Below are 72,089 nucleotides of genomic sequence, written 5' to 3' on the forward strand. Positions count from 1 at the left end.
ATTAGTACTGATTAATCACTGATTAGCAAATTAATGCTCTGTTTTGTGTGCAGAAAACAGAGTATGCAGGGAGTCCAGATCTGGTGCCTTAGACTTCAAATGAGCTCAAATGCTTTCAAAGGCATTAATAGCAATGAGTCTAGTAGAGGATTAAGCCAAGAAACACAAGATTTGACCAAATATTGAAAGCTTAATCTCTGTTTTACCAAAGTCACCTGCAGATTTGATGAAGAGCTTGGATCTCACTGCAGACTTGATGAAACTGAATTCTGTCTTCACCAGCTTGTAGAGCATGCTTGAAAAACCCCGAGGCTAAGAAGAATTGAAGCAATTTGACTTGATGAGCACAAGATCTGCAAATCACTCAGAAAAAACAGCGCTGACGAATTTCGCGATTTCTCCTCAACGCTTTCGCGGTTTGCTGCGCCGTTCGGATGGGCTTGTAGCCAAGTGTGTTAGCTACCATATGCTAGAAGCTTTTGCCCTAATTGTGAGTGTGCAAGCTGAATGGAGTCCTCCACTGGCTGGGGGTGAAGTGAAAACTAACTAAAATTTTGATTATTTGCTGCTAATTATCTAATAATCCTAATTAATTAACTAATGGCTCATAAACCTGATGGATTCTAGGCATTACTCTCATACCATGTTGAAATTTAAGCATAATGATGAGCTATGGTGGATCAAACACTAGAATCAATATCATTAACAAAGTGATTAGCAAATGATTAAGATATAATTAGTGGATAATTAGCAAATAGATTAATGTAGACATGGATACTCAAAAACCAACAAATTCTCATTAGGGATATGCCTCAATTTATAGAGTTTACATCAAGCATCAAATCCCATTGATTTCTCCATGATTCACTCCCAGAATATCTCCACCTCTTGCCTGATTCTCTCCACCTCTTCTCTTTTCCCTGAATATCTCCCAGAATAACTCCACACTCCTAAATTATCTCATGCTACCCTTTATTCTCTCCCAGTAGATTCTTCTCACCTTTTCACAGGTTCTTTCACAATTACATCTTCTCTTTTACAGCCTCTAACCAAGAGCTTGTTCCCGCACACACCCTATTCACTTGTATTTTCAACAAATAGGCGCATAGTAGGAAGCTTGATCTACATGACGATCACCAGGCCAGATTTGAGCTATGCTGTTAGGCTGGTTAGTCAGTTTATGCAGGTTCCTTGGAAGCCACATTTGGATGCATTGAGACGCATACTGAGGTATGTGAGGTCTACTTTGCATTGTGGACTATTTTATGAAACTGGGACAGAGATATGTGTACATGGGTACACAAATGCTGATTGGGCTGGTAATATCTCAGATAGAAGATCTACTAGCGGCTTCATGTTTTCTTAGGGGAGTGCTGCTGTGACTTGGAGCAGCAAGAAGCAGCCTACGATTGCTCTATCCAGTACTTACAGAGGCCGAGTACAGAGGTGCTGCTATGGCAGCATGTGAGGTAGCTTGGTTGAGAAAGCTACTTGCAGATTTGGGTCTATCAGTGTGGATAGACAAGTTGTCATTTTCTATGATAACATTAGCAGTATACAGTTGGCCAGGAACCCGATTTTTCATGGTCGCACGAAGCATATAGAGGTCCACTACCATTTTGTTCAGCTACTACTAGTGGCACACTTGCAAGGCAGCTTGGTTAAATATGATGCCTTGATTTACCCCTTAGATTTTTCTCTTAGTTGTAGAGATGAGGATAGACTTGATTCAATGACTAGAATCCTTTTTGAAAGAAACATTGTGTTTTTGAAAGAAGATTATGTTTTGGAATATATCAATTTCATCTCGTGTTTAGTTGTAGTGGTTTTTTAGCATAAGATTTGCAAAGGTGTTTTTGGAGTTTGTCTTGATCTTGATCTTGCCCTTGTGATCACCTAAGCCATGACTAAAGCAAAGCAACATCTTTATGAATAGATATTTCTAGTAGGAAAAGCATACATTCGTACTAATGTATGCCCATATCATCGGATCTAGAGAAGAAACATACATTCTACCAATTAAGAAGGATGTGTATATTTTACCAATTAAAAAAGGATGCATATGTGTAAGAATACACAAGGATCAACACAATACAAAGCATTGAATTGCAGAAAGAAGTGAAGAGTAAACAATATTAATGCTTACAAGCTTTGATTACAAATTGATGTCATCCGCCCACTTGTGTGCTTCAGCTAAGGAGGTTTGATGGTCATCTAGACAAACATGTTACGGATGATTTTTTCTTACAAGAGTGCTTGAACACAATGAGCTCCATGATGAACTAAGGCTGCCAAACTAGTCTGAATATGGTACTCAGGGTCGGCATGGATGTAGATTTGCCACGTTGCCAACCCATAATTTGGTTCCAAAATGACCAACCGACCATATCATCCGACTCGGACTATATTGGACTATAACATAGTTCACTAGGGTCTTCACGTAGCTCCCACAATCATCTGAGACCATTTGACCCTCACACGGGCCCTGCAACCCGAGAACAGCATCCTTGGTTTGCTGTCCACAACACTCACTAATGTAGTCACTTAGATCACACAAGCATGAATCCTACTTCATAGACTGCCAAGTCTACATAAGACATCTCCTAATCATCTTTCCACACTTGGCCCATCATCCACTGTCTAAACTAGGAACCCTCGGCGGGTGCTCACCACAAAACGGCTACCCTTCATAAAGGGAGCCTTACATATAGAGCACATACATCACCCATTGAAATAACATGAGGGTGGAGTATTGAGTAACAAATATCCCCCTCATGAAAAGATAATAGATGCTAGAGAAGACAGACACAAACCCTATTTCCTCTCATTAATCTGCCTCACACAATGTAGAGAAGCTCCATAGCTAGCTTCAATCTCCTTCACCAAAATCAGAACATTCTACAAGTGATAAGCTCACACATAACATAACCTAGTACAACTAATGTCCACACACACTTGGCTAGTTGGGCACAAGTATTATTGTCCACACACCACTATGCTACTATCCACACATCTAATGCTACTATCCACACACACTTGGCTAGTTGGGCACAAGTATTATTGTCCACACACCACTATGCTACTATCGACACATCTAATGCTAGCCACCAAATGTCGATGAGCTTGCATTCTCAACACTCCCCCTCAAGATCACCATGTCCATCTCATGTACTCTAAGTCTATCTTTCAAGTGCTCATACTTCTCTTTACCAAGTGATTTGGTAAATATATCTGCAACCTGTTCTTTTATCTTCATATATGTCAAGCCAACCTATCTATCCAATGCCTTCTCCTTGATAAAATGATAATGGACCTCTATGTGTTTGGTCCTCACATGATAAACTCGATTGCTAGCCAACTAAATATTGCTCATGTTGTCACAATGTATGGTAACTCCTCCATCATGATGCTATCCCAAATCACCAAGTAACTTTTTCAGCTATACCACTACCTTGGGGGGTTCTCTTAAAAATATGTAAGTCTACTACATGGATCATTAGAAGGGGTTTTTTAAACCAAGATTTTGAAAAAAAAAATATAAATCTACTTATATAAGGGGATTTTAAATGGTATTTTGAAAAAATACCTGTAAGTTTATAAAGAAAAAGGGGTCATTTTATTAAGTCAAAATTCAGAGAAAAGGGTATTTTTTAATACCCATTCAATGCACGTTATATGTAGGCCTTCCTAAAATTACACCCCCCGAGACCACTTCACATGCAGCCATAGTGAGTGAGTGATGATGTCCTAATAACCCCTATGCCAAGAATGAATCTCAACTAATCTCCCAAATCTTTCATGTCAAACTGGTTGCTCAATGATGCCTTCACATTGGCAATGTCATTCCCATAATTACCTGTGACTATCAAGTCATCCACAAAAATCACAATCACCACCAAACCATTCTGTCCTCTTCACATATAGTGAAGAATCTAAATTTCCCACATGAAATCCAATGCTAGTAATATACCTACTAATCTTGCCACTCTATGCATGTGGTGCTTACTTCATACTATATAATGCCTTCTTCAATCTTCTACATACATGTGTGGGAAAATCTGGATATACATAACCCTATGGTTGTTCTATAAACACGTCTTCTTGTAACTCTCCATTCACAAAAACATTCTTGACATCCATTTGGTGCAATTCCTAACCTTTAGATACATCCAATGAAGTCACTAATCTTAATGTAGCCATCTTAGCCCACTGGACTAAATGTCTCATCGAGGTCTCATCATAATCTTAGCCCATGGTATATGATATTGATGGTGAAGCTTGTGGACTACATGTTTTGATGAGGCTACTGGGAAGGAAGTTTGGGACAAAGCTATGGATGAAGAGATGAATGCATTGGTACATAATGACACATGGGATTTGGTTGAGTTACCAAATGGCAAGAATGTGATTGGCTATAAATGGGTTTATAGGGTCAAAACTAAGTCGGATGGATTTATCGAAAGATATGAGGCACGGTCACCAAAGGTTATGCACAAACTGTATAATGCATAGCATATCCTCTATATGTTAACATCTACACTAGATATCTCACCCTGTATAACCTCCTCAATGGCTATGGCTCACTATGAACTTCATGATCTCTAGCATGTGGTAGTACATACCTATCACTCTTTACACCTAGAGTCCAAATCACTGGAATTCCCAACTCATCATCAAGAATCTAAAAACTAGATGATTCATAACCTATTTTTCCAATGCCAATGCCTTCAATCTTGTTCTTGCCTTTTTCTAATGCACTACTCTCGGTGCTCATATCATGTCTTAATTTCCCTGACCATGGACTCACATTATCACTACTAGATGTCTCATGTGACCTAGAAATACTAGTAGACTCCTCCAATGGTAAATGTATATTGTCATTGGCATCAATGTCATCAACCATGACACTCTCACTTTCCTTGTACCAAGTAGCCATCTCATCAAGTATCGCATTACGACTAATGAGAGGACATATTTATCACTGGATTGTAACACTTGAATGCTTTCCTATCTTGTGCATACCCAATATATGCACAATTTTCTACCTTCAGATCCAATTTTCCTCTCTTTTCATCAGGCACATGTACATAAGCCACACAAACAAATACTTTTAAGTGCCCAATGTCAAGTCTATAGCCAAAAGTCTATAGCCAATCATCCACATCTCTAGTGTGCTCTCATGAATAGTTATTGTAGGTGTCTTGTTCAACAAGTACACTTCTTTTACACATGCTTCTATCCAATAGTATTTAGCATACTCTTCGCATTAAGCATGGCTCATGCTATCTCACCAATGACTCTATTCTTTCTCTTAAGCAACTCCACTTTGTTGAGGTGTGTACCTGTATGTAAGTTACCTTCGTATCCCATGATCTCTCAAGAAATCATCAAATGCACGTGAGGTGAACTCACCTCCACCATCTAACCTCAAATATTTGATCCACTATATCTACATTGCTTCTCAACATATGCTTTGAACTCTCTGAACTTCGCAAATGCTTCACCTTTTTCCTTCCAGAAGTAGATCCATGTCATTATACTATAGTCATTATGAAGGTGACATAATACCTGTACCATTTATGGATGGGGTTTATGTTGGACCCCAAATATCACTATGAATGATTTCCAAAGGCGTCCTACTCATTTAACCATCCTTTAGAAATGGAAGTCTTCTCTGCTTCCCAACCTGACATGCATCATATAAATTATTGCTTCCATCATACTTGAACCTTGGTAAACCACCAACAATCCCTTTAGTTTGCATAGACTTTAGCTTTTGGATATTCACATGTCCAACCCTCTGATACCATATATCAATGTCTTGCACAATACCATGGCTATGTGAAAACATGGCTGATTTTAACTTTGAAATACCTACATCCAAAGTGAATAGTCTTCCTTCCTTTTGTCCCTTTGCAATGAGGTTACATCCATTCTTGAAATCCTCAACTATTGAACCTTACTTGCAATCCTTGCTCAACCATTTGACCCACAGATGCAAGGTTCTTAGGTGATTGATGGCACATACAATACATCTGACATTGTCTTCACTCTCCCATCATGTATCTTCAATGGCACACTATCAACATGGATAATGCAATGTTGTGTATCATCTCCAATAACCAACTTCCTGTCAAACCATTCACTATGACATGTCATATGATTTGATACACTAGAATCCATGTACCTAGTATCATCTTCTTCACTATGTGAAGTCATAGATCCCATCACATGCTTCATTTCAAACAAATGATCTTCATTCCCATGACCTGCATTGCTATATAGGATGCATGGTTAATATGCTAAATTTGGTCACCTCTCAAATCATTTTGCTTCTTGTAACGTTCCCTGGCCATTTGTCCAATGTTACCACAATAGAGACACTCAATGCCACTTCTATTGAGGTTTCCATCACATGCTTCATTTCAAACAAATGATCTTCATTCCCATGACCTGCATTGCTATATAGGATGCATGGTTAATATGCTAAATTTGGTCACCTCTCAAATCATTTTGCTTCTTGTAAGGTTCCCTGGCCATTTGTCCAATGTTAACACAATAGAGACAATCAATGCCACTTCTATTGAGGTTTCCATGTATCTTCCTCTAGAATTTGATCTCCCCCTTCCTCAGGAGTATAACTCTCTACTCCTTATGTACCGTATGAGGGTTGAAAATTATATTTTGATTGTTTTAGTGATCCATCCTACCAATTACGTCTACCTGTACATCCTCTAAATGAGGATCTCCCCCTACTTCTTGCACCTCTTTGTGTGTAAAATACCTAGTCTGTTGCATTCCCATTGCTACTCGATGATGTATATAATCCAAGATTCAACTCTTCCAAGTAGTGAAATCAACTCTTTAAAATCTAGGGGATCACCACTTCTCACAATGATAGAAGTGTCAAATGATTTGTACTCCTTGTACAACCCTTTCAAAGTAATATCAACCATCATCATCCATTGGTGCATTGATAGATGCCAATGCATCTGTACATGCTTTGATCTCCTGCATATAATCATACACACTCCTATTGTTTCGTGTTTTACTATGTATCTTTTGTTTGAACTGGATCTTCCTTGCGTTTGTGTTCCTGTCGTACATCTTAACCAATGTATTACATGCATCCTTGGGATTATTTACATCCTAGATATGACATGGCATTCCATATGTCACACAAATTGAGAAGTAATGAAACACCTTTAATGCTCTTTTTGACCAATTTCTATGAGTTGTAAGTTGTGCCCAAGTTGCATTAATTGTGGGAACCCTTGGCTCCGTTTCTTCACACTTGTCACCAAATTCCAACGCCCTTTTTCTTTTAAGAAGTTTTTCATGTGGTACTTCCAAATCTACTCTTGCAACAACCCGTAAATCAGCTTGTTAAAAGCTTTTCAATACCATGTAGCAATAGAAAATTCTTGTACCAATCATAATGCATAGATTTTAATTTGTCAAGTTTAGCCTACAACATCAAGCTTCAACCAAACTTGTGGGAAAACTTCACATACATCAACACTTCAACTAAATGTTATAACATGCATCCCAAATCTATACCTTTATCTTGTTCCGTTCATAACTTGAGCTACATAACTCCAAATCCAATGTTTGAGTATTCCAAACACATCTACATAAAGCTAGCTTTTTTCTATCATGGTATAATTGGTTTCTAATTAGTACAACGAATGTTATCACTGTTTAGGCAAACTGTAGTTTTTTTCTCATATGTTTGTAAATTAGCACACTTTATTTGTATACATTTCCACTTTCAAGCTTCAATGGGAAGCTTCAACTTTACTTGCTTTAGCTTCCAAATACCTGTAATCCACAAGGGAAGGGTTTATTTAACTCACCTCTTGGCCAAGATCTATGATTTGCCTCCGATTTGCACTCCAATGGTGCTTTATAGCTTCAATGGTGACTTCATAGCTTTAAACTCCAACCACTTCAAGTTTAGGGTTTTCACTCAATGTGAGAGAAACCTATGTTGTGATACCATGAAATGAGAATAGATGAGACCAAAAGAGACACATGAAAACCCTAATTTCTCTCATTAATCCATCTCACACAATATAGAGAATCTCCATATCTAGCTTCATTCTCCTTCACCAAAATAAACACATTTCACAAGTGATAAGTTCTCACATAACATTATCTAATACTAATGTCTACACACACTTGGCCAATTGGGCATGGCCATTATTGTCCACATATTTCTAGACTATTGTCCACACATCTTATGCTTTCCACTAGCTCTCGATGAGCTTAGTACATTCTCAACACCTCAATGTCCACCTGTAAGTGGCCTTACATAATAGAGCACATATGGCACTTACAGAAATAACATAAGGGTGGAGTATTGATCATATGCTTTTCCAACACCCCCCCTCAATGTCCACCCATAGGTGAACTACCTCTTCGGTCCAACATCAATTCGATGAAGATGGCACTCGAGCAAATCTCTCCCTAGAACCTCCATGAAAATGTCTACATAATTCTCTATTGTAAAGCAATATAAACAAGCTCCACCTCTCCATTTATGATAAGTTCATGCACATAATGATAATGTATCTCAATGTGCTTTGTGCAAGCATGAAATGTCAGGTTAGCAATCACTGTGTGTCACTCCCTAGTACAGAACCTCTGTTAGAGACTTGGTCCAGGTCATAAATTGATCGACGGCAATAGCTGGATGTCTGTTGAATGTTGTTATCTGAGAAGTTTCAAGTTGTGGATAAAGATGATGTAGTGGAGAGCTGTCGTTAAGATCTATCAATGAAGAACCCTGAAGTCTTCTATGTTTTTTGTCTTTTTTCTTAAAGCCCCAAGACTCAGGGCTATTGTGAGACACTGAAATGTTTTGGTCTACCTGAGGAAATCTAAGAGTTTGAGTTGTATCAGTTGAAAATGTTTGTAAAGTCATTTGTCTTGAGGTTTTTTTTGTGATATGTTTGTTGGGTTGATAGAGTTTATGAAGATTGAGTCCTTGTGGTTATCACTCTGGTGATGACAGAGGAATTAATTTTGAGTCAGTTTTGACCCAGTTAGAACCAATTAAGAAAGTACAGAGATGGTTTTACACTAGTTGAGAGTCAATTGAACTTCAGTATCATCAACTGCAGGTATAGAGATCTTGTTCTAGCTTGTCTGAGGTGGGAGAGAAATGATTGTGAGCCAAGTTTGACAGTCTAAGTAGTCTGTTGTCAGCAATCAGCAAATCAAATAGGTACGCAGTCTAAATGATGTTTTTGTGGCACAGCAGCTACAGTTAGATTTAAGTCAGTTGAGTGTCCACAGGGTAGGATTCTTGTCTGGTTTGAGTGTTTGCAGGGTATAGAAGTGCTATAGATGATGTAGAGAGGGGAGGAAGCCTAGGTTAGCTGAGTCAATTTAGCCACCCTTGAGAGGACAGGCATATCAAAAGTAGCTATGGGCCTGAGACTGTCACCAGAGAGTCATCAATGTGATATCTTGATCAGTTTGGTGCATCCTGAGGATTTAGAGTTGTCTCAGTGAACGCAGTGGAGAGAGAATCTGATGCAGAGATTAGTTTACTCTATTTTGGACAGCTGGGTCTATCTCAGATAGAAGAGTATTAACTGTTGTCAGTTGAGGGTCGGCAAGGGTCCAAGGGGATGTGGGTTAGCTGATGATAGAGGACTACAAAGAACCCTAGAGGACAGATTTCTGACTGGGAATAAGAGGAAGTCATTCGGAGGTAGAATCTATGAATTCTCTGTCAGCTAGGAATGAATATGGTCAACTGGGTGTCAGCTAAGGTTAGGAGAGGCTCTGAGGAGTAAAATCAGAGGTGTTGGAGGTGAGTGCTGACCTGAGAGGTCATTTGGAGGAGGTAGATGGATCAGAAAGGGAGGTTGGGAGGGTGTTGAAGTGTCAAAAGGAGTCGGTTGGAGGGCTGAGGACAATTGCAGGTCTGGTTGGTACCCTTGAAGCTGGGATTGCACCATCCCCTAGTTTCGATCCCTTTTCTTTTCTTCCTTGTGTGCCTACTGGTGGTATATAGAGGCCATCACCCAGAGACCACACACCGTGTTAGTGACTCCCTCCATTCGTCACATTGTTATATAGTTTGCAATCCACTTATATGCTTTGTTGTTCTAGGAATCTTACAGTATTGCAATGATTCATGGGATCTTTGATGAGGTGGAGAAGCATGGACACGTTCGATCGCCTTGGAGGCCTGCGCTTAGTGTGGGTTGATTTTCCAACAAATATAGCGTTCTGTAAGGACGAGGTTGTGGTTCCTCGATGGAATGTTTTTAGGGAGGTACTTGTGGAGTCAGTTTTTGTACTTGCTGCAAAGTTCCTACATGCCAATGGCACTATGGTATGCACTCTACGTGTGGAGCACTTGGGGATTGCTATGCAAGAGGCAGGGACTTGGAACTTCACATTGCGAAGGAATTTGTTCTTGCGCTTCCCGCGATACTTGTATGTCATGTCAGAAGATAGGTGAGTTAAGGAATGATTTTTATTAAAGTGAAGCTCAATGGTTTTCCAAGCATACTTACAAGTGTGTGCACGTAGGTCAATGTTTTGGTCATCGCGCCATCTTTATGCACCCCAGTGAGAGTACATCCAGTCATCCAAAGTATGACAAGCACGGGGAGGTGAGGTAGATGCAGATTATCCAAGTTTCAAGGTGGATGAGGATATCTTCCTACAGCCGAAACTACAAGAGGGAACCTCGCCATACCAGTCGGGAATCCCATCCGAGATGTTGAGTGTAGCGAGCCTTTTGCAAGGTAATTAGAGCACTCACTTCATTACAATTCGTTTCGAGTAGTGTAGAGCCTTTTGCAAGGTAATTAGAGCACTCACTTCATTACAATTCGTTTCGAGTAGTGTAATCATTATATAGTCATTGTCTTTTATATTTTCATCCATTTATATATGCCAATTGTGAGCTTTTACTATGGGAGGTGATTACTTGAGATGTTCACTGATCTAGGGGATGTAGTCCTAGATTGCTTTGCCAGTACTCGGACCCTTGCTAGAGCATGTAGGATACTGCATCAACATTGAATCATCGTGGAGAGCGACAAGGTGTGCCTTGGTTTCATGTCTATTACCACTTTTGTACGCTCTCGAAGATTTGGGTCAATAGTTTTTCAAGGGTGACGTCAATGAGTATGCTCGACGGGAGCAACATAGGGACATGGGGGCATTATCTCCACACGTTCCTCACCCATATCCTCCACCCGCCCTAGTACCCATGAACCCAACAAGGTCAAGTGCCTTGTCATGGTCACTTGGTGTTCAAGGGAGCCCCAATATTGACATGTCATGCCACAAATGTCTCCCATGGGTTCTTTTGCAATGCCCTGATTATGGGCACCACGTCGCGAACTTGCGAGGCTCCCACCCGCAGCTTGCACCATTTGGTAGAGCTCCCTACATGCATCCACCTTCCTTCTTCCACCATCACCATGGCATCCTTTCTAATGTATTTCACTCCCTTGTAATGAAAGAAATTGATTTTTTAAAACATTATTGTGATACAGTCTTGTACACTCAAATTATGTGAATGGAATTATTTTTTAGCTTCTACTGTGATTGTATAGGTAATTAAATTGACATTTGAGAGATATGGAGCAAGATGGATAGAGATCTCAAGGAGGCCACGAGAGAGAGTGTGAGTGAAAGAGAGAAAGAAGGTTTGAGTGAAACCTTAAAATAGTTATTTTTATAAATAAAATAGTTATTTTTATAAATAAAATATTTATTTTTATTTCTAAGAACTTATAATACAATAGATATTGCCATGTTCCAATACTCTTCATCTAGGGACACATCCAACCCCACCCTCCCCTTATATCTTCATATTGCAATAGGCTAGGCATAAACTCAATTATCACGGGTTTATCCAGCAATACCTCTAATACTACTATGTTTGCAAGCATCTTAAGTGAAGCTCTTCAATCTTTCATTCACCTCAAAGAAAAGGAACCTAGATCGGATGCCCTTATGGAAGCATGGACAACAACGTCTAAAGTGCAAGAGCTCTACAAAGAAGCTCACAACAGAGAAAGTGGTAGACCTTGTAGACAAGAACATGCTAGAGGTCAAAGTAGCAACATCCATTGGGATATGGAGAGCTTTTGGCATCATGGAAGAGGCAAAAGAGGCTCCTCTCTTTAGGAGAAGTTTCTACCTTCATTGCAAATACGGAGAAGGCCAAGATGATAGTTGAGGTCCAAAATGCTTTCATGTATTGTTGCATGTGTTCAACATCTCGTAGGTGTTTGTCATAATATGCTATAGTATAGCAATTTTTCTTTGAAATATAACGGAAGTTTCATCTCTCTATGGTGTCTTGGTGAAGAAGTAGCGTGTGTTGAACATGTCGTAGGTGTTTGTCGTGTAATGTTGTGGTTTTGTAAATTTGCTTTGGAATATAATGGAAGTTTTAGATCATAATATAGTGTCTTGCATGGTGTCTAGTGCTCTGCTCAACATCTCGTAGGTGTGACAACAGAGAGAGAAAGAGTAGACAAAGACAATAAGAGTAGAGAGAGAAATTGCTCGCTTGAAAAATGCTTGCCATAAAAAACACACCCTCGTTTATGAAATATGTGCCACAATCACTCACTATTTCTTATGGATAACCAAAGCGAGTCAACATTTAGAAGCTATAGGTCCATGGACGATGCCAAAAGTAAGATTGTATATTTGAGATCTGAAGGCCCAAAGCCTAAAATGGACTTACTTTATCAAAACTAACCATAATATGATCATGTTTAGTCCATCTAGCATGTCAAAGTTGCAAAATTTTGCACCTCATTTTTTTCATTATGAGATTGGAAGAAAGTTAGTTTTACAAAAGCTACTTTCAAATGTCCTTTTGTGTGAGTCGTTATTTAATTCTTCATTTGTTTTTTTGGTGAGCTTGACACACTATTACCATGCATATATAATCAATCCAAGCATGAAAAACTTTAAAAAATGGCAAGTTTTCAAAAACCATTCTTGGTATTAGAAAAGTTCACCGTTTTCTCTTGGAAGCTTGCTAGAAAAGCTCCTTAAAAAGCCACTCCCAAACCTTATCTTGGGCGTTAAAACTACCATCCTTCTTAAATTATATTTAATAGTAGAAAGATCTCCTTAATTGAGAAGTTTTAAATTGATCTCCTTAATTGAAATTGATCCATGTAGAAAAATGATATTTGAGAAACCAAAACTTTGTCGAGGTCAGAAAGAAAGATTATTATGAGGATCGGCATCTTTAAGAAAACCCTTTCATTCATTATACCATCACCAAATTTGACTTGCAAAATAAATTAGTCTTAATGCGATTTAGGGGGGCCTACCTCAATTCGTAGAGCCCCTTCTTACATTATAATTTAAATAAAAGCTCATGATTTTTAGATTTGTAAAACTCCATTTTAGAATTAAAAGAAAGCTATAATAGTGACTTCAAAAAATGGAAGGTTCAAATCAGCCATTTACGGCATGAATTTAAATGGTGTTCCTCCTAGGCCAATGTAAAACTCCATTTGCCTATCAAGAGAGGTACAAGGCATGAATTTTAGTACAAAATAAATCAATAATTAATTTAAAAATCAAAGATGTGTGAGCAAAGTCTGATTTTTCTGGGCAAAAGAACAATAGCCATCTCACAATAGCGAGCCATAGGCTTGAAAAGAAATCTCCACTCTCTCCCTTGTGTAAGTGAAGTTGTGCCTATGCTCTCTTTTTTTGGATATGCAAAAAATTCTTAGTCCCATTCCCAGCTCTTTCATGTCAATAACTCTCAAGGACTCCTAGCTTTGATCTTTACCAAGGTTCATTCCAGGTTTTAATGGGTTTGAAGGGCTCCTTTATGCTTTTGGAACCCCTTAACTAAAGATGAAATTAAAACATCATCTACATAAAGAAAAATTGTGACAATAGCATGTTCTAGGGCACCAAATTGCACAATAAAATCAGCTATCTCATCAATATATAGTTCCAGGAGGGTTGGAGAAAGAGGACATCCTTGCATGACGCTAATGGTACTTTAAATCTCCTCTACCATTTGTTGGGGAGGTTGAACACATCAAGCCTGCTTATACAAGGCCAAAACATACCAAAGTAAACCATCCCAAATTACTTTGGGTGAGAAACTAAGATCCTAAATCCCATAAAGAGAGTTTCTTGCATGGCATTGTGTCAAAGGCTTTTTGAAACTCTACAAGCAACATTAAACTTTCTATTGCAATCCAATCAATCTCAAGCTGTATGCATAGGAATAATGGTGCTCTTGAAGGCCAAGAGTTTCCATGATGCCCATGATGTGTCTGCATCACACAATGGTAGAGATGCGACAAATGTGTCCACCATGCTCCCCAACACCATTGGCACCCCTAGAGGACACATCCGCATGGACAGACGAAGGCTTTGGCGTGTTAAGGCATGTCCCTATTCTACTTAGCTTGCTGTCTAATCTTCCACAAAAGACAAGCTTGGGGAGTTAAAGATAGGAGAGGTCCCTTTAGACTACATATACCAATTCATCTTCCACACTATCTTTGCATGTGGGATTTCTTGGCATCCCTTTTCCCATCTTGCAACCCCCACTACCGTGTTAGATTTGCATCTCCAACACCCCCTCCAATTGAGCACGAAGAAAAGTATCCCGAAATCATGAATCACAGCTTTGATATCATCTTAAAAACCAAGGGTTACCATGCCACATGTGACGTGTCCACACCACACCTTGGGAGAGACAATGACTCACCATTAAATGTGCCCAACCTAGAGCTGCTTACCACCCTCAGAGGCACACACATCCACCCAATGGACATACAAAGGCATGCTACATTAGGTCTTCACTCTACCTAACCAACCTCCCACTCTTCCATGGGGAAGTTGAAGATAGGAGTCGTCCCTTTGGACTATATATACTCTTTTTATCGTCCACACTGCCTTTGCGTGTGAGATTACTTGGCATCTCTCTCCTAATCTTACAATCCCTACTCATGCAAGATTTACATCAACAAGTGTTGTAAGTCTAAATTTCGGGAAAGCCTTGCGAAACATCTCATTGAAAAGATTGGCAAGGATGAGTGCCATTATCTTTCATTCAAATGCCAAAAAAAAAAAAAGTATTCATAAACGACACTAATCCATGATCATTCCATTTACAATATCTAGATGGCATCTCTCATTGCCATAACAAATAGATTGGAAGAAGTGGGCTTGAGTATGAGAAGTCAAGTGATAAGAGTGTGTTTGTGTATCGGTATTCATTACTAAAGAAAAAGGCGCTACGTGTATCTTGCTCATAGTCCAATACCCTAAACATGGTGATCGTGGCTGTGAGATCCCCAAGCTAAAATGATTTCTCCTCCTTTTGAGGACTCAACCCTTGACCTCTTTAGCATGTCATTCAATTGGCAACACCTAGCATGCTGCAAAAAAGTTACAAAGAGAGAAGACTCCAAATTTGCAAAAACCCTAAACCTTGAAAACACCAGAAAACCCACAAACTCTAAGGACACGCGCGCACACGCATTTACTGAGTTTGTAAAGGGTCTTTCTTAGGGTATGTGAACATGAATGCAATGTCATTGACAAGCTATGGACTACCTAACTTAACCGATATGTTACTAATGATCATCAAATGACCCACCTAACCGATGTTACTAATACAAGAAAACCTTAAGCTACAAAACAGAGCTTCTCAACATGCACTCATAAGACCCTTCACACCATTGTGCTCCCAAATTGCAGATGATTGAGCTGTGGAAAGGCTTGATTGCCATCCATGTGCAGCCAACTCTTGCCGGTCATTTAATATTTATTTTACTTCCCAGAAATTATTCCTAATTTTTTACACTTGACCATTCAACCTTAGATTTCTACCCATTTAACCTTAGTTCAATTAAAATACGCACTCTTCTCTACTTATAACTTTTGCCAAGGTTAATGCTCAGTTATGAGAATGGTAGGGATATAATTCCAGTCATCAGGACTGTGATACCAGTGCTCCCAAAAACAAAGACATCGGTTCTGCCAAGGAAAGAGGAACCAAAAACGGACAAACGGTCTTCCGAAGAGCTAGAAACTGTACCAATGAGGGACTCAAGTGCAAGTCTTACACCAAGGTCACTTTAAACAATTGAAGTACCTTTAATCCAAAAGCCTTGCTCATTTTACAATTTCCTTTAGTATAGGCCTATTACAAAGTTGGAAACATCTTCAGGATACTTATTCCAATAAATAGAGAAGTCAATGGAATCCAGTGCCACTAAGAGGCACGTCAATACAATAATTGGGATATTTACAACACAAGTAAATCACACAGAAAGAGGGGGAGCTGTGGGTCGCAGTACTTGTTGGAGTAATCTTGCAGCAAGCCTTTGAGTAACTCCACCTAAAACTTGCCCACCAATAGCCTGTGCTTCTGGTTGTTGAAGAACCTGCAAACATCATGCTAAATGTCAACTTTAAATGTCAAGTTCCCCCCTTGAACATCAATCCTAGGAATCCCCTAAGAATCACATTTCCTGTAGATAAAAGTCTTACCATCTAGTGACACAACTCTCCTTTTTTTTTTTTTGTGAGAGTCACCCACCTCGCCAAGTACTAGAAGAACGTAGTCATCCACAAGACAATAAACCATCAACTCCATCATGCATAGTATGGACTAGATACTACGACATCCCCACTAACGTGATTAGTGCCCAATAGTAGGTGTAGAACTTGGTATCAATATATGCTCCCACACACACCCCCCCCCCACGCGCATGCACGCGCACGCATACATAAGAGCATACATTCATACAAAGGTCTGTCTACTAAGTTTCTGTCAAAGCTTCAGAGATACAAGGCACACCCAGCCATAATGAAGCCTAGCACTAGGGATCATAACAAATAGAAAGAATTATTACGACAAAAGGTAGTTGATGGGCATATGCACCGCTAAAGATAGAAAGGAGGTCTGTCTACTAAGTTTCTGTCAAAGCCTCAGAGATACATGGCACACCCAGCCATAATGAAGCCTAGCACTAAGGATCATAACAAATAGAAAGAATTATTACAAAAGGGTAGTTGATGGGCATATGCACCGCTAAAGATAGAAAGAATTTACACAATATCAACTCGCTGCAACTTGGAGGAAAACTGCACAATGTGAAATTTGCATGTCCGCTAATACAGTAATAAGATATATTTAGATGAATCCAAGAACATGCCCAAATTCACCTTATAAGATAAGAAGTGTAATTTATACCCTCATGGTAGTCATCCACAAGACAATAAACCATCAACTCCATCATGCATAGTATGGCCCAGATACTACGACATCCCCACTAACGTCATCAGTCAGCTAATTGGAGTGAAACACCCTGCACAGCTGTTACAGAACCAGACGAGTCTTCACAGAAGCCCAGCCAAGTCAGGATCCAGTGCATCAAAGCTTGAAGAACCAACTCATGCATTGATGCCCGCTGATCGATTTTTCATAGATGAGGTGGGGATGCGCTTGACTAACATCCCCACTAACGTCATCAGTCAGCTAATTGGAGTGAAACACCCTGCACAGCTGTTACAGAACCAGACGAGTCTTCACAGAAGCCCAGCCAAGTCCCAGGATCCAGTGCATCAAAGCTTGAAGAACCAACTCATGCATTGATGCCCGCTGATCGATTTTTCATAGATGAGGTGGGGATGCGCTTGACTAACTGCTGGAAGCTTTGATGTATAGGTGGCAGTAACCACCATGCCCACTTGCATGATACACACAAAGATAATATAAACCCCCTCTTGGGAAGGCTGGGAGGTGTTCTTCTTGCAACACAATTATAACCTCAAAACTGCCTGCAGTTTCCGCAAGGTAATTGGTCTTCACTACATGACAAAGGTCTTATTGTCTCCTTCAGGGATGAAGTAGAATGAAGAAGACCATCTCTCCTGCATCCCAGATGTCCTGAAAAGCACCAGTGATGGAGGACCAAGCAGTCTTTCAGTCTTTCGGTCTAGTAAAAACAGAACAAAGGACCAAATATGGCCATCAAGTAATGCTTTCCTTTTAGTGAACCCTACTAAGCAACTTTGGTACTGACCCCACTTGCATGTGCCCATATTTTTGATAGGTCCACTAGTTCTTGCAACACGATTATAACCTCAAACTGCCTTAAGTTTCTGCAAGGTAATTGGTCTTCACTACATGACAAAGGTCTTATTGTCTCCTTTAGGGATGAAGTAGAATGAAGAAGACAATCTCTCCTGCATCCCAGACGTCCTGAAAAGCACCAGTGATGGAGGACCAAGCAGGGCGGTCAAAACCATTGTCCCTCGAGCACTTGCCATCAGGATTAGCAAAAATAGCTCTCTCAAGCTCTGAACTGTAGGGTGCAGCCAAAGGCCAACTGCATGATGCATCTTTGCAAATACAAGATGAAAGACGTGACTCCATATCCTCTACTCAGCCTGGTCTCTAGCTGCTGAGTGGAATTCCACCATTAAGGTGCAAAAATAAATTGGATGCTTTCTACCACAAAGTGACCCGGTCAGAATGGAAGTACACCACGTGCACCTCAAAGGCATCCGTGACACATCTCACTCCAGGCAGGCAGCCTTTGTTAGGGGTGGACTGCCTGGGACGACCATGTGGGCAGAGGACAGGTCCACACAGGCAGCAGACCATGGTAGACAGGCCAAGCAAATATGGGCAGCATCTGCTGACCAAAAGATAGTCCCCTCCCTCCTCAGGTTCAAGCGGTCACTCCCCACGGAGAATCACAAATGAAAAAGACTCCCTAAGATAAAGGGGTGCAATTGGCGCATGATGGTCCTAGGAAGACTAGGCATTCATCAGAACAATCAAAGGCCTGCCCCAGCCCTGGCACCCCCCAATACTCCATGCATCAAGTCGGAACCATGCTTTCAGAGCACACCCGTCCTCCTTCACATAAAGGACCCCTGGCGGCCAGAGAAACAACAGTGTCCACATTCCAAAGAGCTTGATCCAGGACACGGGGATCAGCACAAAGATTTTGTCAAGGTTTGGGACACTCTCCTCACCTTCTTGACTCCAGGCTTAGAGAGATCAGTTCGCTCTTACAAAGGGCAGCCAAGGATAGACTCATCATGTTCCTTGAGCAGGAATGGAGCCTTTGCAGGAATCTAGCCTCGCCCCAACGACTGCAGGTGTTATGTCCCAAGGCTAATCACAGTTAAGACCTTCAGGTTAGGTTGACCATAGCCTAGGGGGAAGGCATCTCAAGTGTCGGTTAGTAGCTTTTATGAGACATGTGCTATATTTAGTTTATAGGAGGCCTATATAACTGACTTTATGAGTCAATTTTAGGGAGAGCTCCAAAAACTACACTGGCTAGGTGTGAATGTCCTTGGGCACTGTCTCGTGAACAATACGCACGTCACACTTAATATGAGTCAATTTTAGGGAGAGCTCCAGAAACTACACTGGCTAGGTGTGAATGTCCTTGGGCACTGTCTCGTGAACAATACGCACGTCACACTTAATATGTAAAAGCCATATTGCACATAACAATTGAATGATGTTAGCCTTTTGCCTCCTGGAAGTTCAGGAGTGAACAAAGTTGATCACGGGCGCTTTTTACCCTATGCTGGCATGGTTTTTTTCTGTGAGAACACACCCTTAGTGTGTTAGCAGCCACGTCAGCCCTAGTGCTAGCCTCTAGGGCTACTAGAGTTGTACTCCACTCGCTCATAATCCATTGAGTACATTCCAGCTATCATTATCGTCTCTATCGCTCTCTGAGCTCGTGTGCGTGTTTTGTTTGTGATTCTGTGCAGAGCACCCCCTTTCACATCCAACATTGGTATCAAAGCCTTGTTGTCTTGAAGACAGTGCCTAGGGTTTAGAGTTTGGCTTCTCAGCCAATAGCTCTTTGCCGCCAATCACTCTTGCGGCACAAGTTTCAAAGCGAGCGTTTCAGAGCTCTCATTCTATTGCCGCTCTTGCCTACACTCTGTTGGCGCACTCAACTTGACAACTGGCTATTGGCCTTGATGCTATTCATTCGTTGGCGTTGGCTCCTACTGGTCTTCATCTCATTGGCGTCGCCACACGTTCTAGGTAAGATCTTGCTCTGCGCACTTTCACTCATATCTAGGGTTTTGCCTTCTTTTGTACATTGGCGTTATTTTTGTTAATGCGGCCATATATTCCAGGCTCACCCCCGCACTAGCACTTCCCTCAACTTTCATTAGAGTTTTTCAGCTGGTACTACTCTTGCCATTGTTCAGTCATTCAGCTTTCTTTTGACATTGGACTTATGTATCCGTCAGCTTCTCAACATTCCTCTTGAGCATTTGACTTTTGCATCAATTGATTTTTCTTGGTCAGCTCATTTAGCTGCGTCACTCAGTTTTGCCTTGTTTGTAGCTCAGCCCTTCGCTTTCTGCATTCAATGTTTGGCTTTCAGTCTTCAACATTCAGCGCTTTGCTCTCCGCCTTAAGCACATGGCTCTCGGTTTTCAGCATTCAGCACTTTGCTCTACCTTCAGAAGTCAGTTCTTCGGCTTCCTAACTTCAGGCGTCAACGCTTCCCTTTCCGGATTTAGCAATTGGCCAAGTTTATTTCCTTGGTTGGGTTTACTTTTAGCAGTCCCAGATTCCAAACTACCGAATCCGATTTGTTGACCTGCTGATTCTGAGTCAACCCTAGCTTCCGACCTGCTGATTCCAAGTCAGCTTCGGATCTGCTGTCTCCACGTCAACTTCGGATATGCTATCTCCACGTCAGCATCGGACCTGCTGTCTCCATATCATCATCGGACTTGTTGTCTCCACGTCAACATCAGACATGTCAGCTTCCGTCTTGTTGATTCCTCCATCAGCTTCCAATCTGCTATCTCCACGTCATCATCAGACCTGCTGATTCCACGTCAGCTTCCAATCAGCTGATTCCGACTTGCTGCAAGCCCATCCGATTCCGCATCTGCCGATTCCGCTACCTGCTTCTTGGTAAGTTTGTACATCCCTCTACGAACTTTTGAAGTACTTTGACTCCCTTGTAGGTACTCCTTGTGTTAGATACACTTCAGCCTGTATATTCCCTTGTTGTGTAACATGTCCGAAAACACCAATGAGTTGTTTGGCATGCTGTCCGTCGAATGGAACCACTATCCCATGTGGGTATATATGGTGCGTCTGTTAGCAGTCCTCCTGTCTGTATATTTACACCAGGGCCTCTGTTGTGGGTGTGCCCGCCCGGTTTAGGTGTTTTCTTAGTTTTCCCCACTCTCCATAATTTTTTCCCTGTTTTTCCTTTTTTTTACTAGGTGTGGGAGGCTGTCCTGAGGTTTTTGGAGTGATAGTGATCTAGGTGATGGCCGACTGGCTTGATGCACCTTGCTGCTGGCCGACTTCACACATGTGAGGGCCGACTCATAGAAGCTGGCCGATTGAGTTCAGTAGGTCGGGTGTTGCATTTATTGTTGTCGGCTGTCCCTACTGCTCGCCAACTGGAGCTGGTGCTGGTCGTGGGCCTTCAGCATGCTGTCGGCTGTCTTTTGAGCAGGCCGACTAGCTGATGGGGCTGTATAAAATGGCCCCATGGCCCCCCCACACTTTGTATCATATTTTCGGAATTTTCTTGTGTATATAGAGCAGAGTTACACGCCTCTCTCTCTCTCCTTCTCCATTGCTGTATTTTTTCTGTAGTGCACTTGCTCTTGTGTTCTCAGATTTTGTCATCATCTCTGCTGCATATTCTGACATGGTATCAAAGCTCTAGGCTCTTGATAAATCTTGGGAACTGTGTGAGCAAGAGGGGGGCTGTTTTGTTGCTGATTGGTGGATTGTTCTGGACCGTTCGGGAAGAGGAGAAGCAAGAGGAAGGCGGTCTGATTTGCTGGACAGCCACTTTGTAACTTGGTTGAACACAATGCTAATCAATACACTTAAATACACTAAGATTTGAAGGACACTTGCTCATATACAAGAAGTAAATTGCTGAATTGACAAGAGACACGCAATGAGCCGGAACGGCCGACCCCTCCCTTGAGTAAATTGTATTACTATTGGAGAAATTCAATACATAGCTTCACGAGCATCCATTGCCAAATCCTCCATGCCAATGCATATGAAATTCAGCATTTAGAAAACAATGGTATGTCCATGTACATCACCAAGGAGCTGCCTTGATGCCCGGCCCGACTTCAGTGCCCATATTCTCTACCATTGGCTCTATGTTCTACCAAGCAAGGTAGCAACATCTTCAAGAGCACATAGGACAAGAGAAATACTACACAGGGCGGCTAAACAAGGAGTCCTGCCCTTCTACTGAGTAAGTAATGACAACACATTGTCCAATTAGCTTACCAGTCTTCATAGAAGTTGTTGCAAGCGGAAGCCTTCGCGTTGGAAGCTTTAGAAGTGTTGATATCTTCGATTTGCCGCAATCCTTCGCGACAAAAGTCTTCAAGAGGATGAAGGGAACCCTGGGAAAGCTTTCCCTATGGTTCAACTTGAGAAAGGAAGGCTGAAATTAGGGTTTTCAGCAAAAAGACCAGAAATTACAACAAAAATGAGAGCTGTTTTGCTGAATTTCAGTCATTGGGAGTGAGTAGGAGAGTGATTAGCACTTAGAAACACTCTTGGAAGCTTGGAAAACACCCTAGCAAGTTGGGTATGGCTATGGAGAGCTTGGAAATGGAGAGAAATGGTGGAAAAACAGAGTTTTCAGCCTCCAAAAATCCTCATGAAGAGAAAACACGAATTTCTCTTAATAAGTGAATTGGGGTCCAATCAGGTGAAGGGACATGGGGAGATGCCCATTTATGAGTAAAAGGGGAGGATCAGGTCCTGGACATTGAGTCTTGTCCGCCTCGGGACTTCAGTGAGTGTGAACTTGGAAGCGGTCATAATTTATAAGTGACTTTTGGACGCCCAAACTTTAATGAAATGGGAACGCACTCACTTATAAATATTGGCTAAGTCCTAAGGGCTATTTGAGCCTAGATTGGGTAATACTTACCACCTGTTCACATGCCACACAACCATGTCAACAGACAGTTTCACACGCACGGTTCACGGGCGGGCGTCCCCTAGCCCGGAACTACACATAGGTCATGCAGGCATGAAAACAGCATGCAATTTCATTTGCAGGCAAGTATATAAAGATGCTATGCAATGCAGCATTGGCATGAGCGATTTCCGTTCATGAAACCATATAATACCAGGCGTTTCCAGGCAAGTATATGCGATACCAGACCCAGTGGAAAGCCAATCCTCCAGGCGGTTCCGGGCATGTACACAAAGGCACAAGTCCCAGCGGAAAGCCAAGTCCTCCAGGCGTTTCCGGGCATGTACACAAAGGCACAAGTCCCAGCGGAAAGCCAAGTCCTCCAGATATTCCGGGCATGATAACATCAAGTCTCAGTGGAATATCATATCCAAGGAATATCATATCCAACTATACAACATGACACGTGTCAATCACATGCATAGGCACATTCCATAAGCCATGGACACCAATCCAATATGTACATAGTGTGAAAGCAAGAGTGAACCATTCGGGTGGCCAAATGGTGACATTCCCCCCCGCTTCTAAACAGTTGTCCGCAACTGAAATGCATCCAAATATGTCTGAAGCACATGCGGGCAATCTTTGAAGAACTCTTCATCTACCCATTTAGCATCAATGGGAAGATAGTTCTTAAACTTCACAAGGTAACGCCTCACAACTTTGCCTGCAGCAAGCTTGCGTTCCTTGTGATACACAATCTGCTCTGGCTGCAAGATCTCCTCAAGCTCATCCACTTCTGGTGGATCCTCAATGACCATTTCACTGGGCTCCGGCCCTACATACTTTCGAAGGAGACTCACATGAAAAGCATTGTGTATGTGCCAATGACTAGGTAATGCCAATCTAAAAGCCACTTCATTGATCTTCTCGATCACTCGAAAAGGCCCATAGTACCTGGTTGCAAGCTTAGGATATGCACCCTCTTTGCCAGGCCTCTTTGCAAGTCTTGCTTTCTCAAATTTCAGCAATAGCCGATCATTCTCTTTAACATCCAATTGTCTTCTATGCTTGTCGGCAGCCTTTTTATGCTTGTCTTGTGACCTTGCAATGGCTGTCCGCACCTGAGCAAAAGCAATATCCAAGTCTCTTACATACTCATCAGCTGCAAATATCTCATCCTTTGTGCGAAGGATGGGTGGCAAAACCACCTTACCATAAACAATCTCAAACGGGACCTTTCCCGTAGATGCATGCACCGTGTTGTTGTATGCAAATTCCACAAGGGGTAAGTACTCTCCCAAGAAGACTTCTGATCCGCGACATAACATTTCAAGAGATCCAACACGGCTGAATTTGCAGCCTCACTTTGCCCATCCGTTTGAGGGTGATAAGCTGATCAGAAGTCCAATTTGGTGCCCATATTATCAAATAAGGCCTGCCAAAAGAGACTTGTAGTCCTAGGATCTCTATCCCCCACAATGGACTTCGGCATTCCATGATGTTTGAACACTTGTGCAAGATATATTTTAACCATATGCTCAGCGTTGATGGTCTTTTTGACTGGCAAGAAATGAGCTTACTTGCTAAACCTGTCCAGAATTGTCCAAATTACCCTGTTGGGTACGTGGCAAGTCCATAATGAAATCCATTGTAATACTTTCCCATGGCTGCGTAGGAATAGGCAATGGCTGAAGCAAACCTGGTGCCTTTTGCCTATCAAATTTGACCTTTTGACAGGTGATACATGCACGTACATGTGCCTCTATGTCCTTCCGCATACCTGGCCAAAAGAAATACCTCTCAATCATGTGCGTAGTAGGCATTATGCCTCTATGACCAGCATATGGAGGAGCATGGCACTCATCCAAAACCTTTTGCCTCATGTCAGACACCACACATAGGCAATTATCTTTCATGAGATAACCCTCTTTGATCACATATGAGGCATGTGCATGACCAGCCTTCAAATCAGCCCAAATAGTGACAAAATCAGCATCCGTATGATACAAATCACGCATGGTAGACAAGTCCCCATGAGAGGCAACCGAGATAGCTGCTACATACGGCTTTCGTGACAATGCATCGGCCACTACATTCTTCTTTCCCGGGGTGTGCAAGATCTGAAAATGAAACATAGAGAGGAAATTGGCCATCCTCATATGCTTCTCTGACAACTTAGTTTGAGTAAGAAAATACCTCAAACTCTGGTGATCTGTCTTCACAGTGAAATCAACCCCAAGAAGGTAATGTTTCCATATAGTAAGTGCATGAATTACAGCCAAGAGCTCTTTCTCATAAATGCCAAGAGATAGCTCTGCATCATGCAATCTACGACTCTCATAAGCCACGGCATGTCCCTCTTGATTAAGGACAGCTCCTATGCAATTTCCAGATGCATCACATTCCACACAAAAAGGCTTTTGTAAATCCGGAACGATCAACACTGGACCATGAGTAGTTGCATCTTTCAATTTGAGGAATGCATCTCTCTCTACATTAGTCCATTTGAACACGGCCTTCTTCTTTGTCAAATCATGTAAAGGAGAAGCAATCCATGCAAAGTGCCGAATGAACCTGCGGTAGTAAGAGCATAATCCAAGAAAACTACGGATCTCATGGACCGAACTCAATTTGGGCCAATTCCGAATTGCATCAATCTTTGCAGGATCCATCCGCACTCCATCTTTAGAAACAATATGCCCAAGATAATGTATCTCTGACAAGAAGAACTCACTCTTCTTTGCATTTATGAAGAGTTTATGCTTATGGCGCTCTTCAAAAACAATAGCCACATGAGCTTTATGCTCTTCTTCGGTCTTCGAGAAGACTAGGATGTCATCAAAGAACACACCTGTAAATTTCCTGTACCCACGGAATATGCGATCCATCATTCTATTGAATGTAGCCGGGGCATTTGTAAGACCAAAAGGCATAACAAGATACTCATAAAGCCCAAATGCTGTCCTGAAAGCAGTTTTGTGTACATCCTGAGACACTACACGCACTTGATGATATTCACTCTTGAGATCAATTCGGCTAAAGCATGCCGATCCATCAAACTTGTTAAGGATGTCGTCTATGCGTGGAATCGGAAACCGATTCTTGATAGTAAGCTTATTCAAAGCTCTATAATCCACACACATACGAAAGGATCCATCCTTCTTTTGAACCAAGAGGACGGGTGAACAATATGGAGAAGAGCTTGGCTGAACCAAACCCTTCTCAAGAAGCTCATTCACTTGCTTCATGATCTCCTCTTTTTGGGATGCACTTACACGATAGGCTGGCCTATTAGGTGGTGAGCTACCCGGCACAAGATCAATGCGATGATCTTCCGGTCGTACAGGTGGTAACTCATTTGGTAATTCATTAGCAAAACAATCATTGTGCTCTTGCAAAAATTGCAGCCTATCATTACAAAGAGTGTTTACATGTACATTATTTTTCTCAACAGGATCTCGTACAAAAATCAAGTACGTAAAAATACTCTTTTTCATTACTTTCTTAATTTGTACATGAGATACAAGGGGAATGGTATCACCCTCTTCACCAGCATCAATTACATGTTCTCGGCCTTTATGCATGAAAGTGATCCTGTTAGTCTTGTAAGCCTTGCACGGATCAATACGTGTATGCCAAGGCTTTCCAAGCAATACATCACAGCCATTCAAAGGCGCCACAAGAAAATACTCATGATCCACATAGCCTTGGATGTGTATGCGCAACTTGCCAAAAATAGGCATGACCTGCACTTCTCTACCAACAAAGGCAGCCCTTGCTTCAATTTGAGGACCCATGTCCTCCACTTCAATACCCAAAGCAGCTGCCATCTGAGTGGATATGAAATTTTCAGATGCACAATCATCAAACATAAACAAAGCGGGCTGATTCTTGAGTTGTCCCCAAGCTTTGCATACAACCCTATCTGTGCTATCATGTGAAGTGTTGCCCTGCACATCCGGAACCATATGCACATTAGGCTTCGGTACATTAGCATTTTCAGCTTTGTTCTTCTTATTTGGACATACTCTTGCCATGTGCTCAGTGCTGCCACAAGTAAAGCATTTGCCTTCACGCATATATTGCTCCTTCTTCTCAGCACTAAGACCAAAGTTTGCCGGCTTATAAGAGCGCTTTTTAGCAAACTTATTTTCAGCTTTTGGACCTGATTTGGCTTGGTTTTGGTCCCTTTTAGGTGGCTGTCCATCATTTTGCAGGTTTTGGACAGCCCTCTCTTTGCCTTGAAATGAGAATTTAGCCTTATTGGATCGACTCAATTTGAGTTCCAATTGCTCGGTGGCGGTGGCGGCTGCGATTAATTGGTGTAAGGTATGACCAGGATACATTTGTGGTTGCAATCTCGATTGAAACCTTCTCTTCCTTTCCGTCTCGGTGACATGCATAAATGGAGACACCTCCAAAAGCACTTTCCAAAACTTTTGTACATATGCATTTACCGATTCCCCCTCATTTTGCTTTACCCAATCCCACTTCATTGTTATCTCATTCAATGCATTGGGAGGCAAGAATTGAGCATAGAACCTCTCCTTGAACTCTTCCCATGATCTAACGGGATTCGGTGAGAGTTTCTCCGTGAGCCACCAATGGGCAGCAGTGTCTTTCATGAACATGCTTACATGCCGGATCATGGATTTCTGAGTGAAATCCTCATCACTGAAAGCAATATCAAACTGGGCAATAAAAGCAAGTGCCTTTGATGCATCATATTCTCCATGATAAGTGTCAAACTTCACAGATTTGTCTCTGGCTTTGAAGTCACGAGACTTTGATGCATGTGTGTGCATCTCAACATGTTTTCCCCCATGTTTGTCCATTGGGACAGCCCCTGTGACTGGCATCATTTTTGGACCAAAAGGTGATACATAAGGCATAGATACATGTGCCCTGTAAGCATGAGGCATGGCTGGCCCCTCAACATGCATTGATACATTTTCAGCCATAACTTCTCCCTCACGAGCACACTCGAAGGCATGAGTGGCATGAGAGATACGCGGAATACCTGCACCAACAGAAAATTGCAGCCCATGTTGCATGTGTTGTGCATGCACATTTTCAGCCGGCAATGGCATTTGACATACATTTTGACCACTGCCATAAACATTGTATCCTTCACGGGCTACATGAGGTATTCCTGCATGGCGTGAAGTCACTGATTGTTCCTCTCCCATTGCATGGAGATTCATCCTCTTAGACATAAGTTCTTGTTCGGGCACTTGTCGGGATTCCAAGACATGTGGGATGGTTGCCTTTTCTGCATAGGCATCCTCGGTACGAGCCAAGTATGCACGTGCTGCATCCCTCGGTTGCATGTGCAACTCTTGAGCAATCATTGCCATTGCATGATCCATATAAGATTCAGCTTTCTTGGCGTTCAAACGGTCATGTACCAATGGATCCTCGCGGCGATAGAGATTCAATTCTTCTTGTTGTGCATGGAGAAGAGCCTGCATACGAGTAAGTTCAGCCCTCAAGACTATGGACTCTTCTTCTTGCATCTTCTCTTTGCTTCGGGACGGCTGTCCCACATATTCATGTTCCCTATTGTGCACCACATGAGTTTGTTCATCCTGTAAGGCATTGGAGGCATGCATTTCATTGTCCCTGCCTCTTGTATTAGCATCTCCAACATTCATTGTATGCCTGTCCATAATGTTCTAAGTGTAGAGATAGCTAGTGTTCACGGTGATCGTCTCTCACGATAGAAGTGAAAGAGAACCGTATGCTCTGATACCAATGTAACTTGGTTGAACACAATGCTAATCAATACACTTAAATACACTAAGATTTGAAGGACACTTGCTCATATACAAGAAGTAAATTGCTGAATTGACAAGAGACACGCAATGAGCCGGAACGGCCGACCCCTCCCTTGAGTAAATTGTATTACTATTGGAGAAATTCAATACATAGCTTCACGGGCATCCATTGCCAAATCCTCCATGCCAATGCATATGAAATTCAGCATTTAGAAAACAATGGTATGTCCATGTAGATCACCAAGGAGCTGCCTTGATGCCCGGCCCGACTTCAGTGCCCATATTCTCTACCATTGGCTCTATGTTCTACCAAGCAAGGTAGCAACATCTTCAAGAGCACATAGGACAAGAGAAATACTACACAGGGCGGCTAAACAAGGAGTCCTGCCCTTCTACTGAGTAAGTAATGACAACACATTGTCCAATTAGCTTACCAGTCTTCATAGAAGTTGTTGCAAGCGGAAGCCTTCGCGTTGGAAGCTTTAGAAGTGTTGATATCTTCGATTTGCCGCAATCCTTCGCGACAAAAGTCTTCAAGAGGATGAAGGGAACCCTGGGAAAGCTTCCCCTATGGTTCAACTTGAGAAAGGAAGGCTGAAATTAGGATTTTCAGCAAAAAGACCAGAAATTACAGCAAAAATGAGAGCTGTTTTGCTGAATTTCAGTCATTGGGAGTGAGTAGGAGAGTGATTAGCACTTAGAAACACTCTTGGAAGCTTGGAAAACACCCTAGCAAGTTGGGTATGGCTATGGAGAGCTTGGAAATGGAGAGAAATGGTGGAAAAACAGAGTTTTCAGCCTCTAAAAATCCTCATGAAGAGAAAACACGAATTTCTCTTAATAAGTAAGTGAATTGGGGTCCAATCAGGTGAAGGGACATGGGGAGATGCCCATTTATGAGTAAAAGGGGAGGATCAGGTCCTGGACATTGAGTCTTGTCCGCCTCGGGACTTCAGTGAGTGTGAACTTGGAAGCGGTCATAATTTATAAGTGACTTTTGGGCGCCCAAACTTTAATGAAATGGGAACGCAACTCACTTATAAATATTGGCTAAGTCCTAAGGGCTATTTGAGCCTAGATTGGGTAATACTTACCACCTGTTCACATGCCACACAACCATGTCAGCAGACAGTTTCACACGCACGGTTCACGGGCGGGCGTCCCCTAGCCCGGAACTACACATAGGTCATGCAGGCATGAAAACAGCATGCAATTTCATTTGTAGGCAAGTACATAAAGATGCTATGCAATGCAGCATTGGCATGAGCGATTTCCGTTCATGAAACCATATAATACCAGGCGTTTCCAGGCAAGTATATGCGATACCAAACCCAGTGGAAAGCCAATCCTCCAGGCGGTTCCGGGCATGTACACAAAGGCACAAGTCCCAGCGGAAAGCCAAGTCCTCCAGGCGTTTCCGGGCATGTATACAAAGGCACAAGTCCCAGCGGAAAGCCAAGTCCTCCAGATATTCCGGGCATGATAACATCAAGTCCCAGCGGAATATCATATCCAACTATACAGCATGACACGTGTCAATCACATGCATAGGCACATTCCATAAGCCATGGACACCAATCCAATATGTACATAGTGTGAAAGCAAGAGTGAACCATTCGGGTGGCCAAATGGTGACACACTTACAGGTTTAAGACCACCCACCCTTTTCAGTTACACCCCCGCAATGGCAGATTTACTTGAGATGGCTGAGAGGCATGTGAAGATCCCGACACTCCCCACGTTCCCAGTGGACCGTCAGTTGGACAAGAACAACTACGGCATATGGAAGGTAATGATGGAATCTGTTCTCGAGTCTTACGACCTTGCTAATTTCATTGTTGTTGGGGTTCCACGGCCGGAGTTAGAGGAAGGGGAGTTACCCTTGATTCGAAAGGAACGCGAGGCACAGGCACAGTTGTGGGTTCCTGTCAATGCCAGGGTCCGTTCTTTCATCTTCCTCAACTGCACACCGCAAGTAATCAATCATATCAAGCATATGACGCTGGCCAAAGGTATATGGCAGCATTTGGCTTCTCTCGATAACAGACTATCGCCCATGAAGAGGATTTCCTTGGAAGTACATATGCGGGTTATGAATCCTGCAAAGTGATCGAGGATGCGGGAGCACATTAACCAGCTGCAGGCTCTTTAGCAGGAAGTTCTTCAGGCTGGGAAAGAGAAATCATCAGAGGATATGGCCATCACGTTGCTCTTGCATTTACCCTCTCAATACTCAGCATTTTACTCTTCTTTGATTACCAGTGGCAGGCTCAACACCATCACATGGGAGGAGCTTGTGCCCATGGTCTTGGACCAGGAGGAAAGATTCTCGAACCCTCCACAGGGCGGAGGTTCGGAGGCCTTAACTGGCCAACGGTCGAAAGGCCGTAACAACAAGGGCAAAGGGAAGGCTTCATCGGAGAAGTCTTCTGAGAAGAAGTGCAACTCAGACCACGAGAAACTGAAGGCAGAGAGGACCTGTGATGATTGTGGCAAGAAAGGCCACTATTGGAGGCAGTGTCCCAAGCGGAGCACCGAGAAGGGTGCCGAATCCTCAGCAGCAACCGTGAAGACTCCAGCTTTTGTGCACCTGGAGATGATGACACCGATGTTTCATTTTCTTCAGGCCGGAAGAAGGTTGGAGGACTCTCCGCTATGGATACTCGAGAGTGGATTCTAGACACTGGTGCTTCTAGGCACATGACTCCTTCCCGTTCAGCTTTAGAGGATCTTTGCAGGTATTCTGGTCACATTCTTACTGGGGATACATCCACTATCCCAGTTCACAGTGAGGGCAGGTTGGAGATAGTTCCCAATGGCAAAGGGGGGAAGCGTTCCTCCCAGGTGTTGTATGTTCCGTCACTTGGTTTTCATCTGTTGTTAGTGCATCAAGTTTGCAAGACTGGTGTACGGATGGAGTTTGATGAGCATTTTGTTGCTCTTCGAGACAAGGCAACAGGCCAAGTAGTTTGGGAAGGCAGAGTGGAGAATGGAGTTTACAAACTAAACTGAGTGACAGTCTGGTAAAGGCCACTTAAGTGTGGATACGCTGCAGGTGCAGGCTTTCCCGGACCAGATGATGGCAGCAATTGGCAGGAACTTTCCAGTACAGATGTTGGTAGTTCTTGTGTTCGTCAGTCAAAGGAAACTTTACAGGTAACCTATGCTCTGATGTCTCGTAGTATTCGGGATAAAGAAACTCCTGTAGATGAGGAAGTTCTTTCCACGGGGCCCTATTGGAAAGCCAAGCAGGTGACAGTTGATTACTTGCAGAAGGAGGTGGATGTTGCACATTCTCCAGGCTTTGTGGTTCCGGATTCAAAGGGGGTGGTTTACAGGTTTACGAAGACCTTGAGTGGTCTTCAGCAAGTTTCCAGGAGTTGGCATCCCACCGTAACAGTTGTTGATCCTTGTGAGCAGTATGGTGCCTCCTTTACTCGGAAGCAGAATGGTTCATTGATTTGGTTGATGATTACCAGATTGGACGGGAGCTTCCTGATGAGGCTGTTGAGCTCATGTTTGCAGAGGACTCTTTGGGAGGCAGGATTGCGTATCTTGTGGTTTCTGCAACATGCAAAGGATCTTGGACTCTTTTACACAGGAGGGGAATTGATGGATGGAGTCAGACTCCACAGACGGAGTGACTCAGATTGGGGAGGAGAGCCAGAAAAGAGGACCTTGACATCAAGCTACAGTTTTTCCCTTGGCTCAGGAGCAGTTTTATGGAGCAGTAAGAGGCAACCATCTATTGCCTTGTCATCGACAGAGGCAGAGTACCGGGCTGCTTGTGCTGCTGCTTGCGAGGTGGTGAGGTTGCAGAGGTTACTTGGCGGGATTGGGTTTCCACTAATGGAACCCACGATCATCCAGAGGCACTTTGTTTGTGAAAAGATCGTTGCTGATGACATCTTGCTAGAGTTCTGTTCGACGGAGGACAGTGCGGTGGACCTCTTCACGAAGTCTCTATCTCAAGCATTGCTCCAACGGCACTCCATCTCCTTGGGGTTGGTTTCACATCCAGGAGCTAAGAGGGGATGTTAGCAATCATCTCCTGTCTGTATATTTACACCAAGGCCTCTGTTGTGGGTGGGCCCGCCCGGTTTAGGTGTTTTCTCAGTTTTCCCCACTCCATATTTTTTTCCTATTTTTCCTTTTTTTTACCAGGTGTGGGAGGTTGTCCTGAGGTTCCTAGAGTGATCCAGGTGATGGCCGATTGGTTTTGCTGCACCCTGCTACCTGCTGGCCGACTTCACACGTGTGAGGGCCGACTCACAGAAGCTGGCCGACTAGGTTCAGCAAGTCGGGTGTTGCATTTATTGCTGTCAGCTGTCCCTATTGCTGGCCGACTGGAGCTGGTGCTGGTCGTGGGCCTTCAACATGCTGTCGATTGTCTTTTGAGCAAGCCGACTGGCTGATGGGGCCATATAAAATGGCTCCATGGCCCCCCACACTTTGTATCATATTTTCGGGATTTTCTTGTGTATATAGAGCAGAGTTACACGCCTCTCTCTCTCCTTCTCCATTGCTGTATTTTTCTGCAGTGCACTTGCTCGTGTTCTTAGATTTTGTGATCATCTCCGCTGCATATTCTGACAGCATCGTCTTTTGGTGGCAAAGAACCTATGGATATATGTATCTGGTGCTGACCTATGACCTGTTGGGCCTGCATTTGCTCTCATCATGTCCGGTGGATACACTGTTGGAAACAGTGAATTTGGTTCTAGTGGGAGTGTACAACCTGCACCTATTCCTCCTACACTGGAACAACTCAGATGGGATGCCAAAGATGCATAGGCGCATGCACTTATTACTCTCTCCTCCAAACGGCAAGTTATTCCTCACATCCAATCATGTTTATCCGCTAAGAGTGCATGGGATGTCCTTGCCTCTCTATATCAGATCCACAATGAAGCCCGAGTTACCTATCTTCGGAGAAAGCTTGACTTGGAGCATCTAACTGAGGGTGAATCAATGGCCTGCCTGAATCATATCAGGATTTGCTACCACACTCCGCCTCCTAATAAAGAGCAATTTAGAGTTGTATACCTTTGATGAGCTGGTGGCTCTCCTGTTTCAAGAAGAGCAGTCTTTTTCCAATAGGAACAATATGCTTGCTTCTGATCAGGTATTTGTTGCCTCCCATCATGGCAAAGGTAAATCTAGGGCTCCATCTCGTGCTAAGTCTAAGTACAAAGCACCAGCCCAGTGAGATAACCCTAAGCCCAAAGAGGAGATAGCTGAGAAGAAGAAGAGATGCAATTACTGTCGAAAACCTAGTTATGTTTTAGAGGACTGTCAGAAGCGGAAGGAGATAGCTGAGAAGAAGAACAAGCAGCAAGGACTTGCTACCACTACAAGTGACAATGCAAAGGAACCAAATTTTGCACATGATAGCTATGCACTAACAGTAACATGCAGTGATCTGCCTGTCTCGTCTGTCCTTGTTAGATGATGACTGGTACTTTGATTCCGGTGCCACTGAGCACATTACTTCACGCAAGCAACTATTTATTACCTTGACAGATGCTCTGTCAAGTGGAACAGTTTTGTGTGCTAACAATGCCTCCTATGCTATCAAAGACATTGGCAATGTGCAATTGACTTCATCTCTAGGGATACTTATACTCTTGTTGACACCTTGTATGTACCTGGAATCTGCAAGAATCTCATCTCTGTCTCAGCACTTGCCAAAGCTGGCTTGAAGATCCAATTTTTTGATCTTTGTTGTTCCATTCACGAGACAGAACTGATTCTGATGCGTTTCTGTTGTCCGGTACATTGCGCAATGGCCTGTAAAGGCCTGACATGTATGACAAGAGTACTAATCCTCATGCAGATGCCTTGAATGTTCCCACACCATAGATCAAGCGTGACACTGAGCTTTGGCATGCTTGGTTTGGTCACTTGAATTTTCCATCTCTTCTGCGGTTACAACGTCAAGCTATGGTTCATGAGCTGCCGCCTATGTAGCTCCCCCACAAGCATGTATGCGAGGGCTGTATACTGGGAAAGATGCATCATCAATCCTTTCCAAAAGATGGCACTGTCCGTGCTACTCGCCCATTGTAGCTAATGTACCGTGACCTGTGTGGTCCTATGAGGGCTCCCTCTTTCGGTGGACATCTATACTTCATGACCTTCATTGATGACTACACATGCTTCTATTGGGTGTATCGTTTGAAAGTCAAGTCGGATGCCTTTTTAGCTTTCCGTCAATTTCTTCCTCTTGTTGAAAACGCTTGCAATTATAAGCTGCTGACATTGCATACCGACAGAGGGGGAGCTGTACCTAACCATACAATCATCTCATTGCATTAAGGACTCTCCTTTTCCTATGAAAAACAGCAAGTAAACTCATCCCCCATATGCCTCCACTCCAGACTTGCCTCCAGTTAGCACATGAAAAAAACAGCCAAGCACACAGTTCACATTTTCATGCATGAATCAAACAATCTTTTTCTAGTAAAAAACTGGCACAAACTTGAGGATGAAACTCACACATATGAAGTGTTTGAGTGGCTTTGATACCCAAAAATTGCCTTAGGGTGGGCTTTCACATTGCTTTGGTGTGGGTTTACCCAAAAGGATCTGCTACTTGGGAAAAAAAGCTTCTCACATCAACCCTTGCCAATAATGCCCATAATAAGTCACTTCTTTCCTATTCATATGCGTGTTTTCAGCTGTCTGGCTTATGTGCATGTACCACCATTGCATAGACATAAGCTTGAAGCAAAGGCTTTGAAATGTATCTTTGTGGGATACAGCAATGAGAGCAAAGGTTATCGGCTGTATATTATTCTGTCCAATCAGAAGCTAATTGTATCCAGAGATGTTGTCTTTCATGAATATGCATCTCAACCTATGCTCTCCTGTTGGCTACAGCCATCCATTGATGCTTTGTATGTATTTGACACATTGTTGCCTTTGTTTGGTGTTGGTTCTGACTCCTCTCAACCCGCCTTGGCTTTGACTTAGCCTCCTACTGCTGCAGTCCTTCCGCAAATTCAGCTGTTCAACAATCTCCCTATTGCTCCGGATTATGCAACCCTTTAATCCGGATGCCTTGGGTGATGCATTAATTGAAGAGGATGTAGCTATTCGTGATTCTCAGAGGATTCCTCGCTAGCTCCAGGCAACCTTGCGTGATAGCAAGCTACCTGAACCTTTGATAGGACGAACACGAGTTGCCTATAGACATGCATCTCATTTTGTAGACACAGCCCTTGTCGCTACCACACTGAATGAGGAACCGCTTTCTCACTTTGATGCCTTGGAAGATGACAATTGGGTTTCAGCCATGCATTCGGAGTTGGACTCCATTGATACATGGGAGTTATGTGATCTGTCTGCCGGCAAGCATGCTATAGGCACCAAGTGGGTGTTTAAGCTGAAACGGAAGCCTGACAGCTCCATTGATCGGTATAAGACTCGATTAGTCGCCAAGGGCTATGCCCAGAGGGAAGGCATTGACTATGATGAGACTTTTGCACCTACATTACGTATGATGACCATTCGGACTCTGGTTGCATTGGCTTCCCATAAAGGTTGGAACGTGCATCTATTGGATGACAAAATTGCATTTTTTAATGGTGATCTGCAAGAAGAGGTTTCTGTCACCCAACCTCCTGGCTTTGTTCAGCAGGGTGCAGAGCATCAGGTATGTAGATTGCGCAAGGCACTATATGGCCTTAAACAGGCTCCTCGGGCTTGGTATCAGAAGATACATGCATACCTGCTCTCTTGCTTGTTTCGGAATAGCCCCACTGAAAGCACTCTTTATGTCCACAAACAAGGGGATCATCTCCTATCATCAACCTTTCTGTGGATGATCTGCTCGTGGCAACCCCTGATGAAGGGCAAATTGTAGCTTTCATCACTGACCTGCAAAATACATTCGATGTTTCCGACATGGGTCTTCTACATTATTATTTGGGTATCTAGTTTGTTCCGATTGAGGGGGGTATCATGTTATCTCAGAGAAGATACATTCATCAGCTCTTGGAACGAGAAGATACATTCATCACAATTCTGAGCCCTTTCATGTAGCCACCTATCAACAAGTTGTCAGATGCCTTATATACCTATGCAATACCCATCTGGATGTTTAGTATGCAATATCGCAATTGAGCATGTTTATGCATTGTCCCCGCATTCGGCATTGGCAAGCAGTGAAGCGTGTCTTCCACTACCTTCAAGGCACTCAGCACTATGCATTGTTTTACAGCAGTTCGTCTTCTTTATGCTTGTTTGCCTACACAAACAGCATGGTTGTCACGGTACGAAAATACGATACCGTACGATACGATACCGTACGAGAATTTTTGGTACGATATGAAATTTTTGGATACCGTACGATAAAATACGGTTATTTTTTACACTTACAACCTATGGAGCTTCAAGCTTGAATGTGAGGGAAGGTTGGGGGGGGAGGAGTCTACAGTGCTTGAGGAACCAGAACATGGATATGTGTCTCTCCCAGTTGGATCTCCCGATTGTCTCCAAAAAAGAACCTAGATGGGTAATGCAATACCAAAGGTCTCCCAGTGTAGCGTTTATGACTAAGGGACCGTCCTTGCACAAATACGAGGAGTGCATCTAGTGTGATAAGTTTAGGGACTCCTCTCTAGATCAAAATGGCCATGTCCAAATCTTCTCCCTCGTACATAACTTGAGAATCTAATTGTCTAGCCTACCTATACCAGGGATCTCCAAGTGATGGAGCAAGATTCTCTCATCCTACCAATCAAGTGTACACTACCAGTCTACCTCGCCAGATTTTTTAGGTCTCTCAACAACCCCATATGGAATACTCAGTGGACACAAAAGTTGCGAAGTATTGCGAGCATTTGGGATCTTCGTAAAGCAGGGTTTCTATATTTTTTTTAAGCATTTGGAAAAAAAAATCAAGAAAAAATAAATTTTTGGGGGAAAAAAAAACCTCGTACCGTACGATATCGTACGGTATCGTACCGTACGAACCGTACCATACGAACGCATTCGTACCGGTACGAGAAACAACTATGACAAACAGTGACTAGTGACTGGGTAAGATGTTCCGACACAAGAGTGTCAACCAGTGGATACTGTTTCTTCTTGGGAGCTCATGCATCTCATGGCTCAGCAAGACGTAGCCGACACTAGCCACGTCCAGTTGTGAAGCTGAATAAAAGGTAGCCTTCACAACTACTGTGGGCTCCGCCATCATTTGGCTGATCTTGGTATCGGACAACAGTTTGCTACCACCCTTTACACCGACAGTCAGAGCGCATTAGTAGTTGCACAGAATCCACTTTTCCATGCGCGGACGAAGCACATTGAGGTGCATTATCACTATGTTAAGAAACCGCTCCATGCTGGAGAGATAGCCTTGACCTACGTGCTGATACATGCCAATGTGGTAGATGGATTTACCAAGCCCCTTTCCAGGGAGAAGTTTGAAGCTTTCCGAAAAGCTCTGAACTTATTACTGCTACCAGGGTAGTCTACTCGAATACAGAAGGTACAATAGGGTTCCCAGCAAGTACAGTAGGAGTAGACTGTTGATGCAGGACTCGTTGGAAGAGTCGCTGTAACTTGCCTACCAGTCTCATACACCTGGAGAGGGATGAATGCGAAACTGTCGTTTCATGACCACGCACAAACAGGCACTCTCATACTTGAGCCTGGCTCATCATCACGTAGAGACTAGGGTTCAAATCCTCCAAATAAGAGTGCTCAAACAGGCACAAGCACACAAGCAGGTTCAAGTGTACACTCTAGTACAGCATGAACAACAAGTACAAGGGTTGTTTCAGCAAATACAACCGATATGGTGCTGGTACAGCAAATACAGTGTAATCAGCAAGAACAACAACTGGTACAAGTGGTACAGCAAGTACAACAAGGTTTCCAATAAGTATAGTAACTAGTACAAGGAATACAGCAGGTACAATAGGGTTCCCAGCAGGTACAGTAGGTAGCACAAGCGGTACAGTAGGGTTCCAACAAGTACAGTAGGTAGTACAAGCGGTACAGCACATACAGTATGGTTTTCCAGCAGGTACAGTAGGTAGTACAAGCAGTACAACACATACAGTAGGGTTTTCCAGCAGGTACAGTGGGTAGTACAAGCGGTACAGCACGTAGAGTAGGGTTTTTCAGCAGGTACAATAGGTAGTACAAGCAGCACAGCAGGTACAGTAGGGTTCCTCTCCCCCATTCTTCTCCACTTTTTCCTGTTTCCTTCTCCTGCAAGCTGGCACCCATCACTCTCCCTCTTCCTGGCTGAAAGGCGACCACCTCTCTCTTCCTCTCTTTTTCTGCTGGTCAACTGCTCCCCTTGTGGATGGCTACTGTACCTATTGAATCTGTTGTAGCCGCCTACTGTACCTGTTGAATCTGTTGTAGCCACCTCTTGTACCTGCTGAATATGCTGCACCCCTTGCTGCTGTACCTGCTGTATTGCTTGTGCCAAGTGGCACAGCCCCACCGTGGTTAATGGTGGGCACCTCCTTTAAGTGTCCACACAATCATGAGGCCATGTGTGGGTGCCAAGAGTTTGGGCTGGCCACACTTTTAACCTTGGGCCCCAGGCACTAGGCCAGTGGGCCGATACTAACTTTAATAAGTATGAACTGCTAAGGTTATAAAACCTTTACAATAATAAACAAGTGTTAAATGAATACTTACCACCTGTTCACATGCCACAAACCAGGTCAGAATATAGGGCATTCATACGGCTCATGGGTGGGCGTCCCTTGCCCGTGAACTGGACACGTCATAGCACGCATTCACACAAAAACAAGTCTATAGAAGGTAAAAAGAGCTCCTTATAAGCCCATGTTCACACCTAGCACTACCACTGAATTTTCCTACGAATCCGCCCTCTAGTGATAGTGTGAACATGTACAAGGATCCAGATCACTCTCTATAGGAGATTAAGCCTAAAGCCTTGCGGAAAGCTTCAAACTTCTCTCTAGGCAATGCCTTGGTAAATAGATCTGCAATGTTATCTTGTGTACAACAGCAGGTTGAAGTGATTTCCCTTGCATGAAGCCTCTTCCTAACATAGTGATAATGTATCTCTATGTGTTTTGTGTGTGCATGGAAAACTGGATTTCGTCCTACGGCCATAGCACTCTGGCTTTGTCAGTGACTATGGTGGTGGGTGTTTGCTGACACTCACGAAGATCTGCAAGTAACCTCCACAGCCATTCACAATCTACCATAGAGCAGTGAAGGCTAGCTCTACTCAACCTCACAGGTAGATGTGGCAACAGTGGATTGTTTCTAACTCAACCAAGATATGCATGAGTTGCCAAGAAAACAAAAACAGTTCCCACTCATTGCTTGTGGGGTGTCATAGTCTCCAGCCCAATCTGAAGCGCTATAAGCATATAATTGCAAGCTTACTACTTGAACGGTTCCCACTCGTTGATTGTGGGGTGTCATAGTCTCCAGCCCAATCTGAAGCGCTATAAGCATATAATTGCAAGCTTACTACTTGGACTATGCATAAATTTGCTAGCTTAGGAAACACCAAACTGAATATCTAGCCTTGTGTTCGGTTGTACATACTCATGTCATAAGGCTCTCCTACATCATGCATGCTCAATTTAAGCCATGGTTCTATTGGGGTAATCTTGAAAGCCAAACTTATGCAGAATCTTCTGTATTTACTTGGATTGAAGCATCTTAATGGCATCATCTGTCTGCACAAAATGTATGCCCAAATAGTAGTGAAAGAGGACTAAATTTGACATTTTAAATGAGGTCTTTAATTCATTTGAAAGCTGAAATTGCATCCTCACTAATCCAAGTCCACAACATGTCATCCACATAAAGTATGAGCACAAGTAAGACCAAGTCTGGGAGCTTGTTTGAGACCATAAATAGACTTCTGGAGCTTACGTACTTTGCCTTCTTGGCTGGGCACCACAAAACCAATGGGTTTACTCGCATGAACTTCTTCCAGCAAGTCCCCATTGAGAAAGGTTGTCTTAATCTCCAACTCATGCATCTTCCATCCATGATGGGCAGCCAAAGCAACAACACATCTGATAAGTGGACAGTCATGAAATAGGTGCAAAAGTCTCATCATAATCTATGCCATTCTTCTTGGCATAGCCGTTGGCAACAAGTCTTGCCATGAGGCAAGTCCACTAGATCCCATGTGCTATTTTTCTGGATAGCATTGATTTTCTCTTGCATGGCTCCTTGCCAAAGCTCATCCTCTTGAGCCTCCTCATAAGAGTTTGTCTCATCTGTATCATAAAGACTACTCATGCAGGCCACATCTACATTTTCTCTAGATTTTCTTGAGCCAGCCCGTGTCCTACTATGAAGAGGGGCTGAGAGTTTACTCTCCTGCAAAGCACGGACCAGCCAACGAGGCACTATTCTAGCCTCTTCCAAAGCTGTCCACTCTTCATCATGAACTGCTTTCTCATGTCATGATCTGCAATGGGCTGATATTCAGCACCTATATGCTGTCCACCATTAGGCATTTCTAGTGGCTTGTCTGCTCTGACATCTATGCCCAATGGGAGTAGTCTCTTAAACATATCTTGTGAGCCATTGTGGAAATGTCTACTGAATTCAGCCAATGGTTGTGCTGAAATTTCAGCAAATACAACATCTCTACTCTCAAAGATCCTTTGACTACATCTATGTCAAGAGAGACTAGCGAAGGGTTTGATTCACTTGATCCCCAAGGACTACCTATCAGATCTCAAGCGGAGCTCCTCAATTCAAAGTTTGCAGATGATGCAACAGCCTACCTCTCCAGGGTTGTGGAGAACCTCTGGAGGTTTGTGGATGCAGTCTAGATCTTTTGTTGGGCCTGAGGAGCACAGATCAACTGACACAAGTTGTGTGGATTTTGAGTTAGTTCATCCCTTACCCCAGCTTCGTGCCCACTTGAGTCCTTCCAGTGGATTCTAAGGCGTACCCCAATGCGTTATTGGCTGCCAGGTCAGGATTGACAGGCATCATGCCCTGATCAGATGGGCCTTGATTCACGTCGAAGTGCAGGTGCTCAGTGTCATGGCCATTATAGGGCTCTAGCTTGCCCCCCTCCAACTCAGCATTCGGAAGAAGCTTCTATACTAAAGCATGACCAGGCTCTATCTTGCCAATAAAGTAGTGGTAACGAACTAGGTCCTCCTTGCTGCCATGTGGTACAGCACCTCCTGCTGGGCCTTTTCCACAGCGTGTATTGGTCAAGTACAGTGGTTGATCCGCAACTTCCTTTGGGCAGGCAATGCTGGCAGCCGAGGACGGGCCAAGGTGGCTTGGAGAGTCATCTGGTTCCTCAAGACATCTCGATGCTTTCTGTAGATCCCTTGTCCCAAGGTGGCCATTATAGGGCTCTAGCTTGCCCCCCTCCAACTCAGCATTCGGAAGAAGCTTCTATACTAAAGCACGACCAGGTTCTCTCTTGCAGATAGAGTAGTGGTAACGAACTAGGTCCTCCTTGCTACCATGTGGTACAGCACCTCCTGCTGGGCCTTTTCCACAGCGTGTATTGGTCAAGTACAGTGGTTGATCCGCAACTTCCTTTGGGCAGGCAATGCTGGCAGCCGAGGACGGGCCAAGGTGGCTTGGAGAGTCATCCAGTTCCTCAAGACATCTTGATGCTTCTGTAGATCCCTTGTCCCTAGTTTCACAAAAGTCAGAATAACAACTATCCATTTGTAGATTTCCAACAGCTGCTTTGCTTTTGCAAAAAGGCTGCCTATAATGAGCCATGCTCCAGAACAAGAATGTAAACTTGAATTTCCTTATAATGAACCATGCTCCAGAACAAGAATGTAAACTTAATCTGAGAGTTTTGAAAGTCGCTGCTTGCTTTTACCTGCACGACTGGTTGCAAAAGGGCAGGATCAAAACCCTCAGAGGCTCGCAAAAGGCTCCAGATTCTAATAACCTGCTCTCTTAATGCAAGCATTGCACTCAAATCACTTTCCTTGATTCGCAAAGGATTTCCATCATTTCCATTTGGTAAAATACTCTTGATAGGCTGAGGGACTGCATTGTAACCTGCTAATGCAGTGCCAATAATTATTGCCTCAGATACCCTAACAGACTCCTTAACTACAAGGATACGGAGCTCCTCTCCTTCTGGTCCAAGGAGGAGTTTCAGTACTGGCTGCAATGCATCTTTTGCAGCAAACTCAGAATCCTTCTTGCCCTGCACAAGTAGATTTTCTAACCTGTTCCATCTGACAAAGATATGCAGTCATTAGCATTACACAAAATTAAACTAGAAAAGAAAGCTCATGAAAACTTAGGAAGATGAAGGCACCGAATTCAGTATTACCTAAATCTTCCATCCTTAAAGAGTAGCTCAATTAGAGCATCCCTCAGATAAGGGTTAGGATCTGTAAGCAATCGTTTGGCAAAGTATGGATATGCAGCCCCTAGCACTTTAAAATTCGGATCCGTGTACAATGCCAACCCCTCTAGCACAGTTAGCGACCTTAGTATCAGAGCATAGTATGCCGGCACTGCAGAAAAAATGGCTATATAAGACTCACAGTTGATAAACAAACCCCGCCCCCTTCTTCCCCCTCATTTTGATGCTAAACAGTCAGCATTGTTGAGGAAGGTACTGACCATCAAAAGGATACTGGTACAAAACAGCCCCCAAACCATCCACAATGGTTTTGAAATTAAGCTCACTAACGGTAGCATTGAGTGCATCATCAAAGAACTCCTTCAGTGCTGGAGCTATTGGAGAAACGTCAATCTCTGTTGATATGAAGTCAAGAGCATAATAGTCACGTGCCATGGCTTCATAATCACGGTTCACCATGTGAACCACATGGCCTATGATTGCAAATCTTGCTTGTTGTGGGGTTTCACTCATCATTCCAAAGTCTAAAAATGCTAGCTTTCCATCGTTCATGGCAAGTAGATTTCCAGGATGTGGGTCAGCATGAAAATAGCCATGCTCAAGGAGTTGACGCAAGCTGCACTGTATCCCGATGTTCACAAGTTCCAATAAGTTAAGACCCTTCTTCTCTATAGCTGCTTGTTCACTAAGCTTTGTGCCTTCCACCCAATCCATAGACAGGACTTTCACACTTGTATAATCCCAAAATATTCCCGGCACATACACGTCTGGCCTGTCTCCATATAGCTGCTTGAACCGTATTGCATTCTTTGCCTCCTGCAAAACACAAAACAATCAAAAAGAGGGTTATAGTGTCACGACAATGCTTTCAAAACTGACCAGAGCTTAACACATAATAAAAGGGTGTCCACCCAAGAATGATGAAAATGAAGAACACGCACATACATGTGTCACATACTCATGCGAGAGCCCAAAACGGCCAACAGGCATCAAGTTATTTATTTTTTAGCACTTGCTCACACGCACACATACGCATACGCATGTGTGTGCGCGCGTGCGCGCGCACACATTTACATCATTCTTCTCCAGAAACTGCTAGCCATATGGAAGCAAGATCAAACAAGCAGAAGACTGATGTCAATTCTGAACCAATAAACGTCCACTAATATCTCTAGTAAAACTTAGTAAAAACCTGCCAGGTTTTCAAGAACACAGCAATATGAGAAAGAGATCACCTGCACATAATTCAACTCTTGATACACTCTCCTTGCAAACTCATCCAAAAGTGCAACAGCATCACTGGTGACAATGTCCACTTTCTTATTGATAAAGTAGCATAATGACCGCAGTAAATAGAAATCAAGCCCAACAGCTTCTTCAATACCAGGTCTCTGCACCTTGACTGCAACAGTTTTTCCAGAAGACCTCAAACAAGCTTTATAGACTTGCCCAAGGCTTGCTGCTGCAATAGGTGACGCGGTTATACTTGAAAAGATGGATTCCAATGACAATCCTAGCTCTCTCTCAATACATGCAAAAGCTTCAGCATCCGGAAAAGTTGGTAATGCGTCCTGCATCCAATGAGCCATATTTAATGCACACAGCAGGCACTTGTACGAGGCAACTAGAATGCTGTTTATTTATTGACTGTGCTTTGTGTGAATGACAATGTGGTTTCTGAGTTTTTAAGTGATATACTATTAGATTGTGTAACGTGATCAGTTCAATTGCTACTTTCAAAAAGATCCATTGGTCATGTGTGTGTATATGGGGGTGTGACAATGTGCGCACGCATGCATGCAGTCCTTTTTTTTTCTCTTTCTGGGGGTGGGGGTGGGGCAGCTGGATGGGGGAGGGGGGGAGTATCTGTTGACAAAATCAGGTGTATACCTGAAGTTCTGCAAGCTCCTCAAGGTACTCTGGGGGACAAAGGTCTGGCCTTGTTGAGAGTCCTTGACCAACTTTGACAAAAGTGGGGCCTAGATTTGTGAGCCTCTTTCTGAACTCAATCGCACGTCTGCGTTTATTTTGATTGATCTGACCTTTTTTTTTATCAATAAAGAGACCAAGGCCAAAAGAGCCCAAAGACAGCACTATCTGGAGTGTTCTTCCCAAAACCTGAAAGCATAGATGCACAAGAACCAAGTCTACATCACGTGGCATACCAAACAGTTAAACCAATGTAATTTATTCCATGTCATTGGTCTTTTTTTTAAGAGCATGAAACAGCCCAAAAGTTGAAACATGGACACAAACTGCCAGGAGTCATGCCATAGTCTATCCCAATCACTAAGGACCAAGAGATGCTTTATTGCATGTGTTATCACTATATGAATTATCAGATTTTAGAATACAATCCATCATATTCAGATCTATGGAGATTTCACATTGAAAATCTCTCTCTCTCTCTCTCTCTCTCTCTCTCTCTCTCTCTCTCTCAGCACTTGACCTTACACTGCTCATATTTACACTTACATCAAATCCTCCACAGGATCACAGCAACAAAAGGGATAGTATGATGACAAATGCAAGAACACACGACTTCAGATCCTGCGGGAAAGAAAGCACCGACCAATCTCGGCATGTGAGATGCATTTATAAAAAAAAAAACATTGATTGATCTGCAGGAAGAAGCATGCATTCCTAGCAAAGAGCAAATAGGAGTTGTATCAGCTCTTTTTAAGTGAGGATAACTCGGACGCATGGCACATGCTTGAGAAAAAGAAAACCCAAACACCCATCACAGACCCTCTTTTTTGGGAAGCCTATGCATGACAGCTCTATAATGTTCGGATCAGCGCACAACTCAAATGTCATATCCCATGCCCCACATCATTTATCCTCTTCAACACTCTCTTTCTTTGTGTGAAACCACTGCTTCATTAAGGAATGAATGGTACATTCATAGCTGTCCCAAGGTGGGACAGCTACTACTCAGATATCACAAACTATGGGAAAACACCTCCAACTGTTGAAAGGAAAAAACTGAGGTCAAAAGAATCTCGGAGTGAAAGGTAAAGAGACCTCCTGAAAAAAGCGAAGCATATGATCTCCTCGTGGCAGAAAATCAAAGCTGCTTTCGTGCATGGTAGATCGTCCACAAAGCCCAGTATCTAGTCTAGGAAAGAAAAACTATGTAATCTGGCAAAGGTGAAGAAAGGCACCCGAACATCCGAAGAATTTCCAGAAGTTGCTGTTGGGAAATCAGTCTGTCCAGGAGAGCACCAGAAGAGGGGCATCCCCATAACAAATGAATAATTGCCTCTTGGTAATGAGAACCCCTCTTGCAAGAGGCAGGTGCAATGTTTCTCTTAGCTAAGAAGGTGCCACCAGGGAGTGCAATGTTTCTCTTAGCTAAGAAGGTGCCACCAGGGAGTGCACCCACAATGCGTCTCCACAAGAAAAGTCGTTGTTTGAGAGCCAATTTGCTCTTCCAAACTGTGGTCAAAGAGGCCTCCACCAGCGAAGAGGTTTGTTTATAGGCCACAACTGATTTGCATGTGTCTGTATCCAAGGTGGAGGGAGCAGAATTTTATAAGCTCTAGCTGCCGTGAGGAGATGGAAAGAATAGGGGGAGTAACCTGGAAGCTGCCTATCAAATTTCTAGTCTCTCAATCTTTCCTCCTCCTCAAGTGGAGGCACCAGCTGAAAATCTCGCAACATAGAAATTACAACATCATCAACTAAGCATACGCCAAAGTTGGAGAGGAAGTATGCTTTTCTGGGTTGCAGTGCAACCAATGAGTGCTGAAAAGCCCTGCTCCAATGAACACTTTCTTTTCGCAAAGAGTTGCCTCTGTCCTCTTCAACACTCTCAATGTCACTAGGGCTCTAATAGAGCTACATATTGGTAGGGTACAAGATCGTTGTCCACATGAGGAACATTTTTGCACTTGGGCACATCAGCCCCCGTTCTTGCAGAACTCTTAAATAGAGTCCTTTGTGAAGGCTTCCTTTACGGGCCATCATAGAGGTGAGGCCACAAAAACAACATATATACTAATGCTTTGTGGAATTCCACAAAGCCTTGGACTCTGTTCCTTAGATCCGCTTGCTAAGATGATTGCACGAGCTCGAGTTCCCGCCAGACAAGATATGGGGTGTGATGGTTGCAATGACCAGCAATGTACGGGCACTACGGGGGCTATCTAGGAATGCTTGTAGCACTATTTAGTATTGGGCTCTAACAGGGCTGCCCGCTATAGTAGCTACTTCATCCTCGTCGGCACCACTCTTTCCGAGCATGCCCAAGTGATTCTTCATTTGGTTGACCAGCACTCAGCATGGATCCCGGACCTCCTCCTATAGAACCCCACCATCCTCAAGCAGATCTAGGAGATATAGTCCACTTACTCCCCCCGCCCCACCCCCCAAAATCTCCACCAAGAGTACCGTAGGGGCCTTGGACTGCCCACTCTTGGCGATTATCCATTTCCTTCGGACAACAGTCGATGAGCAGCTTAGTGCTTTTAAAGAGCAAGAGGCCACAGGTACGAACAGAGGAAGTCTCTTGGCTAGGTTGCTGAGAGAAAGTCTTCAAAATTTCCATTTACACTCAATGGAGAATCTTTAGCTTTAGAGGCAGTCGCCAATTTTTGGGGTCAATAAGGAGGACTCTTCTCACTTGCCGTTTGCATAGGAGGACATGTCATCGGATCTATCTTCGTCCTATGAGGATTGGCCAATTGGTGTATCTTCACAGTACATAGATTTCTTGGAGACTGTACCGTCAACAACCGGGGTTTTGACTTCAGTGTATCAACATATGTATTACTTGGAGTATGTTCTACAGGACATGGGTGGTTGACATCAGACACCACATGAGGACATGTCATCGGATCTGTCTTCGTCCTACGAGGATTGGCCAATTGGTGGATCTTCACAGTACATAGATTTCTTGGAGACAGTACCGTCAACAACCGGGGTTTTGACTTCAGTGTATCAACATATGTATTACTTGGAGTATGTTCCACAAGACATGGGTGGTTTAGACATGTAGGTGTTAGGTAAGATTGATGGATTCAGATTTGATACAACGTTTCTGAGGGAACTGTTCTGGGTTACGATTTATTCCTTCTTGTGCTCCATCTGAGCCAATGCATTAGTGGTTGGAGTTTGGAATCTGGATGGCAAAGTTTTGCTCGGCCATTCTCTAGAATGTTCTTCTCATGGGCTACCGGTGGATACTCAGACGTTTGCAGTGTTTTTTTCATGGATGGTTGGACATACAGGGAGTACACAATAAGGTGGAAGTTAGTCACCCGCACGTTTCTCTCCGGGTCGTCGTGCTGACGCGGTGAGGGCGGAATGTGAGCCTTGTTAGAATTGGGTTGCCACCAATGCATTGTGGTGGAATGTGGTGGAATGCGTGAGGAGCCAAGGAAGGTGTGGTGTAATCCCACATGGTAATCGGGGGGCTTGGATGGAGCTCTATATATAGCATAGTGGGCACTAGCGCCGAGGATTGCTACCTATGATCGTTTGTTGTGGTCTGGCGGTAACCTCTCGAAATTCGATCATGGTAAGCGCTCGATCCTGGCAAAACTTCTGCTACTTGAGATCTTTCTCAAGGCGATGGTGAGAGGAGGCGGCTACTAACAGCGATGAGAATCCATTGCAAAGGGCTTGCGAAGGTTCGTAGGACTAGGGACCTCTAGGGAGACGTTCATGCAGGAAAAACTTAGCAGTGCAAGGATTCTGGTTTGCTATGGCGATGTCAACGAACTCCTCCTAGCCAACTGTTGATGAGTTGACAATCTTGCAAAGAGTTGACCATGTGGCAAGGGGGGTTCACATGCATTGTTGGAGAAAAGGTGTTAGAATTGGATTGCCACCAATGCATTGTGGTGGAATGCGTGAGGAGCCAAGGAACTCGTGGAATAATCCCACATGGTAATCAGGGGGTTTGGATGGCTAAGGCAAGATCTAGCAAGGAGATTGCTCAAAGAAGTAAAATCTTACCAATTCATTGCTGGAACTCTTAATAGCATGGCTCTTAGGTATCTTCCCCACCCGGGTTTTGTGTGAACGTGAGGGGGGCAGCTAGCGATGGGGATTGCTACCTTCCTGTAATCATTCGTTGTGGTTTGGTGGTAACCTCTCGGGATTCATGAGCCTTCACAGCGGATGGAAAGTGCTCTCACAGTGTTCGGGATCTTGGGTATCTTGGATGAGATTTGCTTGGATCTTTTCCTTTTATGGAAGGGCACTTTATATGGACATTGTGCAGCTAAGGACAGCTGCAATGCAATTAGGGGAGTGGCCTAGGAGCCCCACCCTATTACGACTCAATTGGGGCGGCTGTGGGAAGGCAACCCCCCAAAGTTGGGATAATAGACCTAGATGACGCCCTAAAATAGACATCATTGCAACTGAGGATAGCTGCAAAGTAGGGGAGTGGCCTAGAAGCCCCACCCTATTCCAACTCAATTGGGGTGGATGTGAGAAGCCAACCCACCAGAGTTGGGATAATAGACCTAGATGACACCCTAATAAGCTCTCACATTCTACAGACCCTTGGGAAGATAAAGCTGGAGAGGACTCCTTCATGGGGCTTGCATATATGGGGAGTAGGCATCCACAAGAGCACCTAGAGAGAGACTCAGCACAAGTGGAGTTCTTTACCCAAGAGATACTTACCGTACGCCCCCCCTTGAAGCAAATAAAGTAGTCGTGTTGTGTTGCAAGCCGCACGCAATACCTGTACTTATGATGCAAGGGCTTATAGTGCAAAAGCCCACTTCTTTCATGAGGTGCAAGAGGAACCTCATTGGATGGCAGCCATGCATCCAGAACATGACTCCATTCTTTGCAACCATACTTTGGACCTTGTGGATAGACCTCCACAACACAACATCTCAGCACGAAGTGCATCTACAAGAATCTAATGCCACCTTAGAAAAGTACAAAACCCAACTTGTGACCAAAGGTTTGGACAAGTAGAAGGTTTTGATTTTCAGGAAAACTTTGCCTCCATAGCTCGCATGACCACTATTCGCATGGTTTTGGCATTGGCATCCCAAGAAAAGTGGCCTAGATACAAAATAGATGTGAAATCAGCCTTCCTCAATGGAGATCTTCAGGAGGAGATATATACGAAGCAGCCCCCAAGATTAGTTGTCCTCAATTCAAAAGAAAAGTATGCAGGTTACGCAAGGCGCTTTATGGCCTAGAACAGAGCTTGGTACTAGTGAATTGATTCCTTTTTGGAAGGTATTGATCTCGTTCAAAGCCCCTCAGATGCAAACGTGTATGTAAAAAAAACAAACAAACAAGTTCATGGTCATTGTTTCGTATGTGGATGAACTAATCATAACAGGTAGTCATAAGGAGAAGATTGTTCACACCAAGGAGTTGCTAAGCCAAGAGTTTGAGATGACCGACCTAAGTCTCATGCATTGCTGCTGTGGAGAATGGGTCTTGTCCAGCTGGATGCTTATGAATGGGGCCCCCTTGGTCTCAACAATTCATGATGTATGTTCTGTGCAAGTCCAAGAGTGCGCTGTCTATATCGAGATGTATATGCATCTGTATATAAGCATATATGCATGTATATGTATGTTTCAAGATCATAGCTATGTGAGATTTAAGTTTGCATGTATGTGTAGGTTTCAATGCAAGCTGAGAGGAATACAGCTAATGCCAATTTGCACAGACATATGTATGTATGCCTTTGTACACATGTATGTGTATGTAAAATATGCAAGCTGAAATCCCCGTGAAAGGTCAATAAAGACTGAATTGATCTCACCGTCAAAGGCTGCCATTTGTAGCGCTCTGAGAGCTGGATGGGATCATAAACTGCTGCATTTACAGCTCTGGCTGCAGCGCGGGCCTCTGCAACTGTCTCCTTGTTCTCTATGTTGGCACTGTAGCTTTGCTCAAGTCTCTTCACAATGGCCCCATTCTGGGACCTACCGCCTGCTTCTTTCTTACTGGTAAGGACATCTGAGCCCCTGGCTGTTGTCACCAAAGTGAAGGGGGCATCTCCATTGGTGCCGTCTTTTCGGTACAAGGCCGGCCTCTCTGCCAATGCGGCCTTGACAGGAATAATGGCACTGCCATGCCCTAGCCGAGATGGACTCTGCAGCAGGTTTTTCTGTTCTAGGGTTATGGCAGAGCTCAACCAAGCATAGGCTGATGAAATCTCTGTGTTTTGACAACACTCTGGGATTTTGCTATTGCACAGGGATACGCCTGTTATGCAGCGAGCCATGGTTCTCCTAAATCACGTGTCGATCATTGTCTGTCGATCTTCAGAAGCAGAAAGACTAGCCGAAAACCCCTAATTCAGAAGAAACTCTTCCCCAACAGAACTCCCTCTGCAAACCGTAACTAAGACAAGAAACCCTGATCCAGGAAGTCGTTAGAAACCCTAACTCCAGCACTCAATCTGCTCTGGGATGCAAACCTTAGTTAAGCAACAGCTGTTTTGCAATTTCCTTGTTTCAAAATGAAGCAACCTTCCAGAGATGACTCAGCCTTGTCCGTCACAGTCAATGGATGGTTGAATTGAACACCTGTGCTGACTGTGCATATCCAGGGCTTTTGGGAATTCAAATGGTATTCTCGATTTTCCATGGCTAACTGGCTGCCACGTGGTACTCCTTCGAAGCACACGTATCAACGTCCATAGAAACTTAGCTTCGGGCTTTTCTTAAAAGGGTCCACCAATGATGGAGCGTGTGAGGTATATACATAGGATGTAGCACGTATAGGGAAAGGAATATCCACTCCCATAGCACTTGCATGCGTGCTTGAGAAAGTGAGGTATATCCATAGGATGTAGCACGTATAAGGCAAGGACTATCCACTCCCATAGCACTTGCCTGCATGCTTGAGAAAGAGAGAGAGAGAGAGAGAGGGGGGGGGGGGAGAGGGGGCGGCCGGGCAGGAGGTGAAGAGAATATATGTTTGGAGACAGCACGCAAGATGAGTGTACAAAGCAACAAATATGCACGCACACATACAACAATTGCATGCGCGCACATGTGCACACGAGAGAGAGAGAGAGAGAGAGAGAGAGAGAGAGTTCATCCTTACTCATTTCAAATATGATTTATGAAATGATGTTGATAGTGCAATTGAGCATTCATAACAATAGGAGGATGTTGATAGTGCAATTGAGCATTCATAACAATAGGAGGAGCTTATTGTAAGTTTGGGGGGGCTACTAAAGCTCATCAAGTAAAAATCAACATGGACAATGCACTATATAGAACTCAAAATACACAATTTAGTGAAATTCATAACAATTGGAAGAGCTTATTTTAAGTTTGGAGACTAATAAAGCTCATCAATTAAAATCAACATCAACAATCCTGCATCTTATAGAACTCAAAATACCCAATGTAGTGAAAAAAAGGGAGTTGTTGTTCATAAAAGATGTCCATGGCAATGTAGCCTAGTTAGTAAGGTGCTCGACTCTCAAGGCTCAAAGTTCAACCCCCATTAACAATGGGGCTTATCAGTAATATAAATGCATTACATTCTCAAATAAAATGCCATTTACAAAATATGCATGTTTTCTCATTTGTTAATAAGAGGTCTTGTTGCATGAGTGTGTTTATATGTAAATGGGAAAAAGTCTACATACATGTACAAGGTATAGTATTATATAAGACAATAGATGCCAATTAAAAGTGATGAGATATTATAAAGTATTTAACAATTATCCAAATCTATGATAGCAATACATCTTTAGTCCAAAATCAATTTGAGACTACTTATGTCGAGTACATCTTCACATTGCACACGGATTCAAATGAAACCACAAGACATGTGAGGAAATCATTTTTATGAGTACACTTTGATAGCTACTTTTACAAAAGCAAAAAATATTAGACTCAAACGCTTGTTTTGAAATTGTGAACATGATTGTCAATACCATTTTGAAAATGGTTTTAAAAAACTAATTTGGAGCTAGAAAAAAGGAGCTTTTGCTTTGGCCTTCTTATATACACCCCCCTTACCCTACATTTTAGAATATGCAATAGTTTGTGCCTATCAAACTACAAACTACAAGTCTTTTGAATGTATATTTTATTAGATGATATTTAAACTACAAGTCTTTTGAATCCATGTTTTATTGGATGCTATTTTGGATGAAGTGAAGAAAGTGGTTGTTTTATCCAAGTCCAACCGCACCCATCAACAAAGAAGGTTGTCATATGCCTTAAAATCATATTCTTCTCCGAGCAAACACTTAATAGATGGCAATGGTCTAATGAAACATATTTTTTTTCAAATAACTTGCTCTTTCCTTCTCAACTTGCTACTTTATCCAACAAAAAACAAAATTTGAAATTTGATTTGACTTTCAGGTCGGATTTCGGCATGTGGATGCAATTTAAGGGTGAAAGAAGCATGTGAAAGTAATGAAAGAGGTTGCATAATGTCTTCATTAAAGCATGGCAACAAAGGGGGAATTGCAAGTGTCAAAGCCACTGACTTAGCTAACTCTAACATTATTAATGGAATAAGATAAATGGTGTGTGTGTGTGTGTGTCCTACTATGTAAGGCTCCAAGTCACTCTTAACACCACTCTCAAAGATATTGAAATAAGATAAGATAAATGGTGTGTGTGTGTGTGTCCTACTATGTAAGGCTCCAAGTCACTCTTAACACCACTCTCAAAGATATTGAAATAACCTCACGATGGAATTTTTCTTTCATATCAAAAAAGTCAAGTACTAAAACTTCAAATTACGTGCATAAGTGCATAGTCCTACTATGAAACCTCACTCCACATTCACCATAATGATTGCAATATCCATAACTTGATATACAAGTTTGTCAAGAGTTGGATCACCATTGAGGTTCTCAATACATGATTGTAATATCCACAACTTGATATACAAGTTTGTAAGAGCGGAATCACCATTGAAGTCAATACAAGATTGCAAAATCCTCAACTTGATATACAAGTTCGTCAAGAGCTGAATCACCATTGAAGTTCTCAATACATAAAAGAGAAACATAAAGAAGAAATGCACTTATGTGAAAGAGCTCGATCCACCACCCAAGCTCCAATAAACATCTTCTACTCATGCCTCCATAACGATTCAATAAGCTTCTAGAGAAGACATATCAACATAGTAGTTAGTCTATCTCACTCTCACTCTCACCCTCACCCTCCTTATTAAAATGATCATGATATTTGAGAAATTATAATGAAGCATATGAAGCTTTGTAATTGAGGAACTTAAACTAGGTTTCAGTGAACAATGAGAGTGAGAATGAGGGTCAGGGTCAGGGTCAGGGTCAGGGTGAGATTGAGAATGAGAATGAGGGTGAGAGTGAGAGTGAGGGTGAGAGCGAGAGTGAGAGCGAGAGTGAGAGTGAGAGTGAGAGTCATATGAAGCTTTGTAATCAAGGAACTTAAACTAGGTTTCAGTGAACAATGAGAGTGAGAGTAAGAGTGATGGTGAGATTGAGAATGAGGGTGAGATTCATATGAAGCTTTGTAATTGAGGAACTTAAATTAGGTTTAAGTTAACAAGATTGAGAATGAGGGTGAGATTCATATGAAGCTTTGTAATTGAGGAACTTAAATTAGGTTTAAGTTAACAAGAGTGAGAATGAGAGTGGGAGTGAGAGTGAGATTGAGAATCAAAGTCAGAGTTAGAGTGTGAAAGAAAGAATGAAATTATATTAATGTCCAATAGAACTCCAAAATGGCCTATGGAACCCAATACACAAATCCAACAAAAGAAAAAACTTTAAAAGAGAAATTCCTACTAATCATCTAATAGTTACGATGCCAAACATCAAATACATTCGCCTCAACTCATAGTGGAGTCTAATTTTTGGGGATTGGGTTTGCGAAAATCTTCAATGAAGGTTTTATCCTTCCGGAAGACTATCTACTTTCATTCTTTGTGAGTTGCTTGAGCTTTAGCAAATTCTGCAGGCTCCTACTTGAGTTGCATTAGGGTCAATTTTTCTATGATTCATATCTATATGGTCGTCAAGAACATCTAGTGCCATGTTCAAATACAATTGAACATTCTTTGCTTCATGTATGGACCAAACTTCATAATGCTCCTCTTCACAAGAGATACATATACTCAATGATGAAGGCCTTTAACTAACCTATCTTTAATCCTCCATAACCATATTAGAGAGAGGATCTTTTGGAAGAGTCTTGAGGTTTATGCGATGAAAACAAACTAAATTTAATGAAATGAGTAGAAGTGTGTGCGTTTGTTGGAAAGAACACTCATTTTTCTTGCATTGTATTGGATATTCTAATGCATAAGATAAGACTTTCCTTATAGATGATTATGGACTGATAGATAAGTCTTTTTTTAAAATTTGGTTAGATTTTTAAAATGGAAAAAACATTTTTTTGGGAATGATACTAAATGCCTAGCCATGGGTACCATTTCTTTTATTTTTAGTACATTGATACTAAGAAGTTATTAGATGTCCTTTATGTGCCAACAAACATCAAGAGGAATTTGTGGTCTGTTTGCAAATAGCTGATCGTTACTCTTTGATAAGGCTGGTGTAGTCAATTACACAGATGCAAGCAGTAATGTTGTTGGGAGGGGAATTCGACATAATAACTTGTATGAACTATTCACTTTTATAGCCCAAGTCGATATCAGGATAAGCAAGCTATGGCATAGAGATTTGGGCACTTGAGTTGCTGTATAGTCTTAAAAGAGACACAAAGTTCTAGGATTCTGGCATCTACCAACATTTTTAGAGATGTCTTGCATGATGGTGGGCAAGCAGCATCGTCATGCATTTCCATAAGAAAAAGTAGGAATCATGCAAAGGCTCTTCTAGAGCTTGTACATACAGATCTTTGTGGTAAAATGCCAACCACTATATTGGATGGTACTTCTTGTTACTAATCAATGACTTTAGTAGGAAGATGTGGGTTGCTTTGGGATAAGACTGAAGCTTTTGAAAAATTCAAAATATGGCATAGCTTGGTAGAGAATGAGACAGGAAAGAGGCTAAAGAAGTTTCAAACAGATCAAGGAGAAGAATTCACATGAGTTTAATGACTATTGCAAGGACCACGGGTTCATGAGAGATTTGATAGTTGCTCATACTCCGCACAACAAAATAATGTTACATAGTGCAGGAATCTTAAAGGTAAATAGTGGAAGGCAAAGAATTACATAATTCTTTTTGGGTTAACACTATAGTGTATATCCTTAATAGGAATTACACAAAGGCAGTGTGATAAAGGGAATCACACCTCAAGTATTCACGTAAGAAATCCTCAATTGCATATTTCAGGACATGATTGTTTTGTGCATGTTTCAGACTCATCTAGAACCAAGTGAGATTCCAAGAGCTAAAAGTGTATCTTCTTGGGATAAGTCTTGTATGTGGACGACCTCATTATTGATTGAGAACCATGAAGAGAAGATTCGACAGAGACATAGGAGATGTTGAGTTCATAGTTTGATATGACGGAACTCGGGCTTATGCATTTGTGTTTGGGGATTGAGGTTTGGCAAGAGTCGGATAGAATCTTCATTTCTCAACAAAAGTATGCAAGAGAAATTTTGAAGGCATTTATCATCTGAGTACAAGTGAGTAGTTACACCCATAGAGGTTGATGCGAAACTTTTTGTGAAAGATGCTTCTCCACTTATGGATATGAAGGAGTACAGGAAGTTGGTTAGGAGTTTCTTTCTGTGTAATACATAGCTTGACATTAGTTCTGTAGTTGGTGTCCTTAGCAAGTTCTGAAATTAGCCTCGAGAGAACCACTGGAAGATAGGGATGCGCATGTTGAAATACATCAAAGGTACCATTGGATATGGCATTACTTACAAATTGGGAAATTCCTTCAATGGATTTTGTGACCGAGATCTGGGTAGGAGATTGTGATAGTAGTAAATCTTTTTTTGGTTCTTTTTTCTTACTGGGTTTGGAATTACATTCTTGATCAACAAGAAGCACCCTATAGTGGCACTTTCTTGCATAGAGGCTGAGTACAAGGTAGCATGCTTTGCTTCATGTGAAGCAATCTAGTTGAGAAAGGATTTTAGGAGACATGGGTTTTGCTCAAAAGGGAGAGATGTGCGATATTCAGAGTTGCATGGGGATTGCCAAGGACCCGTTGTTTCATGCTAACACGAAGCACATTGAGATTATCATAATGTGCGTGAGTATAAGGCAACATGCTTTGCTTCATATGAATTAGTCTAGTTTGAGAAGGATCTTAGGAGACATGGATGTTGCTCAAAAGGGAGCGACATTGTTGTTGTGCGACAATCGGAGTTGCATGGGGATTGCTAAGAACCCGGTGTTTCATGCTTGCACAAAGCACATTGAGATATAGTATCATTATGTATGTGAGCTTACTTTGGATCGAGACCTGGAGTTTGTCTTATGCCTAACAAAATAGAGAATTGTGTAGACAGTTTCACAAAGGCTATGGGGAGAGATTTATTAGAGCACCATCTTCATCGACTCGGTGTTAGACCTCGGTGTTAGACCAAAGAGGTAGTTCATCTATGGGTGGAGTTGAGGGGTGGTGTTGGAAAATAATTTGCTCAATGCTCCACCCTCATGTTGTTTCCTACTACAAGTGATGGATGTGCTCTAGTTTGTAAGGCCCTCTTAGGTGGAGAAGGTATACCCTATCATGTGGTGCTAACTGTATAAACATAATTTTTGCATGTTTCAAAGTGTTTTGGGGCTTGTTCGCAGGCTATAAGGTTCTCGCAAGCATCTCGGGGGAGTGTTAGTTCGAACTAACACTCCCCGAGATGCTTGTGTTAATAGTTCAAACTATAACCAAAATCAAACTATTTTTGTTCGATTTTGGGTATTCTTCACAGTAGAATCAACATCATTTGATGTGCATAACATTACATCTTTAAGCTTAGCTTCAACGGCATCGTCAACATTATCATTGATTTTTGCATTCCTACTAAGTATCGTTTCCACACTCTATAAATTTTTATGCACTTTGCAGGTTTCCATTGTCATCAGTTATTACTGGCATATCTGTTGCATTCATCAGTGGGCATTGACAGTACCTACAAGTAGTTGGGATATTTATATTCTATGTGTCAAAGATTAGTTATTTGCAAGCTTTAATATACTTGGGATGCTTTTCCACTGAGGATAAGCTTGAGAGGGCCAACTACCCCATTGTGGGATGCTTTCTCGCTGAGGACCCCATTGTGGTTTGAGGCAGTCAAAACACCAACCGATAAAAACCGAGCAAGACCTAGAACCGAGTGATATAAACTAAGCTACTTTATTTTTGGCCATTTGAATTTACCAGCATCAATGCTAGGATTTCTACTAACTTCTTTGTTGTGTAAGAGAGAGGTTGTAAAGAGAGGAAAGAGAGAGAGAATTGCAAATGAGAGAGGATTTACTAGTATCAATGCTAGGATTTCTGCTAACTTCTTTGCTATGTAAGAGAGAGAGGTTACAAGAGAGAGAGAGAGAGAGAGAGAGAGAGAGAGAGAGAGAGAGAGAGAGAGAGAGAGAGAGAGAGAGAGCATTGCGTGTATGAACACACACACAAATCCTTAAAGAACAATCTGAAAATCAACCTCCTTAAATAGGGTAGCAAAATTTATAGGCTTCCATATAGTCTCCCATACACATGATCAATAACCTCCCATAAAGTATCTCATACATAACAACTCCTTGTGCAATCCATTATAGCATTGGCTTCTCTAAATTCACCTCTTGACTTATCCTACTATGAATTCATATTATGTTAAAAGAAGTTGTTAGAAGGGACCCTTGTTGTGTGACAAAACTCCATGTGCTAGGCCCTTAGCTTTCAGGTGTATTAGGCTTAGGAACTAAGTATTTATAAACTTTGAAACTACTAAGGACTAGAAAAAAAGGATTAATAAGCCTTGATTATACTACTCAAAAATCATGTCTTAAGCTAAAAAATAAAAAAAAAGTGAGAGGCTAACTAGCCTTGTTAAAATACATTGAAAATAGAACTCCAATTGAAATAAAAAATGTGATATGATGTGGGAGAAAATTACGTGGCTTTTAATAAATTTTTAATTTTAAAATTTTTGGTTCAATGCCTCTTTGTACGCTCAAAAACCTTTCTCGATTATTGTGGCTCACAAATTGGGTTCCAAATTGAATGGAGATACAATGTGCAAAGACCTTATCTCAAGGCTGAATAGAAACGTAGCTACTTGAGGGGTTCTTCTCAAGTAGCTACTTGAGGAACTTATCTCAAGTAGCTACTTAAGAGAGGAACTTATCTCAAGCATGAATACAAATGTAGCTACTTGAGGGGTTCTTCTTACCACTAATAAACAAAATTAATTCTTTTGATATTACCCACGTGAGACTATTATTATGGGACTTCATGAAAGAGAAGTACTTGAATACCTTCACTTGAATTATAATGAGACTTTACACTATTGTATAAAGACATTTGTAGAATCAAAATATTGCATTAAGATATTTAGTCTGTTGCATAAAGACTTCACTTCCATTGTAAACAAAGCAAGGAACGTGTGCATCAAGACATTAAAAGATAGAGCCAAACACACATTTCTATCTTTTTGTTACAATGTTAAAATGCATGATAGGCTTAAACTATCTTTTTGTTACAAACACACATTTCTATCTTTTTGTTACAATCATCTCTTTTTCTAGTATTCACTTTTCCATGAAGTTGATCAATGACAATGTCTTGTAACACTTAAACTCCCTTAACATGGTCTTTTTCATGCCCCCTTGGAATTTTTTATTTTTTTCAAAAGGTGCATCCACCAAGCCATCAACACTCATGCCTATGGTCCCATTACTCATGCTCATAGCTTCCAACTGATGAGACAAAAATCCCAAGGAGACATGCAGATAAACTATTTCAACATAGCCTATTTCAAAGCCCCTTTAATTAAAAAAAATGGATACATAGAGTTTATAGTAAATATATAATTTATAGTAAAAATCCATATATAAAAGTTATATTAAATATATAATTTATAGTAAATATATAAATTTCTTACATAGCCACACGAAGAGGGAGCAGATAAGATGTGTAAGTCACATCATGAAAAAGTGAGCATGAACAACATAAGTGAACTTCATTATTAACTTTGAATAAGTCCTCTTATGTTTGGTTAGATGGAAAGATGTTAAAAAATAGATGGGCCACCCAAAATGCAAACCATGGAAAGCCTTGTTGATTATCTAACTGAGTAAACACTCTTGGCACCTTTATCTCATGAAAGAAGGCTCGCCTCTTTTTGCAAGCTAAACCCCCCTAGAGTAAAACCATCGAGTTGGGTGCATATCAAAAGCACATGGTGTTCAAGTTAGGCTTTTGAAACATCCCATCTTTTTTCTCAATTTGGGTTGAGCTTAATAAATTCATGTTTTATGGAAAACATCCCATCTTTTTTGTCAAATTTCTCACTGTGTTTGTCTAGTTGTTCATGAGAGAGAGAGAGAGAGAGAGAGAGAGAGAGAGAGAGAGAGAGAGAGAGAGAGAGAGAAGCTCCAATATTAGTGTTAACTGGTATCAGAGCAAAGGGGTTCTAGTCTATTACATTGGTTGTGTGAGGCATGTGCATTTTCTCTACAAGCTACATGTGAAGAAATGTTGGTGTCTATGGTCACTGGCAAAAGAAGTGTTGGTGTCTATGGTCATGGGGGCAGAAGAAGTGCTCTTGGGAAGACGACTGTGCATTGATGGCATCTACAATAGTTGGGTAGAGCTTGGTAATTCTTTATGGGTTTCAAGATCTATGTAACCAAGTCGAATGTGGGGGAGTTGTTGAAGCCAACAACGACATGGTGGGCATTTGAAGGCAACCTAAACCTAAAGGAGTGCTGATTGCAAGGTAACCTTGCTTGAGTCAAAGAAGTAAAAAGTTGAGACAATTGGCAACTCTATGCAGCATTTGGCTCCTATGGTGATGATGAGCACCAACAATGTCAAGGCAACCAATGATGGCAAGCACAAACTCTAAGCTAACTCTCTATGCAAGCACAAACTCTAAGCTAACTCTCCACGCAAGCAGTGGTGTATGTGGTAGAGAGAGTTTGAGAGATGGTTGGCATGGAAAATGAAGATGACACACAATTGACGACACTACAGTTCAAATATTTTTATGGTGCTAAGATTGCAAGCCTTATGAGGTTTTATTTAGGGCTTTTTCACATGCATACGGATAGTCATGCTGTAAAGAGGTTGGTTTGTGGTGGGAGATGCTTAAGCTTTGTGAGGGTTCATTTTTTTCCCTCATTCTTTCCTATTAAGTGGCACTTAGGGTGAGTGATTTTTTAAAGGGGATATGTTTAAGTGATTTGTGAGGTTTAAAATTCTCTTATTAAGGTAAGTGGGAAACTTAGGAGGGAGAGATGGCTTTATGAGTGTGTTTTATTTCTTGGTTGGGTTGCACAATGGTGAGAGATAGAAGATTCATGTGAGGTGAGTGATCTATGTGGCATTATAGTGATTTAGTGGGGGTTTCATGTGTCTATGTGATGGGCATCCCTATGTCTGATCATGGGGACATCGAAAAATGAAGTGATTAAGCCTTTTGATGATATCAACCTTAGTGATTTCTAAACTTAGTAGATATAGTCTAGGCACACGTTGCTAAAAGTGGCTCTCAATTAGAGGCTCTAGTTTGGTGCAAGCTGAAGATGGTGAGGGTCATGGGGTAGGGCTTGAGAGAATCACCTTAGCATATAGAAGAGGTGACCCTTCATTACCCGATTGTGTTAAATTTTAATTGACTTGGGGCTAGCATTTTAGCATGAATTGTTTCACCTTATGATGTGGTCTCTTCTAACATTTAACATTTTAAAAAAAGAATGGTTCTTTAAAAGCAAACCAACAAGTGTTAAAGCTTTTTACCTCTTTCTAGGACTAATGATTATTCACATATTCTCTATCCAATGCAAGATAAAGATGTGACCTTAGTCATTCATTTTAGTGGTCGTAAATATAAAATATAATATAGCTATTTTTTTTGTAAAACGTGGTCATTCTCTATTTAGGAGGTTGTTGTTCATGTTATTCTTCAAGGTTTTGTGTGTGTGTGTGTGTGTGCATGCTTGTTCTCTCTCTCTCTCTCTCTCTCTCTCTCTCTCTCTCTGTCTCTGTCTCTCTCTCTCTCATCTGCAATACTCTCTTTCTCCTGTCTTTGTAACCTATATCTTATACAAGAAAGAAGTTAGCAGAAATCCTAGCATTGATGATGGTAAATTCAAATGGCCAAAAACAAAATATCTTAGTTTCCACCATTACTCGATTTTATATCTCGTTCAATTTCTGTCACTCAGTGTTTTACCTCCCTCTTGTGGCCTATATGATATGCCATATAGTATTGGTCCAAAGGGCTTTGGAATGTTGTTATTGGCATATCTGTATAAGGGACCTTAGCCTAAGGGTCTACATTTTCAGAAATTTTTGGATTATTGTCCAATTAAGGTTCCAATGGACTAATTGGATTAATCCAAGTGTTGGGAGAGGAGATAAATCCAAAGAATAAAAGAAAATACCCAAAAATGAGTAAATGCTCACATAAGATGGAGAGTTGACTGAGTACAAGGTTTATTAGTTAACAATTAAGAGATATTACTAAAAAAATGAGGTATTTTGGAGAAATGATGCATTTTTGACACCTTGGTAAGGAAAGGGGGATCTTTGAGGTAGGCACCTTTTTCACATGTATAGAAGGGTTTTTTAATTCAAAAAAATGTGATATTTTTATCTCTCCTCTCTCCTGGATCTAACCAAATAAAAAAGGGAACCAAGTTGGTTCAAATCTTGTCCAAATTGAGTCAAACTGAACTTGAAAAATTCTAGAACCCAATTGGACTTGGTTAGTGGTCTCTCTCACCTATAAATAGACCCTCATTCCTTTGTATTTTCATATTGGAGATACCCCATGCTAGTATTATATTAAAATAATCATATTTCTGTTATCCCTTAAATTTTCCTCTCTCTTGGGAGCTTGGAGCTTCTCTCTCTCTCTCTAACAACTCTTGAAGTTGCTCTTCTCCTCTTGGTGGACCAATTGATTGGTCGGGGGCTTCACTGCTATAACAAAGAATCAAGCCTAACTTGGAGGTAAAATTGATTTATATGGTTTTTTTTCAAATTATCTCAATGACTTTCTTCTTCTCAACCCCTCTCAAGCTTGAGAAGCTTTCAAAATGATTGTTTTAATTCAAATCAAGCTTTTCCTAAGAGTCTTAATGTTTAATTAAGAGAAAGTTAATCTTTATGTTTATTTGTAATGCTTTCTTTAAGTAAATCTCTCTCTCAAAAAGAATAGTCATCTCTATGGCTAATTCTTTAACAAAAGAATGTTTCTCAAAGATAATCTCTTATTTCAAAGCTAAAATCTAGGCTTGATGAGCTAAAGATTGAGAAAATGATATTTTCATGATTTTGTGCTATTAAAATAATGCTTATTTCTTTTAGATTGTTTATGAGTAGTTAAAAACTACTTTAATTCATTCTAAATGAGAAATGGATTATCCTAACAAATTGGAAAAAGAGGAATGTTGAAATTAGTTTAATCTAGTGGGATAATCATAGTTATGTTTATAATTATGGTTAAAATTATGATTTGAATATATAGTTTGATTTTAAGCATAAAAGAAGAACTACTATCATATTTTCATTACAAGATTTTATTCTTTTAAGAAAAATTAAAAATTATAGAAAATAATACATATCTTATTTTTATGCATAATGCTAAAAGAGGACTTCCTACCATATTCTAGGATTAGACATCCTATGCAAAAAGAATGATTTTCATCATATTCATGGGAAATAATTTTTTAGTATTTATGCATAAATATTTAATTAAGAGAAAAGAGGAATTTTGGGTAAATTTATTTTTATGCAAAAAGAGAAATTCCCATGATATTCGAGATCCAAATAATTAAAAGTTAAAAGAGAAATTTTTGGTAAATTGATTTTTATGCAAAAAGAGGAATTCCCATGATATTTGAGATCCAAATAATTAAATGTTAAAAGAGGAATTTTTGGCATAAATCAAATTATGAGTATTTATCAAAAGTGAAATTTTGAGTATTATTATTTTTATTAAGAAATATGGATAGAATTGATTTTTGTAAATCCCATGAATCTTTTATTCAAAAAAAGAAGAATATTGAATATATCTTAATTGAGAAATTTGAGAAAGAATGTGAAAATATCCATCGAGAAAACTTGGATAATTCTTATTCAAAAAAGGGAATCTAGAATCCCTGGGAGGATCGAGGATCTAATGAGTAAACGGAAGTTTAGAATTAGTTCTCATTAATGAAGCTTAAGGAATGAAAATACAATACATAAATGCTCTTTCTGAGTTTTTACTATGCAGATTTGATAAGGTTTATTTTCTCTTTTTAAACCTTCAACAACACTCTGATACTTAGATTTAATGGGATTGAGAAAAAGTACCTTTAACTAGGTCAAGCAATTGGCAGAAACTTAGAAAAGTCCTATCAATATTGAAAAAAGTAGAGAAACCGTACTAAAAGTGGATGTGATAAGATGTGATGTGGATCTGAATAGATGTAGATGGATGTGATGTGGATTTGAATGAATGTAAATGGATGTGATGGGATGTAAATGGATGCCATGTGATGAGATGAGGTGTGAATGTGATGTGATGAGATGTGAGTGGATCTGATGAGATGTGGATGTGATGTGATGAGATGTGGATGAGATGTGATATGATGTATAGATGTGGATGAATGTGATGATATGTGAATGGATGTGATGTGATATGGATAGATGTGGATGGAATGAATGTGATGTGATGTGGATCTGATGTTATGTGGATGGAATGAATGTGATGTGGATGTGGATGTGATGTAATGTGGATGGAATGAATGTGATGTGATGTGGATGTGGATGAAATGAATGTGATGTGATGTGGATGGATGTGAACGAGATATGATAAGATGAGGATGGATGTGATGAGATGTGAATGAATGTGATGTGATATAAATGGATGTGGATGTGAATGTGATGAGATGTGATGATATGTGAATGGATGTGATGTGATGTAAATGTGAATGGATGTGATGTGATGTGATGTAAATGGATGAGAATGCGATGAGATGATATCTGAATGGATGTGGTGAGATGTGAATATGATGTGATGAGATGTGAATGGATGAGATGTGATGTGATGTGGATTTGGTTAGATATGAATGGATGAGATATGATGCGGATAGATGAGATGTGATGTGATGTGGATCTGGGTAGATATGAATGGATGCGAAGTAATGTAAATAGATGTGAACGTGATGTGATGATATGTGGATGTGATGTGGATCTGAATGAATGTAGATGGATGTGATGTGATATGAATGGATGAGATGAGATGTGGATATGTTGTGACGTGGATATAGCTTTTATGTCCATTAGACTTAGGAACTAAGCAATTATAGACTTTGAAACTACTAAGGCTTATAAACCTTAGTTGTTAAGGTCTAAATAAGCCTAGAAAAAAAAAGGCTTGATAAGCCTTGATTACCACTCAAAAATCATCTTAAGCTAAAATAAAATAAAATAGTGAGAGGTTAACTAGCCTTGTTAAAATGCATTAAAAACAAAACTCCAATTGAAATAAAAAATGTGACGCGATGTGGGAGAAAATTACGTGGCTTTTAATAAATTTTTGATTTAAAAAATTTTGGTTCAATGCCTCTTTGTATGTTCAAAACCTTTTCTCTATTATTGTGGCTCACAAATTAGGTTCCAAATTGAATGGAGATATGATGTGCAAAGACCTTATCTCAAGGCTAAAAGAAACGTAGCTACTTGAGGGGTTCTTCTCAAGTAGCTACTTAAGAGGACCTGATCTCAAGTAGCTACTTAAGAGGACATGATCTCAAGTAGCTACTTAAGAGGACCTGATCTCAAGCATGAATGCAAATGTAGCTACTTGAGGGGTTCTTCTCAAGTAGCTACTTAAGAGGACCTGATCTCAAGCATGAATGCAAATGTAGCTACTTGAGGGGTTCTTCTCACCACTAATAAAAAAATTTAATTATTTTGATATTACCCACATGAGACTATTATTATGAGACTTCATGAAAGAGAAGTACCTGAGTACCTTCACTTGAATTATAATGAGACTTTACACTATTATATAAAGACATTTGCAAAATCAAAATATTGCATTAAGATATTTAGTCTATTGCATAAAGACTTCACTTCCATTGTAAACAAAGCAAGGAACATGTGCATCAAGACATTCAAAGATAGAGTGAGAAACACATTTCTATCTTTTTGTTACAATGTCAAAATGCATAATAGGCTTAAACTATCTTTTTGTTACAAACACACATTTCTATCTTTTTGTTACAATGTTCTATTTATCTAGTATTCACTACACTCATCATCAACAAAGACATTTTTTCCATGACGTTGATCAATGACAATGTCTTGTAACACTTAAAACTCCCTTAACATGGCATTTTTCATGCCCCCTTGGGCTTTTTTATTTTTTTCAAAAGGTGCATCCACCAAGCCATCAACACTCATGCCTATGGTCCCATTACTCATGCTCATAGTGATGAAAAAAAATCCCAAGTAGACATGTAGATAAACCATGTCAACACAGCCTATTTCAAAGCCCCTTTAGTTTTTTTTAAAAAAATGGATATATAGAGTTTATAGTAAATATATAATTTATAGTAAAAATCCATATATAGAAGTTATATTAAATATACAATTTATAGTAAATATATAAATTTCTTACATAGCCATACCAAGAGGGAGCAAATAAGGTGTGTAAGTCACATCATGCAAAAGTCAGCATGAACAACATAAGTGAACTTCATTATTATTAGCTTTGAGTAACTCCTCTATGCTTGGTTGGATGGAAAAGATGTTAAAAAATAGATGGGCCACCCATAATACAAACCATGGAAAGCCTTGTTGATTATCTAATTGAGTAAATTCTCTTGGCACCTTTATCTCATGAAAGAAGGCTCGCCTCTTTTTGCAAACTAAACCCCCTAGAGTAAAACCACCAAGTTGGGTGCATATCAAAGGCACATGGTGTTAGATCGCTGTAACACCACTACGGGCATTACCATAGGAGGGGACGGCCTCTGGCTCACCACCTAGCCATAGAGGAAGAATGAGGATTGCCCCTCATCCCCCAGGCTATATGGTGTGTGGCCTGCTGTCCACACTAGCATGGCCGCCCATGACTCCGCATGGGCGTCCTCTCCCACTGAACCCCGGATGGCCACGTCCTTGGCCATCCGGTTTGCTGCCGTCGGTCACAGGCGTTACAGCCTGCATAACATTACCCCCCCTTAAGAAGAGTTTTCGTCCTCGAAAACAAACTAGGAAAACCTTTTGGAAATTGCACTACGGCGTTTCCAGGTAGCTACCTCCTCATCCCTATCTGTCCATTTACTCCTGGTACACTTTATGTCGGGTTTGTCTTTCATGATACTCTAGAATCTTTTTAGGTTCATGTGGTATCTTTGGTGGCTCTATTAAGTCCACCAAAATCTCTGGAGAAACTGCGTTCTCTAACCCGTGTACTGATTTCTTCAGTTTACTGACATGGAAGACAGGATGGACTTGAGAACTCTCCGGTAACTCAAGTTTATATGCTACGTCCCCAATCTTCTTAAGGATTTTAAAAGGACCACAATATCTCGGAGAAAGTTTATCACACTTTCCCGTTTTCATGGTTTTTGACTGCGCAGGAACCTTGAGGAATACAAAGTCACCTTCTGCAAAGGTCACCTTTCTATGTCCTTTATCTGCGTAAGTTTTAGCGCGATCCTGAGTGCTACGAATGCTCTCACGTGCGGAGCATATCATTCATATCTTCAAGGAAATCCTTGACAGATTGAATCTTCTCCTTTTCTAGGCCTACAGCCATCGGAGATCTCGGCTGGAATCCATACATTAACATGAATGGTGTAAATCCAGTTGCTGAGTGTTTGGAGCTATTATAGGCAAACTCCAATAAGGGCAAGTACTCTTCCCAATTACATTGCTTCTTCCTAACATAAGAATGCAACATATCCTCTAGAATTTGGTTAACTCTTTTAGTTTGACCATCAGACTCCGGATGATCTGCCGTACTCATTCTCAGAGTAGTATCCAACTTTTTGAAGACTTCCCTTCAAAAATGACTGTTGAACTTTCTATCTCTATCCGACACTATATCTGCGGGCAGGCCATATAGCTTGTAGAGATGTTCAATAAAGAGTTTTGCCAACTCTGGCGTTTTAACAGTTTTCTTCATGGCGATAAACTTTGCCATTTTAGTTAACCTGTCCACTACCACCCACATCGAGTCATTCCCTCGCCTCGTCTGGGTAAACCGGTAATGAAATCCATGGAAATGCTTTCCCATTTCCCTTGAGGAATCTCCAGCGGATGGAGTAGTTCTCCAACCTTAAGACGTTCATGTTTATTGACCTCGCACTTACTGCATTTCAGCACATAAGTCTGGACGTCCTTAAACAAACTAGGCCAATAAAACTGTCTTTTTACTAGTGCATAGGTCTTCTGAATCCCGGGATGACCCGCACTTGGACTATCATGACTTTCTTTAAGAATTTGGGCCCGAAAGTCACCAATAGTTGGTACACATACTCTACCCTTGTAGAGTAAGTACCCGTCGTCAATGGAGTAATTAGCATATTTCTCCCCCCGACGAAGTTTATCACTCCCCTTTGAAGCCGTGGCAGTCAAAGGTGATGAAGGGCCTACATCAGAGCTCTCCGGCTCCAAACTATTCCCAGAAGACACGGCTAATCTCTCCGGACTAACTCTCGCTTCCTTTCCCGTTGCACCTTCGGCCAGTCTCTCCGGACTAGCAATCCGCCAAGGAGGTGGTCGCATCTGTGAAGAAGTGCGTACGTGTACAGCGCGCCAGACCTCTGTAAAAGATGGATCATGCTCACATAAACCACGTAGTGACTCTAAGAAATCATTCTTGAGAAGATTGTGAAACTAAGTTCATTAATCTGTGGCATGCGACTAAGTGCATTTGCCACGACGTTATACTTACCTTTCTGGTAACGTATCCGAAGGTCAAACTCCTGTAGAATCTCCGCCCACCGAGCTTTTCTACCCTTCAGTTCATTTTGACTTGAAAGCCATTTCAGACTTTCATGGACTACTACAAATTTTCCCAGATATGGACGTAAAATGCTGTCCATCAGCGTCATAAACATCGCTGGAGCATTGGTTAGCCCAAATGGCATAACCAAAAACTCAAAATGCCCGAAACAGGTCCTAAATGCTGTCTTCGCAACATCTTCTTGTTTAATTCTAACCTGATGATACCCTGATCTCAGGTCTATTTTTGTGAAGTATCTAGATCCATAGAGTTGATCAAACAACTCATCCATGCGTGGCATCGGATACTTGTTCTTAATCATTATCTGATTAAGAGCCCTATAGTCTATGCACATCCGCATAGATCCGTCTTTCTTCTTTACCAGAAGAATAGGCGATGCCCACGGACTTGAACTAGGCCGAATAAAGCCTTTGTTCAAATATTTCGTCAATTGTTTTTCCACCTCTTGTGCCTCGGAGTGGCTTAATCTATAAGCAGGTTTGCTTATAGGTTTTGATCCTAGCATAACTTCGATGCCATGGTCTACTTCTCTAGATGGTGGTAAACCATCTGGCAAATCATCAGGAAAAACATCCTGAAATTCCTCTATTAAATTCATTAAAGTATCTACGTACTTTTTCTTTAATGTCTCTTTCACCTTGGATTTTTTCTTGTTTGAATCACATGCATGCCAAACAGGGTTTTCAAACAGTGGGTCTCATCCAAGGCTATTTTGTTTTCCTTGTTTGTCTACGCAAACATCATTTACAGTTTCATCTACGGAAACAGAATTTAAAAGAGGGTAACAAGCATATACCTCTGCTATCTAGTCTCTGCGGACCGCTGTGCACAGCTCCATGGAGGAAATAAGTGGTGTGGCGGGGACACTACAGTCGTCCTGCAGGGTAATGACTCTACCTCCATGCTCAAAACATAGCGTATTATGTAAGTAATTCCGAGCTAGACTAGGACCCAAGCCATACAGCCACTCCCTGCCTAGATATACGTCTGCTCTGGCTAAGTGCATGACCTGAAAGTCAAGCGGAGCCTCGTAGTCCTGCATAGATAATGGGACCCCCAATACTACGGTTTCCATACCGTTTTGTCATATCCGTTGGCTAGGCCAATAGTATACTCATGATCACTTCGGGTCTTAGTCAACCCCAACTTCTTAACTAACGAGTAGTTCAAGAAGTTGTGGCTAGCTCCATCATCAATAAAAACTGTGACTCTACGGCCACCTATGGTGCCATACATGCACACCATGTCATGCGGACCTATTGTAGGCTACCACATCGCTGGTGTCACTGAACAAGCCTGATGCTCATCACAATGACACACTGTCACCTCTCTGAACTCTGCGGAACTGAGAGGGAGTCTCTGCACTATATGCAACTGCCTAGAGGATTTACCATCTTTTTTGGGCTCATTGCCACTTGTGCTGGCTTTAGGCTTTGGACACTCAGCCTTCGTGTGTCCTACATCATTGCAATTAAACCAGCGATTTTCTTTTCGCGCTTTAATATACTACTCTTTCTTTTGGATTTCCCTGTCTCTTTTCTTCTTGGATGGTCGCGGTTTTTTAGACCAATGACCACCCTGTCCTTCCTGGTCCGTCCTATCCCCTTGTTTATCACCGCGGAACCCTTTTCTTTTAAGGCCTGACCTCCTCTTTTCACTACCCTCGGCCCTGCTCGAACCACCACGTGCACTACGGCGCTTGATGTCATCGAATATCTGCGCATACTTAATTGCCTCTGCTAAGTCTTTAGGCTGTAAGGGCTCTACGTACTCAAGGTAATCATCTTTGAGGCCTCTTTTAAAGCCTCGCAATGTTTGGAATGCATCGATCCCCTTTAGCTTGAGTACTATCTCCCTATAGTCTGAGATGTATTGAGTCAGGGATTTGTTCTCCATCGAGCACTTGTCCCATAACTCGCAGCTTCTCTCCGCCTCATTGACAGGCAAAAACTCTTTTCGAAACATCGTTTCAAACTCCATCCAAGTGGCAGGACGAGTTGTCAAACTCATCCACCACTTGTACGCTTTGCCGCGGTTAATGAGAGGCTAGCCTCTCTACGGGCTGTATCCGGCTAGGCTGCTATCGCAGTGTGTGCAAATCTGACCACTTTGCTAGAAACATGTTGACCGAGTCCTTATTTCTCTCTTTCTCCTCACCACCAAAACTAGGCGGCTTTAAGTCTTTTAATAACGATGAAGCTGTCGCTATGGACGGCCCCGTAGGCGCATTGGCCTAGGCGCATCGGCATGTACTCCTGTAACCACTGGGGCGAGGCTACGCTCACCCGTGCTGCAGGAGCTCGGTTACCACGAGGAGTCGGAGTACTAGTTGAGGCAACTGTCAGTGCATCTACCGTGTGGAGATGCTCTGTAGCATCGTGACTAAGTCAGCCTGGACTTTACCCATATTGTTCAATTTGGCATTAAGATATTTAAAAAGTCCACTAGAGAGCTCCGTCTCTGTCAGGACATCGGTAGGGTCCAATAGGTCATAATCATCGTCGTCATACTCCAAGAGGTCCTCCTCGGTCCCCTCGGCGACGTCGGTGTTCATGTCATCTGGCTCATCGGCCAGAAAGGGGTCATCTGGTAATGCGGCCGTTGCGGGCTCGCTGGGTCCTAAGGCGGGGTCAATCGACGAGGAGGGCACTGGCGGATCACGCGTGATCGACGAGCGCACTCCGGACCGGACAACGGTCGGGTGTATATGGCCTGACAATTCGGTCGGGGTCAAACCCATGACCGAGGACAAGAGACCTGAAAACCCTAGAGAAGTAGAAGGCGGTGGGGACACACTACGCCTAGCAGACATCTTTAATTCTTGCACAAAGAAAAATGCGAGAACTCGAAAATTACAAAAAAAAATGCTAATAAAATGAGCAGTGGTGGAGAGAGAATAGTCACCCCCCTTACGGTCGCCTGTCGTTCGAC

The 72,089-nt window shown here is 41.9% G+C and overlaps 1 protein-coding gene across 1 annotated transcript; it reads right to left on the minus strand.

Moving 5' to 3' along the window:
* Positions 1-16,113: 16,113 nt before the first annotated feature.
* On the minus strand, positions 16,114-51,712 carry LOC147639220 (protein ACTIVITY OF BC1 COMPLEX KINASE 3, chloroplastic-like). Its single transcript, XM_086788468.1, has 7 exons — positions 50,830-51,712; positions 44,970-45,197; positions 44,315-44,650; positions 43,340-43,895; positions 43,044-43,230; positions 42,579-42,945; positions 16,114-16,427 (listed from the first exon to the last, which is right to left on the minus strand). The coding sequence occupies exons 1-7, from the start codon at positions 51,292-51,294 to the stop codon at positions 16,305-16,307; spliced, it is 2,262 nt and encodes a 753-aa protein (XP_086644594.1). The 5' UTR covers positions 51,295-51,712; the 3' UTR covers positions 16,114-16,304.
* Positions 51,713-72,089: the final 20,377 nt, after the last annotated feature.

This window comes from Cibotium barometz, chromosome 4 (genome assembly GCF_041138505.1).
Source record: "Cibotium barometz isolate CiBa-2024 chromosome 4, ASM4113850v1, whole genome shotgun sequence".
Lineage (NCBI taxonomy): Eukaryota > Viridiplantae > Streptophyta > Polypodiopsida > Cyatheales > Cibotiaceae > Cibotium > Cibotium barometz.

Coding starts and splice junctions, on each gene's coding strand:
- LOC147639220 (XM_086788468.1), bottom strand. CDS start 51,294: ATGGCTCGCTGCATAACAGGCGTATCCCTGTGCAATAGCAAAATCCCA. Junction 45,198..50,829: donor ACAAATGGCAGCCTTTGACG/GTGAGATCAATT, acceptor CTATGCTTTCAG/GTTTTGGGAAGAACACTCCA. Junction 16,428..42,578: donor TTTTGCAACCAGTCGTGCAG/GTAAAAGCAAGC, acceptor TGATGTTTGCAG/GTTCTTCAACAACCAGAAGC.